Source organism: Lolium rigidum, chromosome 4 (assembly GCF_022539505.1).
Source record: "Lolium rigidum isolate FL_2022 chromosome 4, APGP_CSIRO_Lrig_0.1, whole genome shotgun sequence".
Taxonomy (NCBI): domain Eukaryota; kingdom Viridiplantae; phylum Streptophyta; class Magnoliopsida; order Poales; family Poaceae; genus Lolium; species Lolium rigidum.
Window position 1 is genome coordinate 105,972,438 of NC_061511.1, and position 72,089 is coordinate 106,044,526.

At 41.9% G+C, this 72,089-nt stretch overlaps 1 long non-coding RNA gene across 2 annotated transcripts; it reads right to left on the bottom strand.

The window, feature by feature from the left end:
• Window positions 1-30,766: 30,766 nt before the first annotated feature.
• Window positions 30,767-33,828, bottom strand: LOC124650073. 2 transcript variants are annotated; one of them, XR_006986874.1, is made up of 5 exons: window positions 33,565-33,828; window positions 33,380-33,423; window positions 33,165-33,257; window positions 32,864-32,914; window positions 30,767-30,881 (listed from the first exon to the last, which is right to left on the bottom strand). It is a non-coding gene; the product is annotated as an uncharacterized LOC124650073 (long non-coding RNA). The 2 variants fall into 2 exon arrangements; XR_006986873.1 differs by lacking the exon at window positions 30,767-30,881 and having other exon boundaries at window positions 32,639-32,914.
• Between the last annotated feature and the right edge of the window lie 38,261 nt (window positions 33,829-72,089).

Sequence of the window (72,089 nt, forward strand, 5' to 3'; positions counted from 1 at the left end):
CTATGAAATATGTCCTTATAGGAGATGACATGTTCTACAGGACGTTGGAAGGGTTACTACTTAAGTGCCTGGGACCAACTGAGTCTAATCGACTTTTACATGAGGTGCATGAAGGCGCCTGTGGGACTCACCAATCGGCCCATAAGATGAAGTGGTTAATTAGGCGATCAGGGTTCTATTGGCCTACCATGCTGGAAGACTGCTTCAACTACTACAAGGGATGCCAAGCGTGTCAAATGTTCGGGAAAATCCAGATGGTACCCGCGTCAGCAATGAACCCCATCATCAAACCTTGGCCATTTCGAGGTTGGGGCATGGATATGATCGGCAAGATACATCCTCCGTCAAGCAAAAACCACGAGTGGATTCTGGCCATTACAGATTATTTCACCAAATGGGTGGAGGCCGTGCCCATGAAGAAAGTAAAATCGGAAGATGTTATCCAATTTGTCAAAGAACACGTCATTCATAGGTTCGGGATTCCCCAAACCATCAAGACCGATGGAGGTTCGGTTTTTGTCTCTAAAGAATTCAGAAAGTTCTGCGATGACATGGGGATTAAGCTAATCCGATCGTCTCCATACTACGCCCAAGCCAACGGGCAAGCCGAAGCATCCAATCAAAGCCTGATCAAGCTGATTAAGAGGAAAATCGAGGAGAACCCCAGGGTGTGGCACGAGACGTTATCAGAGGCTTTGTGGGCTTATCGCATGTCATGCCATGGAGCTATAAAGACTTCGCCGTACCAGCTTGTCTATGGGCAGGAAGCCGTATTACCTTGGGAGATTACGGCTGGGTCAAGACGTGTCACGTTTCAGAATGACTCGACACCCGAGGAATATGCAACCACGACGAGTGACACTATTGAGGATGCAACGGAACTTAGACTTTGGTCGTTAGAGAAGATTAAAGAGAACAAAGCCGGGGTAGCTCGGGCATACAATAAAAGGTAAGACCAAAGGAGTTTCAAGTTGGTGATCTAGTATGGGAAGCCGTGTTGCCACTAGGAACCGAGAGATAAAGCATACGACAAATGGTCTCCTAATTGGCACGGTCCTTACAAAGTCATCCAGGTTACGAAGGGCAATGCCTACATGCTTGGACAGTTGGATGGTGTGAAGTTCCCGGTGGCCGTCAATGGCCAACATCTCAAGAAGTATTTCCCAAGCATGTGGGAGGATGGGCAGTGAGATATGGAGGCCGATTTTAAAATCGGCCAGTAAAAAAAAATCACAGCCGATGTACAGACATCGACTTCAGTATACAAGCATGAAGGGACAACAGTATGCGTACAGCCGATGCACCGGCATCGACTTCAGAATAATAAAAGCCGATGCATTGTCATCGACTCTAGAGGGGCAAGCTCAATCATAATATTTGGGATAAGTCATCCTAGTGGTTGTTGGGGAGTCCAATCTGCACGTTTGAGATGGTTTGGACGGGAACTAGACCTGTTGGACCGTGTGGATAGGCAACGGCTGGGCCTCGAATCGCGGTTATAGTGCAAGCTGATGCCCTGTCATCGGCTCTTTGTACAGCGACTTCGTTTTGACAATCGGCGAAGTCGACAAGAAAGTAAGACTAATTGGGGAATACTCTCTTCATTAATAGGGGGATTTCTTACAAAGAAAGAGCCGATTGCTCGGGGAAGAAAGAACAAAAGCCGACTGCTACTACTAGTCCCTAATCTAAGGGCCGTTGCTGCCCTCGTCTCCATCGTCACTGCCGCCGGCGCAGCTACTGATAAGCTCCTCATCGCTGCTTCCGTAGCCTTCTACGGGAGCCTCGTCTTCCTCATCGTCGTCATCACTGTCGTCGTCCCACCAGGCGCGGAGGCGCTTCGCCGGTGGGTAACCTTCGAGGGAGTCGTCGTTGTCATCCTCCACCTCTTCCTCGGAGGAGGTATAGCCGTCCCAGGAGAAACGGTCGTCCTCGCTCTCCGCCTCCTCCTCCCCGTCGACGAGGAATAGGAGGTCGTCCTCTCCGTCGGTCAAGGATTTGTCATCCTCGGACCAGATGGAGGAATCGTGCTCCTCCTTGTCCCACGTCGTTGGGGCGAGGATGTCGTGCGCCGCCAGCGAGCCCCACTCTGGCATCGGCTCACGGAAGGGAGATGATACATCGGAGAGGTTTGAGGAGGAGGAGGAGGAAGAAGACATGGCTACGGAGGAATGGGGGTTTCTTTGCCGATGGCTAGTACGGAGCAGGAGGGTTAAAGGGCGAACTGCTCGACGCGGTTGAATAAAGGATACAGTGGAGGTTCAATGCCACAGCAGTTTCCGAGGAAGTGGTGCCCAACAGAAGGAAAAAAAATAAGTTGTCAGGCCACGCGGAGAAGTGGAGGAGGCAAGGCATCATGATGAAGGATTCTGCGGCGGTTTCTGCTCTGCCACGACATGAACCGACGAAAGAAAAGCGTAATGATTTTGGAAATGTTATTTCCAAAACCAGGGGGGCATGTGTTATCACCAGAATTTGACCGGATCAGAGGTGGGCCGTGATTGGAGATAAGCTTGAAGAATATACATAGAAGGAATACATGAATCGGCCTTGTGTACCAAGTTTGGGCTAAATTGCCCGTGTATCTGTATTATAGTAGATCGGATCTTAATTTAGAAGTTAGAGTTTTACCCGTGCACGGTTAGGTGCACGCCTGAATTAGGTGCACGATTGGAGATAAGCACGTATGCGCACGTGTATCCGTGCGGGATCTCCTTGGGCGCCTCATGTAGGAATTGGTAGTCACTAGGGTCACCACTAATCTTGTAAACGACGTATGCCGATGAGTTCGGCACTTCTGGTGCTGCCAACGCGAACGGCAGCGGTGGACGGGACTGGAGTGGCATCTCTCCTTGGTAAGTCCCCAGAGCCGGTCCTGACGGAGAGTACTGATGGCTCATGATTTCCTGGATCACGCGAAGAGCGACACGCTCCAAAGTGTTCACCGGGCTCTCGGAATGGCGGTGCAGCGAATGAGCCACCATGAAGTTGATCTCCTGACGCAGCGACCTGGTGCGTTCTTCTGACGGGGTGGACAAGTCTACTCCATCGAGCGCGCCTTCAGGTGAGAACCCTTTCCACCTGATGCCATGTGAGCGGGTTCTGTGAAAAGAGCCGATGAGGTCGGCTTCGAGGACTGCCTTGATCTCGTCATGCTTCTTCTTGAGCTCGTCAGTCAGATCCTCGTATTTGACCGGAGTGCCTTCCGCCATCTCAGATGTAGATGGCGATGCGGTTGATGTCGAAGATGGTCCCACCGGGCGTGCCAGAATGTGTTCCGGTCAGAAACCCACCGGCGGGCAGCGACGGGCAACACCGTAGAGCCGGGAATCTCCCAGGACTGCGGCTGGCCCTGGTCCCTCCGAGCGACGGCCCGCAAAGCCTTCTGCGCACACGTCCGATGCGGATGCAAGGGCGTGCCACCTGACCTATACCTGGTCAGGAAGGTGTTGGATGATGCCTCGCTTAGTTTCCTGCATGGCATACACGTAAACATTAAATACGAGCCTCGATCGGCTCTCAGGTTACCCTAAATTCCATATTGAATGATATTATAACCCTAGCATTTCATGTGAAACCTACAACCCTAAATTAATTAGGAACCCTAGCTCCATTAACCAATATGAAACCTAATTTGTTTCTAACCTAAATCCTTAGGTTAGAACATGTGATCATGTTACTCCATTATAATAGGGCCAGAATTAGCAACTAAAGACATATCTATGTCCACATAAAATGTAGAATCCTATCACTAGCAAATTAGTATTCCATGTATGCATACCATCAAACCTAGATAATCAAGTAGGGTCAACCAAGTGTAAACCTTAGATCCTATTACCAAAGCCATCATCCTTGTTTATCCTTACTTAGCATCACACCATTGTGATGAATCCTGATAACAACCATGCCAATATTTTGCATCCTATTCCATACACACTAAACCCTATTAGTGTTAGATAAATGTTAATCATCCTATTTAGGAAACCACCATTCCTTACTTAGAAGATCCAATAGGAAACTCTAGACAACCTCAACCTTAATTGTAATACTTCTTATTACTTAAGAAGTATGTTCTTCAAAAGTTATTCTTTTGAAGAAAATAAGGAATCATCATCAATCCTGCCTAATAGGACCTATAGCCAATAACCAGCTATCACCAGCAAGGTATACCAACCTTGATAGCAACTATTTATAATAAATTGCTCAAGATGCCTAGGCTTAACTCAACCTTACAAGCCCTTAGTGTCGATGAATCCACCATTGTTGTGATCCATCTAATACTTACTCCAGGAACTAGTTGGAACCCATAATAAACCATAGAACTCCACAACCCTGATTATTATACTTGTTCTTTATTAAAGAACCTGTTCTTCAAAAGTTATTCTTTTGAAGTATATAATAATCAATGATTAACCATGACATATAGTACTAAAATCAACCACTATTCATTACCTGTTAGGATTACATCAAATCTTATTGTTGTGTGCTATTAATGCTATTGTTATGATATATTGCAGCACATGTTCATGATACCAAGTAATCACACCTGAATAAGAACCTTGTTTGTGGAATCACTCTAAAAGTGCAACACACCATAATGAAATCCTTACAACTCACTAATCCTAAATCATCGGGGTTAGGTCACGCTTAGAGCGATTGCATCTCATACTTATGCATTATCGCATCCTTGCCAATCTTTTAAACATCGTCCTTACCGGACGATGATGCTATTTCAGAATTTGGAGTTACTGCGTATCGAAGACCTTGTCTGCATAATCTTGCAGTCAAGAAAGGCAAGTTCATCGCTTGCTCATGTCATTTGAGTATTTTTACCAAATTATTTGCAAAGTACTATACTTATCACTCTTGCATAAAAATCAAAAATACTATTTTCATAACTATGAATATGACTATGTGGCGGGCAATGGAACCATGGTATGTGTTGATATGGTGGAGGTTCCATTGCAAGGGTTTATATCCATCTAGGATTAAACAACAAATGTCGTCCAGTGATTCTTGTGCCGTAATACCCGTGTTAACCATAAGATCCGGAGTGGGACGGAGTAGTCAAAAGTGTTTCCACCTCTCGTTCATCAACGGATGCGCATTACCGGATGCACTTGATCTCGAGAGACAAGATGCAGGGTGGGAAACCCGTAGAAGTTCCCACGGTAATGTGGTCTATGATGGGTTGCAACTGCCGGCGAAGGAATGTATGGTAGAGCCCTGCATTGATGTCGTGGTCGGGGCCCATCCTTAATTGGTGTAAGAGAACCGGCGAGGACCCAGGGTCGGAGATTGCAACAAAGGGTGGGTGTTCGAGGTAGCAGAGGAACATGATTGGCTAGGACCTTATACCGGGCCTCACACCAAAGGAAGTGTGGACGAGAACTATAGCTCGGTTGGCACCAAGGTTAAGATATCTTATGGGTAAAGCAACACACCTCTACAGAGTGTAACGAACTGTGACCAGTCACTCCCTGTTCCGGGATATGGAACTGCGAAGGCTGCCGGAAAGGAACTCCATGAAGTTCTAGTCAACCGGTGAAGGCTGACGGACATAGTTCTTCTGAATAAAAGCAACCTTTTGAAGAAATGATTATGAAAACCTGCATTGGTATTAGACTTTCTGGTCTAATACCGTAGCTAGTGCATTAAACACCTCTTTCCTATAATGAACTTGTTGAGTACGCTCGTACTCATCCCACTCTTAAATCCCCTGCTTAGATCTGGAGGCATCAAAGGAGGATCTACAGTGCCACTCGAAGGCCGAGAAGTCAACAACTACTTCAAGGGTCAGGACCCTGTCAGAAGAGTCAGATACCACATCCAACAAGGAGAAAAACCTAGATTAGCAATAGAAAGGAACTAGCTTCCTAAACCTAGCTCCTATTTAGCTAGAATCTATTCATAGCCTCTGTAGCTAGTTAAATACTCTACAAATAGAGTTCGTGTTAGGATTAGACTACGAGTCGTTCTTCTGGAGTTTATTTGCAGTTTTACCTCATTGTAAAGTAGGAGGCTGTGATGATCTTATGTAACGAGTCCGTGTGTAATTCTATAGACATGCCTTGGACCCGCATATGTTTCTGTTGTACCACTCTGAGCGATATAATACTAGTGGAACGGTGTTTCATTGGTGTTATATCAGACTTGCATACTACACCATGCAGTGGTATGCCGGGTCACCACAGGTGCCGGAGGCGATCTCCTGAATCCCCCGAGATGGGATTGGCGGCGGTGGCGTCTCTGGAACTATTTCCATACCGTGGCTCTCGGTAATATGGTTTTCGCGACAGAGAGATTTTATAGGCGAAGGGGCAGCGCAGGGGGGTGCCCGAGGGGCCCACACCATAGGGCGGCGCAGGCCCCTCCTTGGCCGCGCTGCCTTGTGGTGTCGCCACCTCGTGGCCCCACTTCGTATCTCCTTCGGTCTTCTGGAAGCTCCGTGGAAAATAAGACCCTGGGCGTTCGTTTCGTCCAATTCCGAGAATATTTCCTGTGTAGGATTTCTGAAACCAAAAACAGCACAAAACAGGGACTGGTGCTTCGGCATCTCGTTAATAGGTTAGTGCCGGAAAATGCATATAAATGATATAAAGTGTATATGGAACATGTGAGTATTGTCATAAAACTAGCATGGAACATAAGAAATTATAGATACGTTTGAGACGTATCAATGTGCCATTACATCATTACATCATATCACCCGATATTCGGGGTTGCATTATTATATCCTATCACCCGATATTTGGGGCTGCGCTATTATATCATATCACCCGATATTTGGGGCTGCGCCATTACATTGTTGCCGGAAAGGTCTTCGGCTACCGTGTCTACACTCATTGGGAGTGATGATCTTTAAAAAATATACGATAAGTCTGGAAGTAGAGTCACCTTCGTCTTCGTCGCAGATGCCAATAACTTCAAGAGCTCGACCACAGACTACTTTACTGGTCATATAATACTAACCCGGTGCACTTCCGGGTCAGTGGAACCATTTTCTATGGCTATTAGTAAAATCATCTTATATAGTTATACAATACTACCCGATGCAATTCCAGGTCAATAGATTCATTGATATGGTTATTATTGGTTTCATCTCATATAATATCAACCCGATGCACTTCCGGGTCACTAGCTTCATCATCTATGGTTATCAATGGATTTATCTTCTATGGCTATATAAATATTGACCCGATGCACTTCCGGGTCAGTGGATTCATCGACCGTGATCTTCAATGGATATCATCTTATATAATACTGACCGGATGCACTTTCGGGAGCGCTGACCGCACACAAGCAGAAGACCCGAGTCGAACACCTCCGACGACGAAGATAACCTTAAAGCTTTAAACATGAGTATTGCGTCTATTCCCATCAGGAGTGCTGGAATTCAAGAAAATATCGTGCACATGATAACCATGTAACGCCCCAACTTTTGCGACCTTGTTTGTTTGTCCATAGTGCAAAAATCAGGGGGAACAAAAACTTTTTATGTTCTGCGTGTATTGATTTGTTTTTGATTGGAAATGCTTGTCTGACTTTGTTTGACGAGTGATGGTTGCTAAATAGTGTTAAGTAAAGTATCTCAACCCACATCTTCAAGTCTCTCGAGAAAACACTCATGCTATGGCCACTCTTGTATCACCTTAATCTCCTCTCTTCAAAAATATTTGAACCGTATGTCAAATAACAAAACCTCTTTTGTTCTGATGACTCAAATTTCGAATTCAAAAGATCTTGCCAACAACCTTTTATTTTAAAGTGGCTATGGTCACCTCAGATCATAGTATCACAAAAAGAGTTTCTAAAGTTATTTTGTTCTGAGATAAAGTATTTGCCAAATGGCTTACCCTTACTTTGTGTACCTTCAAAATTTATAAAAGCTTTTATATGCAGTTTGGTTGCCTAAAATAAAATGGAATGATCCATATTTCCCTTTTATTAAAACCTTGGGTCATTCAACTCTTTCTAAAAATCTCTCCCATTTTCACTAATTTCAAATGAAATTTCTTATTTAGTTTAAATCAAGTAAAGGCCATAGACACCCAAAACTAAATTCTTAGACTATTTGATCTGTGATCAAATATCATGGAATCTCATTACCATTATACATCTGATCCATCTTTTAAATATCACTACTCCATCTAGTCATGATATTGGTAGATGATCATTTGGCCAACAAATGATCAACCTCCACTTGCATCTCTACCCCTCCAAGATCATCCAACTCTACTCAAGAATCATTCTTGGACTAACCATCTTATGTCCTAATCACCTTCTCTATGTCATCTTGTCTTGATCCCACTCTTAGAACCTTATCCTTAAAGGAAACCCAATGCCCTATGGCCACAAATCAAGCTTTTCAAAAAAAAATGGAGTTTCCCTCCCAGTTTCCCCCAACATCCTATAAACCCCCTTTCTTCTTCTTTTTCACTACAAAACCAATTCTAGTTTTCTACAATCTTTCCAAAATCTTTTCCCCATTAAAACTAGGAAATGGGACTGATATGTTATCACCTCATTTTATTTTCAAAATAATTTCTAGAAAATTATCACTTTATTTCTTTTTGTTTTAATAAAAATTGCATGGTTATGGTGCTTATGCCAATCATGTCTTTTCTTCCTTAATTTAAATTGAGAAAAATCTACTTTTCTTACAAAAGCAAGTAGGGAAATTTGAACTCTGATATACTACCGTGCTACCCTCAAAATTTTGAAAAAATAATTCAATTGAATTTCTTTCAAATTGTCTATTAGGCATATGAAGTGACCCAAGCTAATATCGTACGATCTCTTAATCAAATAACAAACCTTGGAAACCAATGCACCTCTCTGATATATTTAACAACACCACCTCATCTTCCTAGAAATGATCATCTTGATGGTCATTTAATCATCATTGGATTTAATGTCTATTTTTCCATCTCTATTTGTTAAATCTTTATCGTTTCACCTAAGCCCACTCATAGACTCCACCACCATCACCCTATCTTGCTGGACCTTCATGATCAGCTATCCATCTCCATTGGTCCAACCTTGCTTAGCAAGAGGAGGAGCCGTCCACCCCATGCATTGCAACGAGTGACATGTGAACTAATCTCTCTTCTCTCTCTTATCACTACAAGAAAAGTTCTAATACTCAACGTCAAATTTTCGTCAGGTATGGTCCCTTTTTCGTCGCCTATGGGCCTAAGACGACGATATGGGTTCTGTGGTCCAAAATGCGTCAGGCAAAGGCCTACCACAGATTTTTCGGTGCGTCGCTTTTGGGCGCCCTTCGGTCACGGAAAATCGAACCGTTGCAGAAGTGTTTTCGGGAGGCCGTTGGCTGCTGACGTCATGCAAGCTGCCACATGGCAGACGCCGTTAACTGTCAATTAACGCCATTAACCGGCTGAAACCCCGTGGTAGATGGTAGGCCCACACAAGGCCTGCCACGCCTTAAGCGGGCCGGCCCATTTAGTTTGCGGGCCGGGCCAGCTGACTTAGTTTGATCGGTCAACTATATAACTGGGCTAGTCTATTAGGTACGTGGGCCGGGCCTAACCTCTAAGGTTGACTGGTCAAAAATTAAATGGGCCAGACCACTAAGCACGTGGGTCGGGCCGAATGCATTTGTTGGACCGGTCAACATGATGCCTGGGCTAGCCCCCTAAACAAGTGGACCTGGTCGAATGTCTTCCTTTGACCGATCAACACAATAAATGGGCCGGCCCACTAGTCAAGTGGGTCGGGACGAATGTCTTCTTTTGACCGGTCAACACGATAAACGGGCTGGCCCAATAAGCATGTGGGCCGGGTCAAATGACTTTGTTTGACCGGTCAACAGACAAATGGGCCGGCCCAATAAGCAAGTGGGGCCCACTTTCCTGGGTCGGCCCAATTAGCAAGTGGGATCCACCTTAAAGAAAGTGGGCTGGCCTAATAAGGTAGTGGGCCGGCCCAAACATAAAAGTGGGGCCCGCCATCCTGTTATCGGACCGGCCCAGTTAGTAAGTGGGGCCCACCTTAAAGCAAGTGGGCTGGCCCAATAAGAATGTGGGGCCCACTTTCCTGTTGCCGGGCCGGCCCAGTTAGTAAGTGGGGTCCACCTTAAAGCTATTGGGTTGGCCCAATAAGTAAGTGGGCCGACCCGTTTAGTTGGTGGATCGGCCCATTAGCCCACTTCATAATATATGTGGACCTAGTAAGGCCCAGTAGCCTTGTTGGGCCTAGGTGCGTGAAGCCCGTTGTTACTTGTTGGGCCGACCCATCTGCGAATTGCTATGTTAACATGCCGGCCTGTTAGGCGCTTCGGGATTTTGCGGACCGGCCCATATGTGATTTCGCTTAATTGGGTCATTGCCGGAATGGGAATTTGTGATTTAGATTGCGCCAACAACGGCTGGTTACATACTGAGAATATTTAAGCAGCACATGATTTCAGTCAGATAGCCTCACTTACCACAAACACCGTAGAAAGAATGCGCGAAAGAACAATAGAAACTAACTAAATATTACATCAGCTGCAAGGCTTTGAAAAAATATTACATCAGCTGCAAGGCTTTGAAAAAATATTACAGAACCCAGAGAGATTGAATGGTAATTAAACCTAGCAATACAATGAAGGGATTCAGCAATCTTGTATGTTGTCCGTGCACCACCTATATCTGAAACAAAGACATTACAAGTTAGGACAGCAACAATGGAAAGACAAAGACACTACAATGTTGTTTGCCAAAGAATTTGGAACTCACCATTTCCTCGTTATAACAAGATCATTATAATGCGCACAGATAGTCTACCGGTATGGGGCTAATATAGACTACCAATAAGTAAATAAAGAGTGCATGCCGCATAGCAAGAGCTAGAACATTTTAACGTGGACAGATGGCAAATAATAAGCTGTGAGCTTCCTTTTGATGTGTATAATCTATACCAACATAAAAAATGTGATGTTGTAATCATTAAGCAGCTGAGATAGTGCAAGATAAACAAGCAATCGAATTATTTTGTGGCTTATATAACCGAGCACGTCAGAATAAAACAACATACTTACTACTGTCAAATACCATGCAGCTCACCATGTTGATACACTCGTTGAAGATGTACGATGTTTCCCTTATTTATAAATGGAGTTTTGTGTTACCCTTTATCAAGACACGATCAATCATGCACATACGAGTTCCACATGATAAATAATATGTATGTAATCCCTTCATCCCAGTGGTATGAATGCATTAAACACCAAAAATAGTGAGCGATAGACTACATAATTACACTATATATGTGGCTAGAATCTCTCAAGATTGTGTGTTCATGCATATATACACACACGCATGCCTATAGCAATACGAAAGGTACACATACTTGAACTAGAGCAGCAGTTACTGGCCTGGCTTATGGCAAACCAGATAGATACAATAGTTGTGCAGTGCAGCAAAAGCATACCAACATGTTAAGTTACTTCCAAATTGACATGAACTACTACATAATAGAAGGCAATTACTTTTGTAACAAAGAATGAACCAGATAGTAGTTATAATGTCAACAACTATAGAGCAGGTAATGCAAACCAACATGCTCAATTACTTAAATTGTCCATGAACTAAATAATAGTAGCATTTTACTGTCATGGCTAGTAATAAACCGTAAAGGAATTATAATCCGAACTTTGTTGTGCAGGGAATGCTAATCAACGCGTTCAGGGACTTAAAATACGTAACAGGCAGCACATAGAGGGTAGTGAATGAACTGATAGCAGTTAGTTAATTTAGTAGCTCACGATGAACCATGTACAAATAATAATGGTATTACTTGTACAGGGAATGCAGAGTAACATGTTCAGTGACTTCAATTTGGCACGAACTACGTAACAGGAGGCTGTTACTTTTGTAACAAACAATGAGCCAAATAGAAGTTAAGATGGCAAAAGCAATAGAGCAGGGAATGTGAACCAACATGTGCAATTACTTAATATTCGCCATGAACTAAATAATTGCAGGATGTTACTGTAATAGATAGGAATGTACCAGATAGGAATTATAACAACATCATTCATGAACGTGTAGTGAAGGAAATGAAAATCAATATGTTTCGGGACATAAATTTGTAATGAGCAACACGCAGAGGATAGTTAATGCTGGAGCTAAGGAAGGACCAGATACAAAATATAGTGGGATCACCTGTGAACTTGTAGAAGAGCTGAAGAGGGAATGCAAACCAATATGTTGAACATTCCATGTGTGAGTGCCATGCAAAGTTAGAGAAGCGAGTTAATGTTGCAGCTTTTGGAGAACCCGATGACACACAAAATTATTATCGAAGTAGCTAGTGTGACGAGTTTAAATAAATTTGTACTGCAGGATAGCAGAGCGATAGCATGCAAGAGCTAACAGTAGTCAATTACTTTGTTAGCTTACGACAAAGTAGATAGAAATAACAATGGCATCACCTGTAGTACAGGGAATGCAAACCAACATGTATAGGGAGAACAAGATTGACATGAACAAAATAGTAGCAGGCTATAATTTTTGTAACAACGACTGAACAAGATAGAAGTTATGATGGCTACATCTACAGAGCAGGGAATGCAAACCAAAATGTTCAATCGCTTAAAGTTAGCAATGGACTAGAAAATCGCAGGTGTTACTGTCATAGCTAGGAATGAACTTAAAGAGCTTCAAACAAACAAGTATCTGAACCCAGAACATGACGCTAAAACAAGGGAGTTACATTAGGAGAAGCACTTTGTGGGAGTCACTGCAGATCTTCCTGGAGTTGATAGATCCGGTGATGAAGTACACTACATGTGCTACTTGGGGTTGGAGATACGGCCATTACACTTCATGGTTACTCATCTCATCTGCAAAAACGTAACGACGCGTCATTAGCACAAATAGGTTCCCCAAGATTAAACAAGAACTTGCAGGCAGCAATAGAAAAGCGACAGTAGACGAGTTTAGATCATGCACGGTGATGGTGAAGCAGATCAGGTTCGTGCACAACGGTGTCGGTGAGCTAGATCCGATGCGGTGGACGACGGATCCTTCGAAGCGACTCCGGTGGGGTGGACGATACTGCAGCTGAAGCGACTGCGGTAGACTGCTGGATGAGTATATGGTTTCGAGGTTCGGCGGGGATGATCCGGTCCGGTTGATGACGGCATCGATGAAGCGGCTCCGGGGCAGACATACAGATGAGGAGGATAGCGCGGCCTTGGGTAGGCCAGAGAAGTTCGGCGGGGATGTTCCGGTGCGGTGGTCGTGGAGGTGGGAGAGAGAGGGACTTGGGAAGTTCCGGTGGGTGGTCTGAGGGAAATGAATTTTTTTGGGAGGGTTTCCGGGGCTAGGGAGGTGGTGATCAAAAAAATGACGGGCAGACCCCCCCACCAACCGACTTTGTTGTCATCTCCACAACGGTAAAATGGGAATTTGGAAGCGTATGAAATATTTGTATTTTGTGGGCGGGAAGATTTTCCGCTATAAGATTTTGAATTTGGCTACGGTCCAAGTATAATGATAAAAACTGTGACACCATACTAGTACCTCTGTTCAAGGCCGAGTACGAAATCAAATCATCATCATGTTGAATATCGGTTACTACCATGATCATCATCTATCTTCTTAATCCCTTTCAAAAATGCATTTGAAATATTTTAGGATTGGCGGTTAATTTTGCCGCCCGACTGAGGTTTCATTTCAAATATGGCTATGGTCCTACTAATATAATAATAATATAAAGACGGTAGACCCTGCTAAGTACAAGTTTCTCTGCTCCAGCAGTTAAGGCCGGCGGTCACATCAAGCCATCATCGTTACAAATAAAATCAGTTACTCCCATGTTCTCCAAACTACAATTCAAATAAGCTTCTGAAATATTTTTGATTTAATTGGTTGGACGGTTGCTACTCAATTGAGATTTGATTTTGAGTCTGGCTACATTGCCTCTGTTCAGGAATCCAGGGCCTAGAGTCACATCAAGTCATACTCACAACCAAATTCAGTTCGCATGCTCTCCAGTTCAAAAACGTGTACCTAAAATTTCGGGTATATACCTTTAGAGTTTCAGAGCAAATTTACTTGTATTATGCCTTTTATGATTGATACATTTGGATTTGAGCAGATGTGTCCATCCTAGTTATGCAGTGGCTAGGCCTAATGCTACTGTAAAACCTTTTTAGTACAAAAGCATCATTTATCAATAAAAACTCACATTTGTTAGGGTTTGGTAGGAGGTTTTGCCGCTCAGTTGAGATTTTGATCAAATATGGAAAACTTTCTTGTCCATTTTAGATTAAAACTAGCTCGACATCAATATGCTGAGTGTGAGCCAACATGAGGCTCAATCTTTCAGAGCTAGCCCGAATTCTAAGACGAGCTGAGCTGAGTCACTCGAACTCAACTCGTTTACATCCCTTCACATAGTGGGACAGAGTGAATATTATTTTTTATGCAAATTAGTAAGTTCATACCATATTCCCAACAAAAATTAAATAGCATGATCTTCAACTCAAATGAACATAGTGCTTCACCATTGGCTAATTAATAATTATGCTTTTCTGCAAGGACCAAACAATTAGCATCAGGAACCATACATAATTATAGCTGCATCTAGGTCATTCCTGCCTTGGCTACATAGAAAAACATTACCATCAAATCCATAGAATAAGCTTGGGTGACTTTGCCTACCTGTCTACCTTCCATTTGAGATCCAACACATCAGATATGCTCTTTGTTTGATATATAAGTTAAACTAGACTATTTTATATTCACAACCACTTTGTTTAAATGGAATTGAACCTTTTTTATTTTTTCCAAACACTGAGTCAACAAGGCTGCGTCAAAAATCCACATTCCAATAAGGAACTATATTAAACTTATGCAATAGCAAACGCAACCAAAAGTCAAAAGTGCAGGCCGGCTGAGTCCCAAATGCACAACACAATTAATAAGAAAGTTGCAAGCTTATATGAAAGGGGCTATGCAATCCACTTATACACACATTAACACCCATCCTCGTGTTTGACAGAAGAGAAATTCAACACCTGGAACTCGAAGGTAGGGACATGAAGCTTTACAAGGGCTAAGGGGGCACCAACAAATTTAGATTAAATTAAACCACACGTTCGACAATTCAAACTTGAGACCTTGGCTATGAAAAGGCTAGGCAATTAATTTATAAAACATCCACAGGAACAACTACCAAGTTGATCCTAACCGCATATAAATGCATCCACCAACAAAAATAAGAACGGTGCCTTAGTCTAAGGAAACATTTCATAAGACCAATGTACTCACTATGTTAGTGTTCATCTCCAATTATCTATGGCATTTTCTTAGTCTTTGGGAGATTATAACGAACTTTTTTTTGCGAAAGGGGAGATTATAACGAACTTGATTGGCCTCGTGCAGTAGGGCGTCACATGCTTCTGATCTCGATCTCAACATGTCAACTTTTGTTCTTAGCATAGCTGTTGCAACTCGTTTTTCTTGGAGTTGTTCCTCCAAAACTTGAGCAGAGAAAGACTTGGACTTGGGCTTCAAAACCCAACATTTCGCAGGAAAGTGTTTTTGGTGATATCTTTATTTTTAGTACCATGGTAAATGTCTCCACTCATTCTTCTAGAGTTTTTTCCATACCATCTTTCCCGGGTTTTCTCATCTCGAATTTCATATTAGCCTGACAAGTTTTGAGTTGTGTAAAAAGAGAAGTTATTACAGAGAAAACTGCAGATGGTAGATTTAATCCTACAAGTTGGCATGCCTGACTATAATAAGGACCATCTATCTTGTTGGCTATGCAACAGATTCTCACGCCTATATAGTCTTCAAAGTTCTCTAGAAGAGCGAAGTGCTTCTTGTGAGAAAGGAGATGCAATTCCCCCGGATACCATAGGGAGGATGGGTGTTGGCTTATACAGACCCCAAGAGCTACCTCCTATGAGTGCCGGGGAAGGACCAAGTTCTACTTAAGTAGAGCCATCTACACCACAAGGCCAAGCTTCTTCCATTGAACAACCAAGTGCAAGCCAACCGCTACAACAACAATAACCGCAAGCTCATCAACAATAACAACAACCACCACCAAGTGATCAAAGCCAAGCTTCAAGTACTACACCGGACATCTCGGGGTCTAACATTTCGGATAATACATTCCCTAACTCCCCCGGGTCGTCCGGCTCTCATGATGATGATGATGCCCCCGACAACAACAATGATGGTCAAGGTGAGGATCCAAACCATGATGAAGATCAAGAGGCCTCACAAGAATCTATTCCCAAGGACAACACTCGTCGTGAAGATCCTAGAACAAGAAACTTACGCCTCAAGTCTCATTCCTTACGCAACATCCTTGGAGATCTAAAGAGTAAGGTGTCTACCGGAGGCAACTAGCAAACTTTTCCGAGCACCATGCCTTTGTCTCCATGGTGGAACCACTCAAGGTCTATGACGCGCTTGAAGATCCCGATTGGTTGCTAGCAATGCAAGAGGAGCTCAACAATTTCAAGAGGAATGATGTATGGACTCTCATGAAGCGTCCGGATCATTGTCGCAATGTTATCGGCACCAAATGTGTCTTCAAAAACAAGCAAGATGAACATGGCATCGTCATCCGCAACAAAGCAAGATTGGTGGACCAAGGTTATTCACAAGTTGAAGGCGTGGACTATGGCGAGACGTTCGCACCCGTTGCTAGACTCAAGTCTATCTGTATCCTTTTAGCCTTTGCCACTCACCATGGTTTCAAGCTTCAATAAGTGGACGTAAAGAGTGCTTTTCTCAATGGTCCTTTGCATGAGGAGGTATATGTGAAGCAACCCCCATTGTTCGAGGACCCCCGCTTCCTGGAACACATCTTCAAGCTTAACAAGGCTCTATATGGTCTAAAACAAGCTCCTAGAGCTTGTATGAGCACCTAAGGGAATTACTTGAAGACCGTGGTTTTGAAGTGGGGGAAATCGAACCCACTCTTTTTACTAAGAAGGTCAATGGGTTCGCTATTTCTATGGCGCACAGGACCACGTGCACCACAGAAATAAGACTTTCTATGGCGCACATGGGCTGGTGCCCCACGGAAGATTTTTTTGCTCTCCACGCAACTCCACCCCCCTGTGGATCGCCCTTTTTTGCCTTATAAAATACAAAAGAAATAGATAGAAAATTCAAAAAATAAAATCCTTGGAGGTGCCCATGTATTATGTCATATAGTTTTATTGATAATTAACAAACATGAATTTTGACTTTTTTTTGGCAAAATTGCGTTGCAAAATCATCAAACTGGATTTGTGGTTGCATACGAACTCGGGAAAAAATGCACAATATATCAAAATGACCGGGAGAAAATTCTACATCTGAATTCACCCGGGTTTACCCGTTTATCCAATTTTTAGAATCGCCAAATTAGAAAAGAGTAAAAAAGATACGCCAAAGTCAAGATTTCTTCCTGCAAAAAAATTTGAAAAAAATTTATGTGGCGTGATACGTCCAAAACGTATCTACTTTCCCGAACACTTTTGCTATTGTTTTGCCTCTAATTTGTGTATTTTGGATGCAACTAACACGGACTAATGCTGTTTTCAGCAGAACTGCTCTGGTGTCTCGTTTTTGTGAGAAATCCAACTTTCAGGAAAATCCTCGGAATTTATGCGAAAGGTCCTATTTTCCCAGAATGCGACGGAGCCGGAAGGGCAAGCCAGGTGGGGGCCCGAGGGCCCCACACGCTAGGCCGGCGCGGCCCAGGAGGGGGGCGCGCGGCCCTAGTGTGTGGCGGCCTCGACTGGCCCCCGACGCCCTCCTTCGGACTACTTATTGCCTTCGACCTAAAAACGCACCGGAGGAAGTCGAAGTCGCCAGAAACCATCCAGTACGCCGCCACATCGCGAAACTCCATCTCGGGGACCAGAAGTCTCCGTTCTGGCACCTCACCGGGACGGGGAATTGGAGGAGATCATCGCCATCATCATCACCGACGCCTCTCCATCGACCAGCCATGTTTTCCCCATCCATGTGTGAGTAATTCCCCCGCTGTAGGCTGAAGGGGATGGTAGGGATTGAATGAGATTGGTCATGTAATAGTCATAAGATTGTTAGGGCATAGTGCCTAGTATCCGTAGATGTTACTTTTATGATATTGTTGCAACTTGTTATGCTTAATGCTTGTCACTAGGGCCCGAGTGCCATGATCTCAGATCCGAACATGTTATTGATTCATGAAGATATTCGTTGTTTATGATCTTACCCGCAAGTTGTATACACATGTCGTTGTCCGGAACCAATGGCCCCGAAGTGACGAAATCGGGACAACCGGAGGGAATGGTAGTGATGTGAGGATCACATGTGTTCACGGAGTGTTAATGCTTTGCTCCGGTATTCTATTAAAAGGAGTACCTTAATATCCAGTAGTTTCCCCAGAGGCCCGGCTGCCACCGGCTGGTAGGACAAAAGATGTTGTGCAAGTTTCTCATTGCGAGCACGTACGACTATATATGAAACACATGCCTATTGATTGATTAGTACTTGGATACCGTTTTATTATTATCTGCAAATGCCCTCGCTTTGATTGTTACATGAGTTTCTCTCATCCATGCAACGCCCGTTCATCCGTCCCTGTGCCTACGATATTTTAATCCTGTTGTTTACTATAATCACTACTGCTGTCTCTGTTACTCTGCTGCTTGTTATTTCGATCTTGCTAGTGCTATAAAACTGTTACTACTTGATAAACTCTTGCGAGCAAGTCTGTTTCCAGTGCAGCTGAATTGACAACTCCGTCGTTAAGGCTTTCAAGTATTCTTTGTCTCCCCTTGTGTCGAATCAATAAATTGGGTTTTACTTCCCTCGAAGACTCATTGCGATCCCCTATACTTGTGGGTCATCAAGACTATTTTCTAGCGCCGTTGCCGGGGAGCATAGCTTTATTTGGAAGTTCACTTGGATTGATATTGTTCGCTGCAAATTCTCCATCATGGGTAAACCTCGCGATACTAAGGTCGCCATATTACCATCCACTACAAGAAAAGGTACAACTCTGAGTACCTCTGCTGCTCTTGATTCACCATCTGTGATAAGTAAACTTGTTTCACCACCACAAGCTTCAAATGCTGGTACTTCTGCTGAATCTGAAAACTCCTCTTATAATTTTGATGATGCTTCTGCTGTGCTTGATAATGATGGTTCGTTAGGATCTTTTCTAGATGCTACAATTGCTAGGTCTAGACAAATTGAAAATACTGAAACTCCTAATGAAAATGCTGCTACACCTGTTAATTCGCCTGAGTCACGTTGAATACTCTAGTGATGATCTTGATGAAGATTATGTGGAACTTGATGATGATTTTATTGAAAAATGCAATGCTACTACTGATGCAAGAAAAATTAAAAAGTTGCTTGCGAGAACATGTTCGTTAGATATAAAGCTGTCTCCCGATCCTAAATTTGCCACATCTCCTATAAACATTAAGGATAAAGATTATGATTTTTCTCTTGATCTATCTCATATAGCTATTGTTGAGAAAACACCCTTTTGTGGTACTGAAAAAGAAAGTGCTTGTTGAACACATGATTGAGCTATCTACTACGAGTAGCTTGTTTTCTGATGATGTTAAGAAGCGTACTTACTTTGTTGCTAAAATCTTTCCATTTTCATTAAAGGATGACGCTAAAACTTGGTATAATAGTTTGCCACCTGATTCTATTAAAAATCCAAAAGAATTGCTTGATGTTTTCTTCCGGAAATACTTTCCTGCTAGTGCTCAACATATTGCTTTGCAGAGAATTTATAATTTTGACCAGGAAGATGGAGAGAAATTGCTCGAGGCTTGGGCGAGATTTTGCTCTCTTATTAGAGCTCGGCCTGAACATGATTTGGAAAGCATGATTTACTTGATATATTTTATAGTGGACTAACCATTGAGTCTAGGGCATACCTGGATAGTTGTGCTGGTTGTGTTTTCAGGAAAAGAACTCCAGACGACGCTCGAAGAATTATTGGCTAAAATAGGCCGGAATCATGATGATTGGTCTACACCTGAACCAACCCCGACACCGATATTGAAGAAGAGGGGTATGATTAAATTAAATGATGAAGATATGAGGGAAGCCAAGAAGTCTCTTAAGGAGAAGGGTATTAAACCTGAAGATGTGAAGAATTTACCTCCTATAGAAGATTTATGTAAGATAACTCCCCCTTCATCCATGATTGAGGTACACTCTCTTCAACGCTTTACTAGGGAAGATATTCCGTATTCGAAACCTCCTGCACAATGCTTAGTTGAGTTTGATAATTATATTGTTAAGCAAAATAATTTTAATACGAGAATAGAGAATCATTTAATGGAAAATTCTCGAGCTATTAGTGAATTACATGATATTGTGGAGAGAACCTCCAATGATGTTAAGATGCTTGTTAAACATTTTCATATGGTTCAAACTCAAATTGATCAACTCACTAAAGTGCAAAATGACTTGTTGGAAAATAATTCTAAAGAAAAACATGCTTATGTAGTAACAACTAGAGGTGGTGTTTCTACCCAGGATCCTCTATATCTTGAGGGGCATCCCAAAAGAGTTGAACAAGATTCTCAACAAACTAAAACTAGTGCTCCATCTAAGAAAAAGAAAAAGAAACATAAGAATGTTGTAGAATCCTCTGAACCTGTTAATGATCCTAATAGTATTTCTATTTCGATGCTTGAAACCGAAAGTGGTAATGAACATGATAAAGATAATGATAAGAATGATACTCTCGATAAAGAAGAGGTTGAAGAAGAACCCGAAAAGCATGCTAAAAATAAAAAGTACACTAAAGAAGATTTTATTGCTGAGAAACATGGTAATGAAAGAGAACCTTGGGTTCAAAAGCAAATGCCTTTTCCTGCTAAGAAACTAAAATCAAAGGAAGAAGAACACTATAATAAATTTTGTGATTGGATGAAACCTTTATTCTTGCAAACCCCTTTGACTGATGCTATTAAATTGCCTCCTTATTAAAAGTATATGAAAGATATTGTGTCTAACAAAAGGAAGATTCCTAATGAGGAGATTTCCACTATGCTTGCTAATTACTCTTTTAACGGTAAGGTTCCAAAGAAGCTTGGCGACCCAGGTATACCAACTATTCCTTGTTCCATTAAGAATAATTATGTTAGAACTGCTCTATGTGATTTGGGAGCGGGAGTTAGTGTGATGCCTTTTTCTCTTTATAAGAGACTTTATTTAGATAAGTTGATACCGACTGATATATCTTTGCAAATGGCTGATAAATCTACTGCTATTCATGTTGGCGTATGTGAGGATGTTCCTGTTCAAGTTACTCAAAATTGCTTGATATTAACTGATTTTGTTGTGTTGGAAATGCCTGAAGATGATAATATGTCCATTATTCTTGGGAGACCCTTTCTTAATACTGCAGGGGCTGTTATTGATTGCAATAAAGGAAAAGTCACTTTTAATGTTGATGACAAGGAACATACTGTCTATTTCCCCAAGAAGACTGATAAAATATGTGGAGTTAATACAATTTCGAATTCAAGAACCGTCCAAGTGGGAGTTATTGATTGTCCTATATATGATCCTAAAGAAGGATATCAAACTATTATGATTGGATCCGCATCAATACAATATAAGGTAATATGATTGATTTGAGGTTTGTTTCTTCTTATGACATGTAAAATTATTTGGTGGCAAGACTTGATCAACCTTGTTAACAAGTATATTTTATATGCATAGGAGAGCTAAACAACATTTCTTTCTTCCTCCACTTGATCTACTTGCTGTAGCACTTTTGTTTTGCAAAGTTCTTTAGTTAATTAGAGATTTCAAAATCTTTTTACGCCGATAATAATAAATTTAACACCCGAAATATGCATTTTCCAAAGTTTTCAAAAATTCACAAAAATTATACTTGTTGGTCCTATTTTTCGACGAGGCACACGGGAGCACCTGGGGATGACCAGTGGGGCACCCCAGGGTGGCACCCCACAGGCCGGCGCGGCCAGCAAGGGGGGCGCGCCACCCTGGTGTGTGGGCCCCCCTTTGCCCCACTTCATCATCCCTTCCTCCCATTCTCTTCTCTCTCCCGAAAAAACTCGCACCAGGTTCTTCTCACTCGTGTTTTTGCTCAAGAGCTCCAGATTTCTCGATCTCTTTGCTCAGCCCAGATTTCTGTCTGAAATTTGGCACATTTGCTCTCCGGTATGTGACTCCTTCAATTATCCAAGTAGAATTTTATTTGGTGGAGTATATCTTGAATATTTTGCTGCTGTAGGTAACATGTTTAGTGAGCTTGCATGCTTGTTCTAAGTGATAGAAACTAGTTTTGATGCATGATTAGTACTCTAGCAAGTTCCTATGGTAGTTTCCCTCAATTATATGTCACCAAATCAAATTTTATAATGTTTGTTGAAAAATTTCAGAAAATGGAAAGGAGTAGGCACCAACTCAACCAACAAGAATTGGAGGTGCAACAGGTTATGAGAGTTCACCGCGAAGAAGGAGTATACCCCGCTTACTACCCGTGCGTGGATTTTATGGGGAGTGCAGGAATCTTGCAAGATGTTCAAAGTCTAATCTCTCGTGCAGGGTTGGATGATTTTGTTGTTGGTGAACCATGCCAATATGCGAAATTGACTATGTCTGTAGTGCAGGATTTTGAATTCAATTGGTCTCAATCTAACCCCATGGTTCGGTACAAAATTTATAATAAAACTATCAACTTGCCTTTCAATGATTTACGTGCAGCCATTAGAGTGCCGCAATGGGGATCGTGCGAGAAGATGAGGGGATCGCCGCAAGAACTCTTGAATCTCTACAAAATGATTTGTCATGGAAGAAGCTTCTTAGAGGACGGTGGTAAAATTAGTAGTATTCAATTCCCAGCTATTCGTTACTTTGCTTATTTCATCACCAAGTGCGTTCTAGCTAGAAAGAATGGAAGTAAATTATCTATCCGGGATTTAGCTTTTCTAGCTGCTGCATTGCAAGGTAATAAGACCTATAATTTGGGTGCTTTGATAGCTTCTAGACTTGCCACTAACCGTGAGAAGGGCGGAATTTGTGGAGGTCTCATCGCCTCTCGTTTATTAGCTATGCATGGTGTAGAACCTCATCATCTTGATATTCAGCTTTCCGTAGAAAAGCTTGATATAGTCTCCATGATTAAACATGAATTTGTTTCTGATTCGTCTAATTTGAGTAATCTGTATTACAAGATAACATTTTATAAAAAAACTTGGAGAACAACTAAGAAAACTGAAAAGTTAGTACGATTGCACTGCACTGTTCGTTTAACTTTGATTCCAGGAAGAATTGGTCAGTCACAGAAGGTGAACTGAATGCATACTTGGAAGGAGATGGCCACCAGGCAAGAGGCGGCACGGAGGAGGCCGAGGAACACCTCGACTCGTCATCCGATGCAGCGAGCTCCTCGCATCAACATTACGGTTATACGGAGCCTCCGCGTTATTCTTCTGCACAAGAACTTTATTATGATCACGCCATGTACGATTCGCCGGCGTGGAACCCTAACCCTCGATGGGGTTGATCTCCACTTAGGCAAAAGCCTAAGCTTGGGGGGAGGTATACCGGCATCACTCATTCTTTGCATATTATGGTTTCTGTATACTTGTATATACTTGTTTAGTTTCTTTGAGTGGTTTTCTAATGAGAGGGAGATGATATTTGGGGAAGTGCTGCCTGAAAACAGATTCTGGGCTGTTACTAAAAAAATTCGTGCGCACAGCCAGAACGTTATTTTGAGTTGCAAATTTTTGTGCATGTTCCCCAGGCTGTTATCTAACTTTCATTAGTTGAACACTTTTCGAACTGAGCAACGGAAGATTTTTGTTAAATTCGATTTCTGTACTGCTGTCAGGTTTTGGCAGATTTCTGCCATCCTGCTTTTCTGTGTTTCTTCTAGTTTTCATTCTCTTGTTTTGTTTTGTTTCTTTTCGAAAACACGAAAAGACCAAAAATATTTCTGTTGTTTCTCTTTACCATTTGTTATTTTGGTTTCTTGCTTTCATTTTGCTTTATTTGCTATCGTTGTTTTGCTATAAGAAAATCCAAAAAGATTTTGCTTTGTTCGCTTGTTTCCTTTTTGTTCTTGTTTCTAACCCGAAAACACCAAAAATATTTGTTGTTTTTCTTTGGTTTTGTAAAGTTCATTATGGAGTTCAGTGGTCTTTGGTGGTTGGAGCTTGGTTTTCATTCCATATTATTCAAGCTACACAAGTGAAAAGGCAATAATGACGATCTACGACAATCCGACTGTGGTGAGAGGCTGGTATGAACTCTATTTGTTTTCATTTTTGTACATATACTCATCCATGTGAGCATGCTTAGTTGGTTCATGTGAGGTATATGTCAATTAAGAAAGTTTAGTAGTTCATGATCTCTCATGATTAGCTCCAATCTATTAATATGAGTAGCATGTCATAAATATTTGCTTGTATTGCTTTATTCATAGATAGATATGACATTGTGGTATCCTCCTCTGAATAATTCACTTGAATCGACTTGGCACATGCTCACGCATGCATATGACTGAACAAAAGTCAATTAAGCCTCGATGATTTACTTCACCTCAGAGTTCTTGTATCACTTTTATGCCTCTGTTAATTTATTTTGCCGCAAGCATGATTATGACGATTCATTGCTCTCTTGATTGTCGCTTCCCGAGTCTATTGCTAGCCTTCACTTGTACTGAGCGGGAACGCTGCTCGTGCTTCCAAACTCCTGAAAACCAAGTTATTCCGAGTGTCCACTATAAATACCTATGCATGGCATTTCAAACCATTCCAAGTAAATTCTCATGTGCTACCTTTAAAACCTTCAAAAAGCTTCTCAATTTGTGTTAATGTTTTATAGCTCATGAGGAAGTATGTGGTGTTTATCTTTCAATCTTGTCATTTACTCCGGACAGACTTTCACAAATGGACTAGTGGCACATCCGCTTATCCAATAATTTTGCAAAAAGAGCTGGCAACGGGGTTCCCAGCCCCAATTAATTAACTCTCATAAATTTACAAATAGACACTCCTCCATGGTATGTGATTGTTGGTCGGCACCCGAGGATTCGGTTAGCCATGGCTTGAGAAAGCAAAGGTGGGGAGGAGTGTCATCTAAATAAAACTAAAATAAAAAGGTACTCCTTCATGGTATGAGATTGTTGGCAGGCACCCGAGGATTCGGTTAGCCATGGTTTGTGAAAGCAAGGTTGGAAGGAGTGCCACCCAAAAATAAAATTTCATGGGAGCCGCTCTTGAAAGTCCGGTTGATGAGGTAGTTGGAGTACCCATTACCATTCGTTGACAACAACAAACACCTCTCAAAACCATTTTACTTCTGTCTTTATAAAAATGAAAAGCTCTAGCACATGTTAATCCCTGCTTCCCTCTGCGAAGGGCCAATCTTTTACTTTTATGCCGAGTCGCCATCCCTTCTTTGAGCACTTTCTTGAGAGCACAACTGTCATTCTTAGTATAATATGCTTGTCTCAAAATGTGATTAATTGTGGTATAACTTTGATGCTTTTATCTTTGATAATCCCCACTTCTAGTCTTTCCATGAACTTCGAAGGTGCCCGGGCATTTATGTTTTGCTGTACAAATACGGGCAAGCGAGATACCACTTTATCATATCCTTTTATGAACATTGCAATCCTGCTAATAGACATGATTCATGATGCTTTTTATTAATTTGTTGGTACCTTTTCCATGATTGGCATAGCTATTAGATGATTTTATTTGCATGTATCTTATTATGAATTGCTTAAGTACTAGCCATATCATGAGAATATTTACATCATATGAGCAAATGTGTTCGTGAAAGTTCTTTTATCGCACTCAGTTGTTAACTGAATTGCTTGAGGACAAGCAATAAGCTAAGCTTGGGGGAGTTGATACGTCCAAAACGTATCTACTTTCCCGAACACTTTTGCTATTGTTTTGCCTCTAATTTGTGTATTTTGGATGCAACTAACACGGACTAACGCTGTTTTCAGCGGAACTGCTCCGGTGTCTCGTTTTTGTGCAGAAATCCAACTTTCGGGAAAATCCTCGGAATTTATGCGAAAGGTCCTATTTTCCCGAATGCGACGGAGCCGAAGGGCAAGCCGGGTGGGGGCCCGAGGGCCCCACACGCTAGGCCGGCGCGGCCCGGGAGGGGCGCGCGGCCATAGTGTGTGGCGGCCTCGGCTGGCCCCCGACGCCCTCCTTCGGACTACTTATTGCCTTCGACCTAAAAACGCACGGGAGGAAGTCGAAGTCACCAGAAACCATCCGATGACGCCGCCACATCGCGAAACTCCGTCTCGGGGACCAGAAGTCTCCGTTCTGGCACCTCGCCGGGACGGGGAATTGGAGGAGATCATCGCCATCATCATCACCGACGCCTCTCCATCGACCAGCCATGTTTCCCCCATCCATGTGTGAGTAATTCCCCCGCTGTAGGCTGAAGGGGATGGTAGAGATTGGATGAGATTGGTCATGTAATAGTCATAAGATTGTTAGGGCATAGTGCCTAGTATCCGTAGATGTTACTTTTATGATATTGTTGCAACTTGTTATGCTTAATGCTTGTCACTAGGGCCCGAGTGCCATGATCTCAGATCCGAACATGTTATTGATTCATGAAGATATTCGTTGTTTATGATCTTACCTGCAAGTTGTATACACATGTCGCTGTCCGGAACCAATGGCCCCGAAGTGACAGAAATCGGGACAACCGGAGGGAATGGTAGTGATGTGAGGATCACATGTGTTCACGGAGTGTTAATGCTTTGCTCCGGTATTCGATTAAAAGGAGTACCTTAATATCTAGTAGTTTCCCTAGAGGCCCGGCTGCCACCGGCTGGTAGGACAAAAGATGTTGTGCAAGTTTCTCATTGCGAGCACGTACGACTAATATGGAACACATGCCTATTGATTGATTAGTACTTGGATACCGTTTTATTATTATCTGCAAATGCCACTGCTTTGATTGTTACATGAGTTTCTCTCATCCATGCAACGCCCGTTCATCCGTCGCTGTGCTTACAGTATTTTAATCCTGCTGTTTACTATAATCACTACTGCTGTCTCTGTTACTCTGCTGCTGTTATTTCACTACTGCTACTTGCTATAAAGCTGTTACTCTCGATAAACTCTTGCGAGCAAGTCTGTTTCCAGTGCAGCTGAATTGACAACTCCGCTGTTAAGGCTTTCAAGTATTCTTTGTCTCCCCTTGTGTCGAATCAATAAATTGGGTTTTACTTCCCTCGAAGACTGTTGCGATCCCCTATACTTGTGGGTCATCATGGCGCACCAAGTGCACATGCGCCACAAAATTCTAGTGATGAAATTTGAATTTCGGTGGCGCCTACTCCTCCTCTCCTCCACTTCTCATCCTCTCCTCCACTTCTCCTCCTCTCCTCCACTTCTCCTCCTCCCTCCTCTCCTCCACAGAGCGACCTCCTCTCCTCCTCTAACGAACTCCTTCTCCGGCGTCCTCCTCCGACGACGACCTCCTTCTCCTCCTCCTCCACCCACCCACCACTTCCTTCGACCTCCTTCTTTTTCTCCTCCTCCACCCACCCACCACCTCCGATCGGCCTCCTCCTCCTCCACCCACCTCCGGCCGGCCTCCTCCTCCACCTCCACCCACTCACCACCTCCGACCTCCTCCTCCTCCACCCACCCACCTCCGGCCAGCCTCCTCCTCCTCCACCCACCTCAACCCACCCCACCCCACCCCACCCACCCACCTCCGACGACCTACAACAAATTTAAAAAAAATCCGACGAAATTCTGGCGGCCCCAGATATAGATCTAGATCTGGCCGCCATGTTTTATTCAAAAATAATAATTTTGTGGTGCACCACCGCTGGGTGCGCCACAGAAAGTTTTCTGTGGCGCATGCCTTCCGGGTGCACCACATAAATAAGACTTTATGTGGCGCATGGGTCCGTGCGCCACAAAATTCTTATTTTTTTGACATAGATTCTGTGGCGCACCGCCCATGCGCCACAGAATAGTATTTTTGGTGCGCCACTAATGAGCCTTTCCCTACTAGTGTCATATGCCAACTTTATATGGATGACATCATTTTTGGCTCTACTAACACCATGTTTAATGATGAGTTTGCTAAGTTGATGACCGATAGGTTTGAGATTTCAATGATGAGGGAACTCAAGTACTTCCTTGGGTTTGAGATCAAGCAAATGCATCAAGGAACCTTAATCAATCAAGCGAAGTACCTCCAAGATATGCTCAAGCGCTTTGATATGAAGGGAGCCCAACGGTATTGGGACTCCTATGCACTTGAAGTGTCAAGTCACCCTCGGCGAAACCGGCAAGGCGGTGGACCACAAGCTCTACCGTTCCATGATAGGTTCGCTTCTTTACCTATGTGCTTCCCGCTGGACATCATGTTGAGTGTTGGTATCTGCGCACGGTTTCAAGCAAATCCGAAAGAAAGCCACCTTATGGCGGTGAAGAGGATCTTCCGGTATTTGGTTAATACCCTGAACTTTGGACTATGGTACCCGAAGGACATGGAATTCTCATTGTGTGGATTCACCGACTCGGATTGGGCGGGAGGGAAGGTTGATAGGAAGTCTACATCCGGAGCTTGTCACTTCCTTGGGAGATCTTTGGTGTGTTGGTATTCGAAGAAGCAACATTGTGTCTCCGTCTCCACCGCGGAGGCCGAGTATGTTGTCACTGCGAGTAGTTGTGCTCAGATTTTATGGATGAGGCAAACCTTGCGGGATTATGGACTTGAGTATAGCAAGGTACCTCTTTTATGCGACAACGAGAGCGCCATCAAGATCTCCTACAATCTGGTACTCCATGGCAAGACGAAGCACATTGAGATATGGAACCACTTCATTCGGGATCACATTGCAAGGGGCGATATTGTTCTATATTCCATTGGCACTAGAGAGCAATTGGCGGACATCTTCATGAAGCCTTTGGATGAGAAGAGATTCCTCGAGTTGAGGCATGAGCTTAATATCATAGATCCGTCGAACTTTGCTTGACCGCCGTCCGCACATACCACTCTTTAGCTAATGTCTTGATGGAAAGCATGCATGAACATAGGGGGAGTGCCTTTTAAACTTATTGAGTCATCCCTCCCCCCATAATGCATAAAGCAATCAAAAACATACTCTTTTTGTCAATCAAGTGACTAATGAGCTTCATGTTGAGTCTTAGTTGTGAGTCCTAGATAGATCTACGCGACTTCACGCTATTATACTCTTACACGGTGGCCTAGGCCACCAACCTCCTCCTTGAGGAGTTTGTCTTCTCTTTGGTTTCTCTTGATTTTCTTTTGCTTTCTTCTGCGTTTGATTTTTCCCCTCTTTTTCTTGTGTTTCTTTGTGGGAGATTCACCCAAGTTTTGCTTTTCATGTTGACTTCTTGCGAACTTGGTTGAATAGTACCTTTACCAGTTCCAGCTTCTAATCCCAAGTCATTCCCAACCTCATTGAGCCATTCCGTCTAGAAGCACAACTCCACACCTAAAATCTTGAGTTTTTGAAATTTGGCGACCGGTACTACCGGTGGTCAGGCCAGTACTACTGCCCCAGTGCAGTGTTCTGACGTCTGTCAGAATTTTGCCTTGGAGCGGTACTACCACCTGAGATACCGGAAGCGGTTCTACCGCTTTTGTGACCAGTACTGCCGCTTAAGGTATCAGGTCGGGCTGGATTTCCCAATCCACCACTTTTCCCCAACCCACCTCAAGTCAACTTCCACCGCCCAAGCTCAAGAACTCCAAGGAGACCGGCCCTGATCTCCTCCTCCGTCCATCCTCGGCCCAGTCTCCTCCGTGGAGAAGCTTCCCCACCCTCCTAGAGGTGGGTATAAAAACCGAAACCGAACACCAAAACCGAATTAACAGGAACCGAAACCGAATTAACCGAAACCAAATTAACCAAGGCCAATTTCGGCTATTAAATATGATAAACCGAATTTTAAATAAGTAAATTCGGTTTTAGCTCTCAGTTAACCGAAAAACCAAAAAAACTGAGATACAGACGAGAGAGAGCATGACCTTCAATCCATACGTGTAATATCGTGCGTCCGTAGTAACTTATGTGGCAGATAACATGAAAAAATATACCAGGACTCACGTAATTAAAGCAATGTATCCTAACTTCTGGCATCCTCATTCATGTACATATGACATAATCCATCCCAAGTGACCTAGTCGCACATAGTCCCAACGTCATGCTATCATAGTACCTACTAGATCTAGAAAACGCGCTTTGCCGCGCCCATCCATTTTGATAGTGGAATGGAAGTAACTACACGAGCAAAAGCTAAAACGTGACTGAAATAGTTACTAAGAAACAAAAGAAAAAACACTAAATTAAGGCATTAGGTTCCTATTTTAGTTTTGTGGATATAAATGTATACTGTTTCATTTATAATCTCCAGTGGACTACAAACATACTACCAAACAGATATGGAATTTTATAGCATTGAATTTACATGATCAGCCAAAGCAGCTGGATGGAAAGCTATGAAATAGTACACTACTTCATGAAAGATCACATAATAGCCAAATCTAACATCCATTTGATATTGCACTATAAGAATACGAAATTCAACAAAATGAAACGACACTTGATTATTGTTGTACTTCTTATCAAGCGCAAGGCCAAACAAAGGTTATGCCCTTGTCGTAAACCTACCAACTTAAATTCATATTAGTTTTTTGTTTTGTAAGAGACCTTCAATTGTAATTAGGAGCGTGCAAAAAAAAAATACATTTCAAATATACACCCCGAAGGCTCTAGGCAAACAGCATGCCATCTATAGAAAAGTATTTTCCAATATCGTTTCTTAGCCTCCTATTTGACTTCTTCATTCTTTTAGGTCTCTTCTGCTATGTCTTGCAATAGATCCTCTAAATAAGTACACAACATGTCAATTAAAACTGAACCACAATCATGAAGTGTAGACTTATGTCGTAAATAGTTTCTTATGGCTAGAAAATAAAAAATTATCAAGGAGATAACAATGGTTCTTCATCGAATCAAACCAAAAGAGAAACAACTTATCAAAGGGAGCATAAGTGGAACTTGTAATTAAATTACAAAAAGCTAATGATATTCAATATGTGCAGAATCCAAATTTTTGAGATAAATCCTAACTTAAGATGGTAATCAAGAACCATTGCATGACTTCTCGACATATCAAATCCTTCATTACATGCCTTTAAAGAGTTACGGTGTACACTACATTTGCAGATGATCTAAAAGCATAAAAAAATAAAGAAAGGGCTGGAAACATGCATACAAACGTGACCATATACTGATACTGATATAAATGTAGTCCAGTTGGTCCCGCTTTTGAAGAGTCCAAGATTTTCCAAATTTCTAATTAGAAGCAAACAAGAAATTTTCTTAAATTTCTGTTGCTATCTTTTCTGGTATATCCAAGTGCAAAACACTCATCAAACAAGAAATCACTCATTTATATATTGGATGAGATTGAATACTACAAACTCTTTTATGATGTTTAATATTCTAAAACCAACTAACTATCAAACCAAGACATCAATCTCTTAGAAAAAAATCCTCTTCCTTCAGCTAAATATAGTACATTATCAAACAAAAATATTTGCGTTGTTGGCTGGTATATTCCTTTTCCTTCACATCAAATCTCTTTTATCGAGAAAATGTCTGAACAAAGTGATTTATGATTCAACTAAAAACAACACAGTGTTATCAACTATACTAAAGACTATAAGCTTGACTGCTTATTTTACATGAACATAGTTTACCTGCCAGAGCAGCGGTTAACAAAGCAAGGAGGCATAATGTTCTTGATAATTAGTAGGCCTCAAATAGTTTACAGAATTGGCACATTCTGTGGCTAACCTATTTAGAGACTTGCAATACTAAATGAATAATCTGATCGCATCCGAACGGCAATATGACACTTCACATTAAGTAGTTCACAATAAAGGGTGAACACGATCTCATATCCTAGTTGAAATCATTTTCATTATCAAACGGGTAGGTTACCTCACGGACAGGAACTCGCTCATGGAGCTAAATAGGGGGCTTGTCCAGATTGCTTTAGACAGAATACCCCAAAGCACAGTTTGTCCCAAGTAGGTTGACAACCAAGAGTGAACATGATCTTTATATCCTAGATAAAAGAATTTTCATTATCTATTTTCCACCAACAGGTAGGTTACCACACTGACAGGAAGACACTCATCGAGCTAAATAGGAGCTTGTCCAGATTGTTTTAGACAGAAGACCCCAAATCACAGTTGCCCCAAGCATGGCATATTCGAGCATTGATTTCATATATTTGGCTGAATCAATTACATGTTCCTAAGTGCATACATAATGAACTTCAAAGCTCAAAATCAGTTCACACTAAACTTCTATGTAAGGGACATTCTACTGGAGCAACTTCCCCATTTTTGAACTTACTCGTATTGCACATACATCAACTTTCTTTACTGTATCTTTTCTTCTTTTTCTTTTTTGCTTTGAGAGTAAAACCATGTGCTTAAGAGTTAAGAATTGAGATAATATGTAAGAGTTGAAGAATAAATTAAATATCAAGTTTACATTATCCGGAATAGTAGGCGGTTATTCTATAAGTTATATAGAAAAAATGTTGTGCCGAAAAGAAAGAATGGGGTAATAGATAAACATACTCCACACTACACATGAATACATGATTAAGTCATATAAACAATACCAATATAATTAACTTTAATCTAACATATCATTTACATGTCCAAAGAAACTTTATAGTCATATGCCGACATATCAAAGGGAGAAGAATTTGAAAAACATAAAAACTTGCAATTAATTCCTATGATCTCAGAAGTTCTGAACTATAATAATTTTGGAGGCATGGTACCTGAAGTAACTTGCTAGTAGTGGAATCTGTATCCTAGCGGTGAACGGAATTCTGCAATGGTCAACTTAGCTCATTAGTTCCTGGCCTGATTGGTGCTTAAACTACTAATGTTATAATATCTAGATTATATCAACACAAGAAATTGGTAAACTACAAGATTTATCACCAAATTTGGACAGAGATGGCAACATTTTTTCATCGGCATCAGTCATCCAGCAAAAACTATATACGATGGCAAAACAACTGTTCAATGGGCATTGCCGCATTCGTGCCTATGTTGAAAATTTTGTGTAGAGCTTACCATATATGTTAGGTTCCCTTTTGCAAGATCAACTGCTGACGTTAAATTCAAGATAAGTGCCTTAACTTCAAGAAAATATCGTACTGCTAGTTCCTGCAACTTTTCAAATAGTTAATTGCATTGTACACTTTGTGCAGAATACAACATCTGCATAAGTTCTCAAAGAAAAAATAAATATGTGCATGTGCTTTAAGCCGTAAAGGCATATTGCATACCATTCTTCATTTTGCAGCACCATATCTTGCTGGCGCGTAGGCCCCTATGAAAAGGGAATGAAGATGGATATTAAAAATCCTAGGAAAGAAGAGCAAGGACCCAAACTGAATCGGCACAAATTAAGACAACAAAATCGAACATTAGGAAGGGACATGTGATGTGGTGGATGAGAGAAACGGACTACCTTTGATCTACGCACAAGGGGCGTGCCAATCCAGCACCTGCTATTGTCGGCGAAGGGAGGAGCGGCCATCACCATCGCAAGGTAGGTAAATAGCAAGGTTGGCAAAAAAAAGTAAATCAGGGACACCATCCGCCGTCGTCGGAAAGAGAGGGGAGGCGCAGAAGGGACACCAGACGCAGCGGCGGCGGAACCCAGGTCGTGGAGAGAATCAGGGGGCTTCTCTAATCGCCCAGGCTCTGGCGGATGGAAGGGGAAACGCAGAAAGAAAACGACGCGAACTATTGAGAAAGAAAAGAAACGGAATAGTGGGCTGCTAACACACTTATCAGGCTGATCGAAGGATCCACACGCTCTTGACCCGATTAACGAGAGCACGCCCTGGTCGTCTTTGAGAGTAGCAGCCCGTATACATTGGGCCGGCCTTTTCACGCGATTTTATCGAGCGAAAGAGTTACAACAACGTTTCGGGAAGATGGGATGATCTGGAGCGTCTGTACACGAGATCTGACGGCCTAAAATATCAAAGCGCTGTGAGAGGTTCTAGGTGGTTCCATTATACTGTCAACTAATACCTCCTAGAGCATGGACGTATATAGCTGATTTCAGGAACATGAACGTGTGTGCTTGGTCACAATTTCTTGTCGACGTGGTGGTCTAGCTCCTGCACGCCACCATAGATAATATATGGATGCACTTTCCGTGTTATTTTTTGTTACCAGTCTATCACGTACTCACGTTCAGTCAATCGGTTAAAAACGAAAAACGAACCGAATTATCGGTTAACCGAATTAAGAATTAATAGGAGAACCGATATTATTTCGGTTCCTATTTTTAATTACCCGAATTATCAAAAAACCAAAAACACCAAACCGAATTTTCGGTTAAAACCGAATGCCCAGGCCTACACCCTCCTCTCCTCCATGGACTCCGGTATGAACTTGAACCTCCCTCTCTAGGGTTTGTCGGATTCCCTAAATGAATATGCCCGGGTTTGTTGGAGTTTTTGGTGGAGATTCATCCTAGGAAGCTATTCCATGTGTATAGATACTAGCTTGCAACATCTTGTGAAGTTTTGTGCCTAAATGCCATGGACCAAAACCAGATCTGGGCGTGCTGTGCTCGAGCGGTACTACCTGTCATTTTTTACCGGTACTACCGGACCTGGTAGCGATACTATCGCCTTTTGAAAATTTGACACATGTTGCTTGTTAGTGTCTTATGCTTTGCATCTCCAGGGCTTGTGCACTTGTCTCCTATTCCCTCTACAACCTCTGCTGTTCACAGGTTCTAAGCCATGTGCCCCAAAGAAGAGGAACGTCCCCGTCTCTCGCTGTCAAAGCGAGATTGACGAAGATGATATCCTCACTCCTCGCACCACCAAGCGTCAACGAGCAGCAGCCGCAGCCAAGAAGAAAACCACCACGGGACCCGTCAAGCCCATGAATCAATTGTCCAAGAACCAATTATTGGCAGTCCGAGGCGTTAACCCTTATGTGGTGGAGAAGAATGTCCGCTTGTTCCCTAATACAAACTTCTACCACCAAAACCAAGAGAATATCTACAATGAAATCTATGGTGCCAAGGAGTTCGCTTGTTGTCCTTAGTGGTCGATAAGCATGGACAAGCTTGATTCCGACCCCAAGTATTTTGGAGAAGCTAAGGCCATATGCAAAGAATTGGGGCTAGTTCCTTTGATGATCTTCAACCATCCATGCTCCAAGGAGATCATATGTCAATTATATGCTACGGTACAATTTGATGTGGATGAGAATGGAGACTGTTCTCTCACTTGGACGACCAAGGAGCACCTCATGAAGGCCACTTGGGCAGAGTTTGCACACGGTCTTGGATACCAACTTGCTCACAACAACCTCAACTCCTTCTGGGTTCATCTTCATCACAAGACTATGATCAAGGACAACATGATCAAACTCTACATCGCCGAGCGAGCGGTTTGCGGGAGTGCCTATGACCTTCTCCACACCTATGATATCATGAACCAGATCTTCCGCAACACCGTCAACCCCAAGAAGAGCAATCAAGATGAAGTCCATGGTTTTCTTGTCAACCTCCTAGTGCTCACTCAAAAAAACCAAGGCAGCGACAAGAAATTGGATTGCATGGACTACATATGGCATGACATGCGTGATCGTGCATTCCTCTGCAAGCTTCTCGCATTTGCTCCATACATCATGCGATTGATTTGCATCAAGTGGGACCAAGCCAAACGTGGTGACCTCCTCACTCAATGTCGGCATCTTGCTACTAACCTTGTGTGTAGCCCCATCGTCAAGACCCATGCTAATCCAAGGTTTGGCCCCGGTTCCCCCAAGGATAGGGGAGATGCATGAGGAGGCCGATAGTGATGATTCTGACTATGTGCCCCAATCCGTCAAGACCAATACTTGGTTTGCAAAGCTCACCGCACGCCTCAAGAAGTCCTTTTGCTTCAAGGAATACCTCCATGACCGGATTTACTATGAGCATGAGCAAAACAAGAAGATCCGCCAACGCCCAAAGGCGATGATGGTATACTAGATTCACCGTAGTTGCTAAAGTTGCCACCTTTACTTCCGCAGCGCGCCTAAAACTGAAAAAGACATAAAAATTGAGTAGCGACCATTCACCCCCCCTCTAGTTGCGCCACCGATCCATTCAATACTCACCATGTATATTATGATTCTTTCCTTAACGTTAATGGTGATGTGCAAAATAAATGGAACATCACGATGGATGATGTGTTCATATACCATGCATGTAGCACCCTACCTTTTGATAAAGGCAAGGTACCTGTGTATAGTGCTATTCCCGGGATCACTGATAGCACACACATTACAAAATATAGTAATCATTGCAATAGTATCAAATTACTACATCGTTGATCCACAGGGTAATGTAAAACCTTACAAATTGCATAGTCACATGGACTAGCTCAACAATATTCAGAACATACACAGCGGAAAGTAGATTATCAATGAGCCTTCATCATCTTCATGTGCCACAGGCAGTCATGTTGGAATGTAGACTCGAGATCCTACCACGTACTTCTCCTCAGAAAATCTTGCACGTTTGAATATGCAGCCCCACGAATTGAGGTCAGTACAATGATGTACTGGCAAATGACACTTATTTGGTGGAAGTTTTTAGGCATGACTATCTACATGATATTTGGCTAGTGGAGTTTAGGCAAATTTTGCATAAAGCTAATTTTATCCTATATTTTTCAAAACAAAACATTTTGTAACTCTTGAACTTTTTTTTACAAAAAAGGGCACTAAGTCGAGATGACTGTAGTTTGACTTTGACCAGACCGAGTTGACTATGCTGATATCATAAAGGTTGACATAAAAATTTATTCAGATGAAAAAAACTTTCTACATCAAAGTTGTATAGAATTAATAGATCTATCTAACGCACAAATTACTTTTCACAACGAAATAATGAGTTTGACAAGATCTGGGTTATACCTTATAAGATTTGAATCTTGTAATACGTTTTTCTCCTTGCTCGATGAACGAAACAAGGTGAGACTTACGGCAATTGAAAGATCTTGATGAGAGGAACAACTTCCGTGTTGAAGTCATGACGATTCGAGATCGTTTTGAAACTCGATTTGGCTCCGGTTGACTCGAAATAGATCTGTAGATGAGCGACAAATTGGTACTTCAAATCGAAAAACTTCCAACATAAACGTTGTAGAGGATGATCAGATCTACATACTCACCAAAGGAATTTGGATTTCGTGGAACGAGCACGAACTAATTGAGAATTCCCTTTATGAGATCTGACGCCTTGCGATGCGAAATTATCCGTGTATGGTGAACGAAAAGAGATGAGATTGGTCGGGATTGAAAGATCTCGACGAGATCTACAACTTTCGTGTAGAGCCCGAAGCGATTTGAGGTGGTTCTAGGAGTCAAAATAACGAGTTGAGATTTCGTTGATCTAGGGTTTCGATAGGAGCAAAGGGAAAACGAAACTGCGACGTGATGGTGGAGCATAGGTCGGTGAAAAAGGTGGGCTTAAAGTTAGGAACGCGTGGAAACAAACGAATCTAAAATCGAAGTTGTGTAGCTCAAAAAAATTGATTTACTTGAAGATAAGTTTTGCCAAAACGAATTTGGTTCGTGCCCTGGAGAGACACGACCGACTCGGTTGTTCGGTCCGGCTGGGCTGGTCGGCTGAGTGGGCCTGGCTGGCCGGCCCAGTTCGGCTGTCTTTTTTTTTTCTTTTTTCCTTTTCTTTTTACTTGTTTCTTTTATAAAAGTAGTTTCATAATTTTGATTTGAGTGAAACGAATTTTTACGAGTTTGTAAAATTATATTGCTCAGTATAGGATAACATAAAGACTTAAATTTAATAAATTATTATTTTATATCATTTTATTACTACTATGCCATTATGGCTATATGAGAATAGTTTCAACATACGCATACCAAACAAATTGATAAAAAATTGTAAAATCAAAAATAGTGTTTTAGGACAACAAGGAACCTGTTTAAAATCCATTTGTGAAAAATAAAATAATAATTATATGCACTTGGCCTAATTGCTAATTTGGCAATATTTTACAAATATAGTTTTCTATAGTTTTATTTTCTTAAATAGAAATCCATTAAGGATTTGAAAACTTTGAAAGCAAGGATATGTTTGACTTTGAAAATACTTTAAATCAAAAGTCTTTGAAAACACTAGTTTGAAATTAATTTGTAAATAACTTTAAAAAAAATTAATTCTTTGTGAAATTTCAATCAAGTTCAAACAATCAAGCATCAAATTTATTTTTATTTTTCATTCCAAAATTTAGAAAATTTCGGGATGTGACAGACTACCACCCTTAAAAGAAATCTCGTCCTCGAGATTTAAGAAAGACTAGAAATAAAAGGTTTTGGGTACAGGTCTTCTAATAGGTTCATACTCACTATTGTTTCTTTTCGAACATCTCCGAGGAGATTTGGAAGTTAACCTTGGGCTTTGGAAACGTTACACTAAACCATATACAGTCATACCATCAACTGTATCCATACTTACGAGGGTACTCATCCTATGGGTATTCTATTTTACTTGAGTACACTCAGGGAAAACTCTTTGTGATACCTTCTCCAAATATTATCGCATGCGGCATCTGGTGTAAATCTATAATACAAGGGTATGGCTTCTACCACCCTTAAAAGAAACTTTTGTTAGGTAGTCTTGGGTCTCGGGTTTAGGCTAAGCTGAACTTGGATATGACTTGGCACATCCGAGGATATGACTTTATAACAAGTCATATTTGGAAAACATCTATGGCTTGTGGCTTCTGAGTTGGTATCCAATAGGTGAATGTTTATTCGCATATAATGAACAACATATCTTTCCTAGGTGATACGAATAGGTTTCCTTCATAGTAAGGCTTCTAATCCAAATGATTGGTTGTTGAACTACTTTTAACATCGATGGGTCACTCTTTGGGTCAATAAGGAACCAAGATGATCCACTTCTTAACATCCTTCATCCTTTGTATGTTGGTGTCTCCGACAACTTTCAACCACTCTTCATCTAGTGGCTAGATCTTCAAACTAAACGTAGTCCTACGCTTGGCAGCACTTGCCTACTATAAGGGTATAATATCTATTCACCCTATGGTTCAGGCTTAACAGCGACGTCTCTCTTGTAGGTACGTCCCTCTAGATTTACCATTCCTCATAACAAGAGCGAACAATATGAGTAGTCGTCATGGGGGCCAATCCATGTCGCACCCAATCATTTTCTTGTTTTCAGTTTGGTATATCTCGCATTCTAACTCTTGGTCAACCTCACAAGTTTGATAAAAACCTCCATGGAGAATTGAATCAATGTTTCAATCCCCATTATTGAATTGTTTTGAAAATACCTCTATCGATCCTTAACTAGAGTTTTGCGTATCTCACGCTCTATGCTTCTTCACCTTGATGGGAAACATCAAGGTTGGTTTCACTACTGTTGTATTCAGGGCAAGTTGCCGAGAAAACATTCTCTGGGTTGGGTATAGATGAGAATAGATAGAATGATTCTAAAGAAGATTGCCTACCCAACACATTAGATAAAAGCTTGCAAACAACATCTAACAAGCATCAAGCAACATGGTTAAACACAAACAAACTAGCATGGTCATACCTCAATTTGGTATGATCAATACTTTGTTACTCTATCGTTGGTTCGCTAAAAGATAACTAATGGTGGTCTAGTCTATTTCTATATTGGATGCATCAAGTTTCTATTCTACTCCTTCGGTGTATCCTCGTGCGTTGTGCAGTCTGCATCGAAGTCTTTCTTCAAGTTCTTCATTGGTCTTCCATAAATCCTTCTTGCGGAGTCGAAGAATACCACATGAAGCATTAGTCCCTCACTTCAGGTACAAGGTCATCATTAGTCCTTTTTGACAGTTTTGATAAGGTGGTGATCAAGAGTGAGAGGAAACAATTTTGAAGATGGAATAGATGAGAATACCAGAAGTTCAAAATCCAAACTTTTTTTTTGAAATAGGATTAGACAAATTTTTCATCCTAGGGGCTTCCTATTTCTAATCCAAACCTAGGGTCTCGATCCTACAGGCAACACTATGCTCTGATACCATTCTGTAGCACCCTACCTTTTGATAAAGGCAAGATACCTGTGTGTATAGTGCTATTCCCGGGATCACTGATAGCACAAATATTACAAAATATAGTAATCATTGCAATAGTATCAAATTACTACATCGTTGATCCACAGGGTAATGTAAAACCTTACAAATTGCATAGTCACATGGACTAGCTCAACAATATTCAGAACATACACAGCGGAAAGTAGATTATCAATGAGCCTTCATCATCTTCATGTGCCACGAGCAGTCATGTTGGAATGTAGACTCGAGATCCTACCACGTACTTCTCCTCAGAAAACCCTGCACGTTTGAATATGCAGCCCCACGAATGGAGGTCAGTACAATGATGTACTGGCAAATGACACTTATTTGGTGGCAGTTTTTAGGCATGACTATCTACATGATATTTGGCTAGTGGAGTTTAGGCAAATTTTGCATAAACTAATTTTATCCTATATTTTTCAAAACAAAACATTTTGTAACTCTTGAATTTTTCTTTACAAAAAGGGGCACTAAGTCGAGATGACTGTAGTTTGACTTTGACCAGACCGAGTTGACTATGCTGATGTCATAAAGGTTGACAGAAAAATTTATTCAGATGGAAAAAACTTTCTACATCAAAGTTGTATAGAATTAATAGATCTATCTAAAATTACTTTTCACAACAGAATAATGAGTTTGACAAGATCTGGGTTATACCTTATAAGATCTGAATCTTGTAATACGTTTTTCTCCTTGCTCGATGAACGAAACAAGGTGAGACTTGCGGCAATTGAAAGATCTTGATGAGAGGAACAACTTCCGTGTTGAAGTCATGACGATTCGAGATCGTTTTGAAACTCGATTTGGCTCCGGTTGACTCGAAATAGATCTGTAGATGAGCGACAAATTGGTACGTCAAATCGAAAAACTTCCAACATAAAAGTTGTAGAGGATGACCAGATCTACATACTCACCAAAGGAATTTGGATTTCGTGGAACGAGCACGAACTAATTGAGGATTCCCTTTATGAGATCTGACGCCTTGCGATGCGAAATTCTCCGTATATGGTGGACGAAAAGAGATGAGATTGATCGGGACTGAAAGATCTCGACGAGATCTACAAATTTCGTGTAGTGCCCGAAGCGATTTGAGGTGGTTCTAGTGGTCAAAACAACGAGTTGAGATTTCGTTGATCTAGAGTTTCGATAGGAGCAAAAGGAAAACGAAACTGCGACCTGGTGGTGGAGCATAGGTCGGTGAAAAAGGTGGGTGAAAAAGGTGGACCTTAAAATTAGGAACACGTGGAAACAAACGGATCTAAAATCGAAGTTGTGTAGCTAAAAAAAAATTGATTTACGTGAAGATAAGTTTTACTAAAACGAATTTGGTTCGTGCCCTGGAGAGACACGACCGACTCAGTTGTTCGGTCCGGCTGGGCTGGTCGGCTGAGTGGGCCTGGCTGGCCGGCCCAGTTCGGCTGTCTTTTTCTTTTCTTTTTATTCTTTTTCCTTTTCTTTTTACTTGTTTCTTTTATAAAAGTAGTTTCATAATTTCGATTTGAGTGAAACGAATTTTTACGAGTTAAAATTATATTGCTCAGTATAGGATAACATAAAGACTTAAATTTAATAAATTGTTATTTTATATCATTTTATTACTACTATACCATTATGGCTATATGAGAATAGTTTCAACATACACATACCAAACAAATTTATAAAAATTTGTAAAATAAAAAATAGTATTTTAGGACAACAAGGAACCTGTTTAAAATCCATTCGTGAAAAATAAAATAATAATTATATGCACTTGGCCTAATTGCTACTTTGGCAATATTTTACAAATATAGTTTTCTATAGTTTTGTTTTCTTAAATAGAAATCCATTAAGGATTTGAAAACTTTGAAAGCAAGGATATGTTTGACTTTGAAAATACTTTAAAATCAAAAGTCTTTGAAAACACTAGTTTGAAATTAATTTGTAAATAAATTTTTTAAAAAATTAATTCTTTGTGGAATTTCAATCAAGTTCAAACAATCAAGCATCAAATTTATTTTTATTTTTCATTCCAAAATTTAGAAAATTTCGGGATGTGACAATGCACATACGGTCTTCGCTTTGCCTACTGTGTGTGTAGCTACGTGAAAGACAAGGTCATCTTCGATTGAGCAGGAGTTGACAAAATGAGCTCTTGAGAGAATAATACAAGTGAGTTCAAGGTCGAACTCGGCTCTAATACCTTTCACATGCTTTGCATTGAACATGTCAAACAATTTCTGTTTCTTATGGTTCATTTGCAAGCATGATGATGAGATTTTACCGTTGGTGTTGCCTCCAACAAGTTTAACAATTTCTCTTTCATTTGGTTTGTCGGCAAGCACGGTTGTGTAAATATTACTTTGGTGAAAACTTTTATGGATGTGTTTTGTGTTGCAACAATTATGAGGACCAATTTATCTTTCGATGGTTTGTTTGCACACATGTTTATGATTTTTTTGACACTCTCCCTTATGTGTTTCTACCAAATTCTCCACTTACTGCTTCAAGGATGTTGACCAATTTCTCTTTCTGATGCTTTGATTTCAATAATGAATTCTAAATGAGATGACATCATGGTATTCTCACAATTTGAAGTTTTTGTGTTTCCACATTTGGAAGATGTTCAAATGGAGTTCTTGCACATTGAATTTGCATATGCATTTCTTGATATATTTTTGTTGTGCTAATGGTGTTGTGAAAAAGAATGGACATGTCGTTGATGATGCGCTCTTCTATCACGCACAAAAATATTTTGCTTGGCCTTTATTGTGTGAAGGGAAATATGACATATGGATGAGGGTCAATGAGTGGTTAAACCCCCACACATCTATGGAACAAGATCTCTCCGTGAGAGCATGCAAACATTATGATAAGTTGACCTCCTTCTACTTAAGGTATGTTGCTAAACTCTTCGAGCATTGGCTACTCTTTGCGTGTTCTTTTGCTTCTCTTGCTCTATTGATAGGGTTCATGACAAGTGAAGGTTCAAGAGTTGTTTCCATATCCCACATCTACATGTTGATGAAGAGTTATCGTCGAGGACGACTCTTTTTCAAGTGGGGGGAGATGATGTGTAGCCTGACCTTCGGTCTTCAACACATAACGTGCGTCAATGTCTTCACATAAATTAAAGGTAAGTTAAATCCTATTTGTGACTCCATTGCTTACCCTGAAGGATGGCATACTACTTCATAATATGCCTCATGTCAATGATAGGGATATATCGTCATATATGGAGAGATGAGAGGGAAGCATGTATGATAGGGCAAAGGTGTCCGATCTTTCGATGAGATGGGGATAAATCGATTTGTTGGTGGAGTTCGTGCTTGACGATCCGACTACACGTGCAAAGCTCGTGCGCCAATGCAATCGCTAGGACAATCTCCGGGGAGTTACCGATCTTGCGGGAGCACGATCGACCGACCAGACAAGGGTCTTAATTCCTACCTGAAATCGAGAACAAGTAAGAACTAAAGATGCAATCAGAATATTGCGAATATAGATGAAAGCTTGCTTGATTGATAATGGTGGGATTCCGAATAGTCGGTCTTGTTCTGGGCGTTGGCCTCAAAAGAAGTACACGTAGTTGCAGCAATTGGCTAACTTTTAATCTAATCAAAATCCAAGTTCTAATGACGGCTATAGAGGGATATATATGGGGGAAGTCAAGGGATTTTCGTCCAACCAGCTAGGGTTGGCCAAAAACACCCCTAAATGGGCCTTCCTCCACTTATATGGCCTCTTAAAATCCCCTAAAATACCTAATCCGAAAATACATGGGCCTGGCCCATTAAATAAGGTGACGCAGACACCACAAATAACTCTTTGGACGAATTTTATGATGGAGTAACTTGTATAATTCATCCAAGCATCGTTGCTTCACTATGGTGGCTTCAATGTTCCGAAATCCTCGCTTGCAACGCCATCCCGAATCCTTGCGGTGTCCGCTGCCATCTCCATGCACGTTCCTAATCCAATGCTTGACGTCCATGCTAGATCCGTTCCTAAATAATATAAATACATTTGATTTAGGCAACATCATATACTCATATATATCGGGAAGGATTCCTAGTAACGAATGTACCCGAGATGTGGTTGTAGGAGTATTGGTTGTATCTATCATAGAGATGTCCTCATCATCCTCCCCTACTTGAATTGAAGTCGTCCTCGACGTAGTCTCATCTTTTTCACCAAGATATGCCTTCAAATCGCAGGTAATCATGTCCTCATCAATGTAAGATCGAGGAGGGAAGGACGAGGTCACTGAGGCATGGAAGCGAAGGAGGAAGAGGAGGTGGACGCTCCAGGTTCGGAAGTGCCACTGCACCTTGGCTGGCACTGCCACCCTTGCCTAGGCCGGTAGTACCGCTACACTATGGGCGACACTACCGCCCTATTCCGTGCCGGTACTGCCTCCCCATGCTGGCCGACACTACCGCCACCCCATACGATCGACGACTGACGATGCCCACAACTATATTCGATGGCTATGATGTATTTGGCTTATTACCTAAAGTACCCTTGGGTTGCTAGGACTATAAATAGGCTCCCACCTCCCCCTTCACGAGGATAGGTTAGATATGAGCCAAATTAGGCTTGTGCATCCATCCCTAGTTGATTAGGGATACCCCCTCTTCTCTTAGACACAAATCTATGAGTTGTATCAAGGCCATCTTTATGTGATTGATCTCTCATTGTGTGATTCTACTTCAGTCTCTCATACAAGTGATTCCATGGATTGCTTATCTATCTCTTCCTCAAGGATTCTACCTCATGTCTCTCTCGAGAGGGATTCTATCGGAATGGTGGTTCGGGCCATTGAGAGCAAACCGGATTGTATCGGGTTATTTGTGCATGCGTTCATCGTGTTCTTGTTCGTTCTTTGTGTTCGTCCCTCTCCCCCTCCTTACCTTGGTAAATTCGTGAGATCGGGCTACAAATCAAGGCTTGCCTTCATCAAGCTGCCTTTACCATGCTACCGAGGAGGGATTTGAAAAGTTAGGGCCTTTTGTTATGAAAACAGCCTACTGGCTGATGGGTTCGTTGCATGGAAAACAAAAAATTTCCTACCGCAAAGACGAATAAATCCAAGATCTAATCTATGGAAAAGCCAAGATCTAATCTATGAGATCGGAGCAACGAGATGGAGATGAGACTAACCCTCGAAGATTCCAAAGCCTACGAGATTAATCTCGTTGTTGGTGTAGACGATCGTCCCGGTGCTGCAGTCCGGCAGCACTTCCGTACTTGGTCGCGCGTACGGTGTCGATGAAGCCCTTCCTCTCCCTGTTCCAGCGGGCAGCGGAGGTGTGGTAGATCTCCTCCAAAACTCAGCAGCACGACGGCGTGGTGTTGGTGGTGGAGGAAGAAAAGATGCAGGGCTTCGCCAAGCCGGAACAGCGTATGGTGGAGGAAGAGAGGGGGCGGCCAGGGTTGTGGTGAAGGGACAAGTGGCTGGCAACCCCCTCCCCTCTTTATATAGGGGGACAGGTCGGTTGGGGTGGGCCCTGTCGTGGTATCGTCACGGCATATGCCATAGGGTGGCTAATCGAAGTGGTTCCTAGTGGTCTCACGGCGGTATTCAGATGCGGGTATGAGCACGAGCGACACGGCGACGTACCCAGGTTCGAGGCCCTCCGATGGAGGTAACACCTCTACTCCTGCTATGAGTGTATATGATGATATCACAGTACAATGGTGCTCCTAGAGCTGTATCCGGCTGCTCCTGGGAGGCTAAGGTAGACGAAGGTCTCTCTCACAGGGCAGCGCTAAGACTAGAATGAGTAAGAAGTGATCGATCGTCCCCCGTACGAGGGGGGTAGCCCAGCTTATATAGGCGCTGGCACTTTACATAGAAGTCCCTAGAGTCTAGTGGCCGGCTTGGCCGACTCCGGCTTCTGCTCCTTCCCGAGGCGTTGGCGTCATGGAGCCGTTGAGGCCTCATGGCCTGTCCCATCCGCCTGCCGGAGTCAGCGGTATGGCGAGGAGGTGTCTCTGTCGCCATCATGCCCTGTAGCCGGTACGGACCGACGTACGCCATGATGGCCTGTCCGCCGCGTGGCACTATTGCTCCACAGTGCCCCACGTTTTACGGGAGATGAGGTCAGCGTGGACCTTTGAACCCGGACCACCTACCCAGTTCCTTCTCGTGGAAGACTCGCCAGCCTCGAGTCGGTCTAGAGTATAAACCCCAGTCGGATATGGCTTGTAGAAGCCGGCCCAGCTACAGCGTTGAAGGCCGTAGCCAGGTCGACTAGGACTTAGAGCCAGCCGGCTTCCGGGTTAGCCGGCCACGGCTCCAGCCGGCTGCTCCTCAGCCGGCCTTTGCCGCCAGCCGGCCAATCTCGAGCCGGCTGCCCCGCGTCCATTGCCCTACCCGGGGTCTTCCCCCCGACAGGCCCCCTTTCCCATCTAGGGTTAGGGGCCGGCGGCTAAGTTGGGGGAAGAGGGAATTCTTCCCCCCCAAGTTGATCTCCCCTAGGGTTTTGGGGAAACCCTAGGGGTTTGGCCGGCTGGGCCTTGGGGGGCATGTGCCTCTGGCCCATTAGGCTAGGGACAATCCCCTTGGCCCATGCTAGGCCTCCTAGGGTCGTGGGCCCACTGGTGGGACCCCCGGAACCTTCTAGAACCTTCCCGGTTTTCCACCAGAAAATCCCAAACTTTTCCGAAACCTAGAAATCAACTTCCCTTATATGAATCTTATTCTCCGGACCTCCTCGTGATGTCCTGGATCCCATCCGAGACTCCGAACAAACTTCGTCTCCATACCATATTCCAAATCTACCTATGCAACATCGAACCTTAAGCGCGTCACCCTACGGTTCGCGAACTATGCAGACATGGTCGAGACTCCTCTCCGAGCAATAACCAATAGCGGGATCTGGAGATCCATAATGGCTCCCACATATTCAACGATAACTTAGTGATCGATTGAACCATTTACATACGATGCCGATTCCCTTTGTCACGCGATACTTTACTTGTCCGAGGTTCGATCATCAGTATCTCCCTACCTTGTTCAACCTCGTTACCGACAAGTACTCTTTACTCGTACCGTGGTATGTCATCTCTTGTGATCCAATCACATGCTTGCAAGCTAATCAGACGACATTCCACCGAGAGGGCCCAGAGTATATCTATCCGTCATCAGGATGGACAAATCCCACTATTGATCCATATGCCTCAACTTACACTTTCCGAATACTTAATCCCATCTTTATAACCACCCATTTACGCAATGGCGTTTGATGTAATCAAAGTACCCTCCCGGTGTAACTGATTTACATGATCTCATGGTCGAAGGACTTAGGCAACTATGTATCGAAAGCTTATAGCAAATTGAACTTAATGACTTGATCTTATGCTACGCTTATTTGGGTGTATGTCCATTATATCATTCAACTAATGACATAACCTTGTTATTAATAACATCCAACGTTCATGATCACGAAACCATGATCATCCATTAATCAACAAGCTAGTTATACAACAGGCTTACTAGGGACTCCTTGTTGTTTACATAACACACATGTATCAATATTTCGGTTAATACAATTGTAGCATGGTATGCAAACATTTATCATAAACACAAACATATTATAATAACCACTTTATTATTGCCTCTTGGGCATATCTCCAACAGTCTCCCACTTGCACTAGAGTCAATAATCTAGATTACATTGTAAGGTACCTAACACCCATGGCATTCTGGTGTTGGTCATGCTTTGCCCTAGGGAGAGCTTTAGTCAACGGATCTGCCACATTCAGATCGGTGTGTACTTTTCAAATATCTACTTCACCATCTTCGATGTACTCGCGAATCGAATGAAAACGCCGCTTGATATGCTATAGCTTCGTGTGTGACCTTGGTTCCTTTGCATTGGCGATGGCACCCGTGTTGTCACAATAGATGACTAATGGGTCCAATGCACTAGGAACCACACCAAGCTCAACAATGAACCACTTCATCCATACCGCTTCCGATGAAGCCTCCGAAGCCGCTATGTATTCAGATTCAGTTGAAGATTTCGCCACCGTGCACTGCTTGGAACTGCTCCAGCTTACTGCAGCACCATTCAATATAAACACATACCCAGACTGAGACTTAGAGTCATCAGGATCGGTGTTCCAACTTGTATCGGTGTAACTGGTTACGGCGAGCTCTTGGTCACCTCCATAACAAAGAAACATATCCTTAGTCCTTTTCAAGTACTTCAGGATATTCTTGACCGTTGTCCAGTGTTCCATTCCTGGATCACTCTGATATCTGCTGGTCAAACTAACAACATGTGCGTGTTGGAGATATGCCCAAGAGGCAATAATAAAAGTGGTTATTATATATCTTTATGTTTATGATAAATGTTTATATACCATGCTATAATTGTATTAACCGAAACATTGATACATGTGTGTTATGTAAACAACAATGAGTCCCTAGTAAAGCCTCTTAACTAGCTTGTTGATTAATAGATGATTAGTTTCATAATCATGAACATTGGATGTTATTAATAACAAGGTTATATCATTATATGAATGATGTAATGGACACACCCAATTAAGCGTAGCATAAGATCACGTCATTAAGTTATTTGCTATAAGCTTTCGATACATAGTTACCTAGTCCTTTCGACCATGAGATCATGTAAATCACTTATACCGGAAAGGTACTTTGATTACATCAAACGCCACTGCGTAAATGGGTGGTTATAAAGGTGGGATTAAGTATCCGGAAAGTATGAGTTGAGGCATATGGATCAACAGTGGGATTTGTCCCTCCCTATGACGGATAGATATACTCTGGGCCCTCTCGGTGGAATGTCGTCTAATTAGCTTGCAAGCATATGAATAAGTTCATAAGAGACTACATACCACGGTACGAGTAAAGAGTACTTGTCAGGAGACGAGGTTGAACAAGGTATAGAGAGATACCGATGATCAAACCTCGGACAAGTAAAATATCGCGTGACAAAGGGAATTGGTATCGTATGTAAATGGTTCATTCGATCACTAAGTCATCGTTGAATATGTGGGAGCCATTATGGATCTCAAGATCCCGCTATTGGTTATTGGTCGGAGAGAGTTCTCAACCATGTCTACATAGTTCGCGAACCGTAGGGTGACACACTTAAGGTTTGATGTCGTATTAGTAGAACTTGAATATGGAATGGAGTTCGAAGTATTGTTCGAAGTCTCGGATGGGATCCCGGACATCACGAGGAGTTCCGAAATGTTCCGGAGAATAATATTCATATATAGGAAGTCATTTTATGAGTTTGAAAATGACCCGGTGCATTTATGGAAGGTTCTAGAAGGTTCTAGAAAAGTCCGTAAGAAATCACTTTGGAAGGCGGAGTCCCGAAGGGACTCCACCACCCATGGCCGGCCAACCCTAGAGGGTGGAGTCCCAAGTGGACTCCACCAAAGGTGGCCGGCCACCCCCTCCCAAGGAAAGGTGGGAATCCCACCTCAAGTGGGAATCCCACCTTGGGTAGGTTTCATGTCATATGGAAGGTTTTGGTTTGGGGTCTTTGATACGTCCCAAACGTATCTATAATTTCTTATGTTCCATGCTACTTTTATGATGATACTCACATGTTTTATACACATTATATGTCGTTATTATGCATTTTCCGGCACTAACCTATTGACGAGATGCCGAAGAGCCGATTGCTTGTTTTCTGCTGTTTTTGGTTTCAGAAATCCTAGTAAGGAAATATTCTCGGAATAGGACGAAATCAACGCCCAGGGTCCTATTTTTCCACGAAGCTTCCAGAAGTCCGAAGAGGAAACGAAGTGGGGCCACGAGGCGACGACACGCTAGGGCGGCGCGGCCCAGGTGCTGGCCGCGCGGCCCTATTGTGTGGCCACCTCGTGACGCCCCCTGACCTACCCTTCCGCCTACTTAAAGCCTTCGTCACGAAACCCCCAGTATCGAGAGCCACGATACGGAAAACCTTCCAGAGACGCAGCCGCCGCCAATCCCATCTCGGGGGATTCAGGAGATCGCCTCCGGCACCCTGCCGGAGAGGGGAATCATCTCCCGGAGGTCTCTTCATCGCCATGATCGCCTCCGGATTGATGTGTGAGTACTTCACCCCTGGACCATGGGTCCATAGCAGTAACTAGATGGTCGTCTTCTCCTAATTGTGCTATCATGCTCGATCTTGTGAGCTGCCTATCATGATCAAGATCGTTTCTTTGTAATACTACATGTTGTGTTTGTTGGGATCCGATGAATATTGAATACTATGTCAAGTTGATTATCAATCTATCATATATGTTGGTTATGTTCTTGCATGCTCTCCGTTGCTAGTAGAGGCTCTGGCCAAGTTGATACTTGTGACTCCAAGAGGGAGTATTTATGCTCGATAGTGGGTTCATGCCTCCATTAAATCTGGGACAAGTGACGGAAAGTTCTAAGGTTGTGGATGTGCTTGTTGCCACTAGGGATAAAACATCGATGCTTTGTCTAAGTATATTTGTGTTGATTACATTACGCACCATACTTAATGCAATTGTCTCGTTGCTTGCAACTTAATACCGGAAGGGGTTCGGATGATAACCTCGAAAGTGGACTTTTTAGGCATAGATGCATGCTTGGATGGCGGTCTATGTACTTTGTCGTAATGCCCCGATTAAATCTCATAGTACTCATCATGATATTTGTATGTGCATTGTTATGCCTTCTTTATTTGTCAATTGCCCAACCGTAATTTGTTCACCCAACATGCTATTTATCTTATGGGAGAGACACCTCTAGTGAACTCGTGGACCCCGGTCTATTCTTTACATCTGAAATACAATCTACTGCAATACTTGTTCTTTACTGTTCTTCGCAAACAATCATCTTCCACACAATACGGTTAATCCTTTGTTCACAGCAAGCTGGTGAGATTGACAACCTCACTGTTACGTTGGGGCAAAGTACTTTGGTTATGTTGTGCAGGTTCCACGTTGGCGCCGGAATCCCTGGTGTTGCGCCGCACTATACTTCGCCGCCATCAACCTTCAATGTGCTTCTTGACTCCTACTGGTCCGATTAAACCTTGGTTTCTTACTGAGGGAAACTTGCTACTGTGCGCATCACACCTTCCTCTTGGGGTTCCCAACGGACGTGTCAACTACACGCATCAAGCAAATTTCGGCGCCGTTGTCGGGGAGATCAAGACACGCTCGCAAGGGGAGTCTCCACTTCCAATCTCTTTACTTTGTTTTTGTCTTGCTTTATTTTATTTACTACTTTGTTTGCTGCACTTAAACAAAACACAAAAAAATTAGTTGCTAGCTTTACTTTATTTACTGTCTTGTTCTCCATATCAAAAACACAAAAAATTAGTTACTTGCATTTACTTTATCTAGTTTGCTTTATTTACTGTTGCTAAAATGAATACTCCTGAAAATACTAAGTTGTGTGACTTCACAAACACTAATAATAATGATTTCCTATGCACACCTATTGCTCCACCTGTTACTACAGCAGAATTCTTTGAAATTAAACCTGCTTTACTGAATCTTGTCATGAGAGAGCAATTTTCTGGGTGTTAGTTCCGATGATGCTCGCTGCCCATCTTAATAATTTTGTTGAACTATGTGAAATGCAAAAGTATAAGGATGTAGATGGTGATATTATAAAATTGAAATTGTTTCCTTTCTCATTAAGAGGAAGAGCTAAAGATTGGTTGCTATCTTTGCCTAAGAATAGTATTGATTCATGGACTAAATGTAAGGATGCTTTTATTGGTAGATATTATCCTCCCGCTAAAATTATATCTTTGAGAAGTAGCATAATGAATTTTAAGCAATTAGATAATGAACATGTTGCTCAAGCATGGGAGAGAATGAAATCTTTGGTAAAGAATTTCCCAACCCATGGACTGACTACTTGGATGATCATCCAAACCTTCTATGCAGGACTAAATTTTTCTTCGCGGAACCTATTGGATTCAGCTGCTGGAGGTACCTTTATGTCCATCACCTTGGGGGAGGCTACAAAGTATCTTGATGATATGATGATAAATTACTCTGAATGGCACACGGAAAGAGCTCCACAAGGTATGAAGGTAAATTCGGTTGAAGAAACCTCCTCCTTGAGTGATAAGATTGATGTGATTATGTCTATGCATGCTTGTGAATGGTAGATCTAATGTTGATCCAAATAATGTTCCTTTAGCTTCATTGGTTGCTCAAGAAGAGAATGTCGATGTGAATTTTATTAAAAGTAATAATTTTAACAACAATGCTTATAGGAATAATTCTGGTAACAACTATAGGCCGTATCCTGCTAGTGGTAATGATTATGGTAATTCTTTTGGTAGATATGAGGAAAAGATGCTAGAAATTGAAAGATCCACTAAGAGCTTTATGCAATCACAATATGAGCAAAATCAATTGTTTAATAAAACTATGAATGAACAATCTACCTTGTTGAAAAATATAGGAAATCAACTTGAAAACTTGAATACGGAGATTTCGGGTTTGCAAACTAAAATTTCAAATGCTGAAAACCGAATCTCATACATGTCTGCGTCACAATCCTCTTTAATTAATAAAATGGCTGCTAAACCTGAGGACATTGATAATAAGATTACTACTACAGCAAATGCCATCCAAGTTAGAATTAATGAGAATATAAGATTAATGGCTGAACTGCGTGCTAGGTGGGATAGAGAAGAAAATGAAAAACTAGCTAAAGAGAATAATGTAGCTAAAGTTTGGACTATTACCACCACTAGTAATGATAATGATTCACATGTTGCTACACCTCCTACTATCAATGGTAAAATAATTGGTGTTGGCAATGTTTCTACTCCTAGTGCAAAGCGTGCAAAATTACCTGAAATTGCTAAAACTGCTGAAACTGCTTGTGATAAAACTGCTAAATTTTTTTCCAACATTGGGGACAATGATCCCATTGCTGTAGCTCATAATGATTTAGATTTTGATGATTGTCACATCTCTGAAGTTATAAAGTTCTTACAAAAACTTGCTAGAAGTCCTAATGCTAGTGCTATAAATTTGGCCTTTAGAAAACATATTACAAATGCTCTCATAAAAGCTAGAGAAGAGAAACTAAAACTTGAAACTTCTATTCCTAGGAAGTTAGAAGATGGTTGGGAGCCCATCATTAAGATGAGGGTCAATGATTTTGATTGTAATGCTCTATGTGATCTTGGTGCAAGTATTTCTGTTATGCCTAAGAAAATCTATGATATGCTTGACTTGCCACCATTGAAAAATTGTTATTTGGATGTTAATCTTGCTGATAATGCTAAAAAGAAACCTTTGAGGAGGATTGATAATGTTCGTATTATGGTTAACAATAACCTTGTCCCCGTTGATTTTGTTGTCTTGGATATTGAATGCAATGCATCTTGTCCCATTATATTGGGAAGACCTTTTCTTCGAACCGTTGGTGCTACTATTGATATGAAGGAAGGTAATATTAAATATCAAATTCCTCTCAAGAAAGGTATGGAACACTTCCCTAGAAAAGAATGAAGTTACCTTATGATTCTATTATTAGAACAAATTATGATGTCGATGCTTCATCTCTTGATAATACTTGATTCACACTTTCTGCGCCTAGCTGAAAAGCGTTAAAGAAAAGCGCTTATGGGAGACAACCCATGTTTTTACTACAGTACCTTTGTTTTATATTTGAGTCTTGGAAGTTGTTACTACTGTAGCAACCTCTCCTTATCTTTATTTTATTGCATTGTTGTGCCAAGTAAAGTCTTTGATAGTAAAGTCAATACTAGATTTGGATTACTGCGCAGAAACAGATTTCTTGCTGTCACGAATCTGGGCAGAATTCTCTGTAGGCAACTCAGAAAAATCTGCCAATTTACGTGCGTGATCCTCAGATATTTTCGCAACTTTCATTCAATTTGAGCATTTTCATCTGAGCAAGTTAAGTGCCCCTGTAAAATTCGTCTTTATGGACTATTCTGTTTTGACAGATTCTGCCTTTTATTTCGCATTGCCTGTTTTGCTATGTTCGATGGATTTCTTTGTTCCATTAACTTTCAGTAGCTTTGTGAAATGTCCAGAAGTGTTAAGAATGATTATGTCACCTCTGAATATATGAGTTTTCAATTATGCACTAACCCTCTAATGAGTTTGTTTCGAGTTTGGTGTGGACGAAGTTTTCAAGGGTCAAGAGAGGAGGATGATATACTATGATCAAGAGGAGTGAAAAGTCTAAGCTTGGGGATGCCCCCGTGGGTCATCCCTGCATATTTCAAGAAGACTCAAGCATCTAAGCTTGGGGATGCCCAAGGCATCCCCTTCTTCATCGACAACATTATCAGGTTCCTCTAATGAAATTATATTTTTATTCAGTCACATCTTATGTGCTTTGCTTGGAGCGTCTGTTTGCTTTAGTTTTTGTTTTGTTTGAATAAAGTAGGATCCTAGCATTCTTTATATTGGAGATATTACGCTCCGCTGTTTCGTATGAACACATGTGTTCTTAGCTTTATCTTTAATGTTCATTGCGAAAGTTGAACTACCTCATTCATTGATATATGGTTGGAAACGGAAAATGCCGCATGTGGTAATTGGTATAATGTCTTGAATAATGTGATACTTGGCAATTGTTGTGCTCATATAGATCTTGTTCAATCTCTTGCATCATGTACCTTGCACCCATTAATGAATAACTACATAGAGCTTGTTAAAATTTGGTTTGCATGATTGTTCTCTCTAAGTCTAGATATTTTCTGGTTGAGGTGTTTGAACAACAAGGAGACGATGTAAAGTCTTATAATGCTTACAATATGTTTATATGTGAGTCTTGCTGCACCGTTTTATACTTGAGTTTTCTTCAAACAACCTTGCTAGCCTAGCCTTGTATTGAGAGGGATTCTTCTCGTGCATCCAAATCCTTGAGCCAAAATCCATGCCATTTGTGTCCACCATACCTACCTACCACATGGTATTTCTCCGCCATTCCAAAGTACATTACTTGAGTGCTACCTTTAAAATTTCCATTCTTTAACTTTGCAATATATAGCTCATGGGACAAAATAGCCTTAAAAACTATTGTGGTGAAGAATATGTACTTATGTGTCTTATCTCTTAATAAGTTGCTTGTTGAGCGGTAACCATGTTTTCTGGGGACGCCATCAACTTTTTACCTTTGTTGAATATCATGTGAGTTGCTATGCATGTTCGTCTTGTCTGAAGTAAGGGCGGTTTTCACAATCAAATGGTTTGAGTATGCATATTGTTAGAGAAGAACATTGGGCCGCTAACTAAAGCCATGAATCATGGTGGAAGTTTCAATTTGGACATAAAACCTCAATCTCTTATGAGAATATTAACTGTTGTTGAATGCTTGAGCATTAAAAGAGGAGTCCATTATCTGTTGTCTATGTTGTCCCGGTATGGGTGTCTAAGTTGAAGAATGATCAAAAGCGAGAAATCCAATGCGAACTTTCTCCTTAGACCCTTGTACATGCGGCATAGAGATACCCCTTTGTGACACTTGGTTGAAACATATGTTATGCAATGATAATCAGTGTTAACCCAAGCTAATTAGGACAAGGTGCAAGCACTATTAGTATACTATGCATGAGGCTTGCAACTTATAAGATGTCTTATACATAACTCATATGCTTTATTACGACCGTTGACAAAATTGTTTCTTGTTTTCAAAATGAAAAGCTCTAGCACAAAAATAGTAATCCATGCTTCCCTCTGCGAAGGGCCTTTCTTTTACTTTATTGTTGAGTCAGTTTACCCATTCTTTCTATCTTAGAAGCAAACACTTGTGTAAACTGTGTGCATTGATTCTTACATGTTTACCTATTGCACTTGTTATATTACTTTGTGTTGACAATTATCCATGAGATATACATGTTGAAGTTGAAAGCAACCGCTAAAACTTATATCTTCCTTTGTGTTGTTTCAAAGCTCTTTACTAAGAACTTATTGCTTATGAGTTAACTGTTATGCAAGACTTATTGATGCTTGTCTTGAAAGTATTATTCATGAAAAGTCTTTGTTATATGATTCATTTGTTTACTCATTATCTTCATCATTGCTTCGAATCGCTGCATTCATCTCATGTGCTTTTACAATAGTATGATCAAGATTATGATAGCATGTCACTTCAGAAATTATCTTTGTTATCGTTTACCTACTCGAGGGCGAGTAGGAACTAAGCTTGGGGATGCTTGATACGTCCCAAACGTATCTATAATTTCTTATGTTCCATGCTACTTTTATGATGATACTCACATGTTTTATACACATTATATGTCGTTATTATGCATTTTCCAAGCACTAACCTATTGACGAGATGCCGAAGAGCCGCTTGTCGTTTTCGCTGTTTTTGGTTTCAGTAAATCCTAGTAAGGAAATATTCTCGGAATTGGACGAAATCAACGCCTGTGGTCCTATTTTTCCACGAAGCTTCCGGAAGTCCGAAGAGGAAACGAAGTGGGGCCACGAGGCGACGACACGCTAGGGCGGCGCGGCCCAGGTGCTGGCCGCGCGGCCCTATTGTGTGGCCACCTCGTGACGCCCCCTGACCTACCCTTCCGCCTACTTAAAGCCTTCAACGCGAAACCCCCAGTACCGAGAGCCACGATACGGAAAACCTTCCAGAGACGCAGCCGCCGCCAATCCCATCTCGGGGGATTCAGGAGATCGCCTCCGGCACCCTGCCGGAGAGGGGAATCATCTCCCGGAGGTCTCTTCATCGCCATGATCGCCTCCGGATTGATGTGTGAGTAGTTCACCCCTGGACCATGGGTCCATAACAGTAGCTAGATGGTCGTCTTCTCCTAATTGTGCTATCATGCTCGATCTTGTGAGCTGCTATCATGATCAAGATCGTTTCTTTGTAATACTACATGTTGTGTTTGTTGGGATCCGATGAATATTGAATACTATGTCAAGTTGATTATCAATCTATCATATATGTTGTTTATGTTCTTGCATGCTCTCCGTTGCTAGTAGAGGCTCTGGCCAAGTTGATACTTGTGACTCCAAGAGGGAGTATTTATGCTCGATAGTGGGTTCATGCCTCCATTAAATCCGGGACAGTGACGGAAAGTTCTAAGGTTGTGGATGTGCTGTTGCCACTAGGGATAAAACATCGATGCTTTGTCTAAGGATATTTGTGTTGATTACATTACGCACCATACTTAATGCAATTGTCTGTTGCTTGCAACTTAATACCGGAAGGGGTTCGGATGATAACCTGAAAGTGGACTTTTTAGGCATAGATGCATGCTGGATGGCGGTCTATGTAGTTTGTCGTAATGCCCTGATTAAATCTCATAGTACTCATCATGATATTTGTATGTGCATTGTTATGCCTTCTTTATTTGTCAATTGTCCAACTGTAATTTGTTCACCCAACATGCTATTTATCTTATGGGAGAGACACCTCTAGTGAACTGTGGACCCCGGTCAATTCTTTACATCTGAAATACAATCTACTGCAACACTTGTTCTTTACTGTTCTTCGCAAACAATCATCTTCCACACAATACGGTTAATCCTTTGTTCACAGCAAGCCGGTGAGATTGACAACCTCACTGTTACGTTGGGGCAAAGTACTTTGGTTGTGTTGTGCAGGTTCCACGTTGGCGCCGGAATCCCCGGTGTTGCGCCGCACTATACTTCGCCGCCATCAACCTTCAACGTGCTTCTTGACTCCTACTGGTCCGATTAAACCTTGGTTTCTTACTGAGGGAAACTTGCTACTGTGCGCATCACACCTTCCTCTTGGGGTTCCCAACGGACGTGTCAACTACACGCATCAGTCTTATTCGAAGACTTGTAGACCAACTCTTGGGTGTTCCACCTATATAATGAGGGACAAGGGGAGGGGGCCGGCCACCACAAAGCCATAGTTTGGCCGCACCCCATAGTGGCCGGCCACCCCCTCTCCCAAACCCTAGCCGCCCCACCTCCTCCACCTCTCCCGCAACGCTTAGCGAAGTTCCGCCGTAGACCTCCATCGCCACCGCCACCACGTCGTCGTGCTGCCGGATTCAAGGAGGAGCTACTACTTCCGCTGCCCGCTGGAACGGGGAGAAGGACGTCGTCTTCATCAACACCGAACGTGTGACCGAGTACGGAGGTGCTGCCCGATTGTGGCACCGTCAAGATCTTCTACGCGCTTTTGAAAGCGGCAAGTGATCGTCTACCGCAGCAACAAGAGCCTCATCTTGCAGGCTTTGGAAATCTTCAAGGGTGAGTCTCGTTCATCCCCTCGTTGCTCCCGTCTTCTAGATTGCATCTTGGCTTGGATTGCGTTCTCGCGGTAGGAAATTTTTTGTTTTCTATGCAACGAATCCCTACAAGTGGTATCGCAGCCGTGTCTATGCATAGATGGTTGCACGAGTAGAACACAATGGTTTTGTGGGCGTTGATGCTTATGTTGTCTTTACTTTGAGTACTTTGCATCTTTGTGGCATAGTGGGATGAAGCGGCTCGGGCTAACTTTACATGACCGCGTTCATGAGATTTGCTCCATGATGCGTGCAATTAACACACGTCCGTTGGGAACCCCAAGAGGAAGGTGTGATGCGTATAGAAGCAAGTTTTCCCTCAGTATGAAACCAAGGTTTATCGAACCAGTAGGAGCCAAGAAGCACGTTGAAGGTTGATGGCGGCGAAGTGTAGTGCGGCGCAACACCAGGGATTCCGGCGCCAACGTGGAACCTGCACAACACAATCAAAGTACTTTGCCCCAACGTAACAGTGATGTTGTCAATCTCACCGGCTTGCTGTAAACAAAGGATTAACCATATAGTGTGGAAGATGATGTTTGTTTGCGAAGAACAGTAAAGAACAATTGCAATAGATTGTATTTCAGATGTAAAGAATGGACCGGGGTCCACAGTTCACTAGTGGTGTCTCTCCCATAAGATAAATAGCATGTTGGGTGAACAAATTACAGTTGGGCAATTGACAAATAAAGAAGGCATAACAATGCACATACATATATCATGATGAGTACTATGAGATTTAATCAGGGCATTAAGACAAAGTACATAGACCGCTATCCAGCATGCATCAATGCCTAAAAAGTCCACTTTCAGGTTATCATCCGAACCCCTTCCGGTATTAAGTTGCAAGCAACAGACAATTGCATTAAGTATGGTGTGTAATGTAATCAACACAAATATCCTTAGACAAAGCATCGATGTTTTATCCCTAGTGGCAACAAGCACATCCACAACCTTAGAACTTTCTCGTCACTCGTCCCGCATTTAATGGAGGCATGAACCCACTATCGAGCATAAATACTCCCTCTTGGAGTTACAAGTATCAACTTGGCCAGAGCCTCTACTAGCAACGGAGAGCATGCAAGAACATAAACAACACATATGATAGATTGATAATCAACTTGACATAGTATTCAATATCCATCGGATCCCAACAAACACAACATGTAGGATTACAAATAGACGATCTTGATCATGATAGGCAGCTCACAAGATCTAACATGATAGCACAATTAGGAGAAGACGACCATCTAGCTACTCGCTATGGACCCATAGTCCAGGGGTGAACTACTCACACATCGATCCGGAGGCGATCATGGCGATGAAGAGTCCTCCGGGAGATGATTCCCCTCTCCGGCAGGGTGCCGGAGGCGATCTCCTGAATCCCCCGAGATGGGATTGGCGGCGGCGGCATCACAGTAAGGTTTTCCGTATCGTGGCTCTCGGTACAGAGGGTTTCGCGACGAAGGCTTTAAGTAGGCGGAAGGGTGGAGTCGGAGGAGTCACGGGGGCCCCACACGCTAGGGCCGCGCGGGCCCCCCTTAGGCCGCGCCGCCCTAGTGTGGCGGCGCCTCGTGGCCCCACTTCGTTTCCCCTTCGGTCTTCTGGAAGCTTCGTGGAAAAATAAGCCCCTGGGCGTTGATTTCGTCCAATTCCGAGAATATTTCCTTTGTAGGATTTCTGAAACCAAAAACAGCAGAAAACAAGAATCGGCTCTTCGGCATCTCGTTAATAGGTTAGTGCCGGAAAATGCATAATAATGACATATAATGTGTATAAAACATGTGAGTATCATCATAAAAGTAGCATGGAACATAAGAAATTATAGATACGTTTGAGAGGTATCACTCCACGCTCGACATGCAACTTGTATTGCATAAGTGGCTTTGCGGGTGTCTGTCTCTCCTACTATAGTGAAGATTCAATTTACTCTTCTATTGACAACACTAGTATCACCGTTGTGGTTCATGTTCGTAGGTAGATTAGATCTCACTCGAAAACCCTAAACCACGTAAAATATGCAAACCAAATTAGAGAACATCTAACTTGTTTTTGCAGGGTTTGGTGATGTGATATGGCCATAATGTGATGATGAATATGTATGAGATGATCATTATTGTATTGTGGCAACCGACAGGAGCCTTATGGTTGTCTTTAAATTTCATGTTGAGTAGTATTTCAAAGAAGTTGTAATAGTTGCTACATGGGAGAACAATCATGAAGACGGCGCCATTGACCTTGACGCTACGCCGACGATGATGGAGATCATGCCCGTTGATGCGTGCTTTGGAGATGAAGATCAAAGGCGCAAAGACAAAGGGGCCATATCATATCACATATGAACTGCATGTGATGTTAATCCTTTTATGCATCTTATTTTGCTTAGATCGCGACGGTAGCATTATAAGATGATCCCTCTCACTAAAATATCAAGATAATAAAGTGTTCATCCTTAGTAGCACCGTTGCCAAGACTTGTCGTTTCGAAGCACCTCGTGATGATCGGGTGTGATAGAATCAACAAGTGCATACAATGGGTGCAAGCCAGTTTTGCACATGCGGATACTAAGGTGGCCTTGACGAGCCTAGCATGTACAGACATGGTCTCGGAACACATGATACCGAAAGGTAGAGCATGAATCATATGATTGATATGATGAACACTTTGAGTGTTCGCCATTGAAATTACATCTTGTCTCGTGATGATCGGACTTGGTGTGGTGGATTTGGTTCGTGTGATCACTAAGACAATTCGAGGGATATTGTTTTGAGTGGGAGTTCACCTAGTTTTTAATTTTGTTAAATTAAAATTTGAACTCAATTTGTCATAAACTTAGTCTAAACTATTGCAAATATATGTTGTAGATATGGCATCCCCAATCAATTTTAACCAGTTCCTAGAGAAAGAAAAGCTTAAGAGCAACGGTAGCAACTTCACCGACTGGTTCCGTCATGTGAGGATTTTCCTCGCTGGCGGAAATCTGCAATATGTGCTTGATGCACCGCTAGGTGACCCTCCCGCATAAACTGAAACCGATGAAGTAAAGAATGTTTACGCGACTCGGAAAACTCGGTACTCTCAAGTTCGGTGTGCCATCCTATGCGATCCGGAAGCCGATCTTCAAAAACGTTTTGAGCACCACGATCCTCATGAGTTGGTCAATGAGTTGAAAACTATCTTTGAAACTCATGCGGCCGTGGAATGCTATGAAGCATCGAAACACTTCTTCAGTTGCATGATGGAAGAAGGCAGCTCCGTTAGTGAGCACATGCTCGCCATGACCGGGCATGCGAAGAAACTCGGTGACTTGGGAATAGTGATTCCTAACAGATCGGGGATTAATCGTGTCCTTCAATCACCGCCACCTAGTTACAAGAACTTTGTGATGAACTACAATATGCGAACATGAACAAAGAGTTACTCGAACTCTTCGCCATGCTAAAATCTGCTGAGATTGAGATTAAGAAAGAACACCAAGTGTTGATGGTCAACAAGACCACCGAGTTCAAGAAACAGGGCAAGTCTAAAGGCAAAAACAAGAAGAGTGGCAAGAAAGCTGCCACGCCTCCCGTGAAACCTAAGACCGGCCCTAAGCCCGATGCTGAGTGCTATTACCGCAAGGAGAAGGGACACCGGAAGCGTAATTGCTCCAAGTATTTGGCGGATCCGAAGAGCGGCCTTGTCAAGAAGAAGAAAGAAGGTATATCTGATATACATGTTATAGATGTTTATCTTACTCGGTTCTCGTACTAGTACCGGGTATTTGATACTCGGTTCGGTTGCTCATATTTGTAACTCGAAACAGGAACTAAAGAATAAACGAAGACTACTAAAGGATGAAGTGACGATGCGCGTTGGAAATGGATCCAAAGTCGATGTGATCGCTGTCGGCACACTTCCTCTACATCTACCTTCGGGATTAGTTTTAAACCTCAATAATTGTTATTTTGTACCCGTGTTGAGCATGAACATTATATCTGGATCTTGTTTAATGCAAGACGGTTATTCATTCAAGTCTGAGAATAATAGTTGTTCTATTTTTATGAATAATATCTTTTATGGTCAAGCACCTGAAAAGAATGGTTTATTTCTGTTAGATCTCGATAGTAGTGATACACATATTCATAACATTGATGCTAAGCGAATTAAATTGAATGATAATTCTACTTATATGTGGCACAGTCGTCTTGGTCATATTGGAGTGAAACGCATGAAGAAACTCCATACCGATGGATTACTTGAATCACTTGACTTTGAGTCACTTGATAGATGCGAAGCATGTCTAATGGGAAAAATGACTAAGACTCCATTCTCTGGTATTATGGAGCGAGCTACATACTTATTGGAAATCATACATACCGATGTGTGCGGACCAATGAGTGTAGCCTCGCGCGGTGGTTATCGTTATGTTCTAACCTTCACAGATGATTTGAGTAGATATGGGTATATCTATTTCATGAAACATAAATCCGAAACTTTCGAGAAGTTTAAGGAATTCCAAAGTGAAGTATAAAATCAACGTAACAAGAAGATTAAATTTCTACGATCTGATCGCGGAGGTGAATATCTGAGTTATGAGTTTGGCATGCATTTAAAGAAATGCGGAATACTTTCACAATTGACACCACCGGGAACACCACAACGAAACGGTGTGTCCAAACGTCGTAATCGAACTCTCTTAGATATGGTTCGTTCTATGATGTCTCTTACTAATTTGCCGTTATCATTTTGGAGTTATGCATTAGAGACAGCCGCATGATGGCGTGTATTTCACACGTTCGTTGGGCAACCCCAAGAGGAAGGTATGATGCGCACAGCAGCAAGTTTTCCCTCAGAAAGAAACCAAGGTTTATCGAACCAGGAGGAGCCAAGAAGCACGTTGAAGGTTGATGGCGGCGGGATGTAGTGCGGCGCAACACCGGAGATTCCGGCGCCAACGTGGAACCCGCACAACACAACCAAAGTACTTTGCCCCAACGAAACGAGTGAGGTTGTCAATCTCACCGAGCTTGCTGTAACAAAGGATTAACCGTATTGTGTGGATGATGATTGTTTGCAGAGAAAACAGTAAAAACAAGTATTGCAGTAGATTGTATTTCAGTAAAGAGAATTGGACCGGGGTCCACAGTTCACTAGAGGTGTCTCTCCCATAAGACGAACAGCATGTTGGGTGAACAAATTACAGTTGGGCAATTGACAAACAAAGAGAGCATGACCATGCACATACATATCATGATGAGTATAGTGAGATTTAATTGGGCATTACGACAAAGTACATAGACCGCCATCCAACTGCATCTATGCCTAAAAAGTCCACCTTCAGGTTATCATCCGAACCCCCTCCAGTATTAAGTTGCTAAACAACAGACAATTGCATTAAGTATGGTGCGTAATGTAATCAACAACTACATCCTTAGACATAGCATCAATGTTTTATCCCTAGTGGCAACAGCACAACACAACCTTAGAACTTTCTCGTCATCGTCCCGGTGTCAATGCGAGCATGAACCCACTATCGAGCATAAGTACTCCCTCTTGGAGTTAAAAACATCTACTTGGCCGGAGCATCTACTAATAACGGAGAGCATGCAAGATCATAAACAACACATAAGCATAACTTTGATAATCAACATAACAAGTATTCTCTATTCATCGGATCCCAACAAACGCAACATATAGAATTACATATAGATGATCTTGATCATGATAGGCAGCTCACAAGATCCGACAATGATAGCACAATGGGGAGAAGACAACCATCTAGCTACTGCTATGGACCCATAGTCCAGGGGTAGACTACTCACTCATCACTCCGGAGGCGACCATGGCGGTGTAGAGTCCTCCGGGAGATGATTCCCCTCTCCCGGCAGGGTGCCGGAGGCGATCTCCGGGATCCCCCGAGATGGGATCGGCGGCGACGGCGTCTCAGTAATGTTTTCCGTATCGTGGCTCTCGGTACTGGAAGTTTCGTCACGGAGGCTTTAAGTAGGCGGAAGGGCAAGTCGAGAGGCGGCACGGGGGGCCCACACCATAGGCCGGCGCGGCCAGGGGTGGGGCCGCGCCGCCCTAGGGTTTGGCCACCCCGTGGCCCCTCTTCGTCTCGTCTTCGGTCTTCCGGAAGCTTCGTGAGAAAATAGGCCTCCGGGCTTTTATTTCGTCCAATTCCGAGAATATTTCTTTACTAGGATTTCTGAAACCAAAAACAGCAGAAAACGACAACTCGCACTTCGGCATCTTGTTAATAGGTTAGTTCCAGGAAATGCACGAATATGACATAAAGTGTGCATAAAACATGTAGATAACATCAATAATGTGGCATGGAACACAAGAAATTATCGATACGTTGGAGACGTATCAGCATCCCCAAGCTTAGTTCTGCTCGTCCCGAGCAGGTAAAACGATAACAAAGATAATTTCTGGAGTGACATGCCATCATAAACTTGATCATACTATTTGTAAAGCATATGTAGAGAGTGCAGCGATCAAAACAATGTGTATGACATGAGTAAACAACTGAATCATAAAGCAAAGACTTTTCATGAATAGCACTTCAAGACAAGCATCAATAAGTCTTGCATAAGAGTTAACTCATAAAGCAATAATTCAAAGTAAAGGTATTGAAGCAACACAAAAGAAGATTAAGTTTCAGCGGTTGCTTTCAACTTGTAACATGTATATCTCATGGATATTGTCAACATAGAGTAATATAATAAGTGCAATAAGCAAGTATGTAAGAATCAATGCACAGTTCACACAAGTGTTTGCTTCTTGAGGTGGAGAGAAATAGGTGAACTGACTCAACATTGAAAGTAAAAGAATGGTCCTCATAGAGGAAAAGCATCGATTGCTATATTTGTGCTAGAGCTTTGATTTTGAAAACATGAAACAATTTTGTCAACGGTAGTAATAAAGCATATGCATCATGTAAATTATATCTTATAAGTTGCAAGCCTCATGCATAGTGTACTAATAGTGCTCGCACCTTGTCCTAATTAGCTTGGACTACCTGGATTATCACCGCAATACATATGCTTTAACCAAGTTTCACAAAGGGGTACCTCTATGCCGCCTGTACAAAGGTCTAAGGAGAAAGCTCGCATTTGGATTTCTCGCTTTTGATTATTCTCAACTTAGACATCCATACCGGGACAACATAGACAACGAGATAATGGACTCCTCTTTTAATGCTTTAAGCATTTGACAACAATTAATTCTTTTCTCATTAGAGATTTGAGGATATTTGTCCAAAACTGAAACTTCCACCATGAATCATGGCTTTAGTTAGCGGCCCAATGTTCTTCTCTCACAATATGCATGCTCAAACCATTCAAGGTGGTAGATCGCCCTTACTTCGGACAAGACGAACATGCATAGCAACTCACATGAAATTCAACAATGAGTTGATGGCGTTCCCCGGTAAACATGGTTATCGCACAACAAGCAACTTAATAAGAGATAAAGTGCATAATTACATATTCAATACCACAATAGTTTTTAAGCTATTTGTCCCATGAGCTATATATTGCAAAGGTGAATGATGGAATTTTAAAGGTAGCACTCAAGCAATTTACTTTGGAATGGCGGGAAAATACCATGTAGTATAGGTAGGTATGGTGGACACAAATGGCATAGTGGTTGGCTCAAGTATTTTGGATGCATGAGAAGTATTCCCTCTCGATACAAGGTTTAGGCTAGCAAGGTTATTTGAAACAAACACAAGGATGAACGGTACAGCAAAACTCACATAAAAGACATATTGTAAACATTATAAGACTCTACACCGTCTTCCTTGTTGTTCAAACTCAACACTAGAAATTATCTAGACCTTAGAGAGACCAAATATGCAAACCAAATTTTAGCATGCTCTATGTATTTCTTCATTAATGGGTGCAAAGCATATGATGCAAGAGCTTAAACATGAGCACAACAATTGCCAAGTATCACATTACCCAAAACATTTATAGCAATTACTACATGTATCATTTTCCAATTCCAACCATATAACAATTTAACGAAGGAGAAACTTCGCCATGAATACTATGAGTAGAAACCAAGGACATATTTGTCCATATGCTACAGCGGAGCGTGTATCTCTCCCATAAAGTGAATGCTAGGATCCATTTTATTCAAACAAAACAAAAATAAAAACAAACCGACGCTCCAAGAAAAAGCACATAAGATGTGGCCGAATAAAAATGTAGTTTCAGGGGAGGAACCTGATAATTTGTTGATGAAGAAGGGGATGCCTTGGGCATCCCCAAGCTTAGACGCTTGAGTCTTCTTGATATATGCAGGGGTGAACCACCGGGTGCATCCCCAAGCTTAGAGCTTTCACTCTCCTTGATCATGTTGCATCATACTCCTCTCTTGATCCTTGAAAACTTCCTCCACACCAAACTCGAAACAACTCATTAGAGGGTTAGTGCACAATATAAATTGACATATTCAGAGGTGACACAATCATTCTTAACACTTCTGGACATTGCATAATGCTACTGGACATTAGTGGATCAAAGAAATTCATCCAACATAGCGAAAGAGGCAATGCGAAATAAAAGGCAGAATCTGTCAAAACAGAACAGTTCGTATTGACGAATTTTAAAATGGCACCAGACTTGCTCAAATGAAAATGCTCAAATTGAATGAAAGTTGCGTACATATCTGAGGATCATGCACGTAAATTGGCATAATTTTCTGAGCTTCCTGCAGGGCAGTGGGCTCAGATTCGTGACAGCAAAGAAATCTGGAACTGCGCAGTAATCCAAATCTAGTACTTACTTTTCTATCAACGGCTTAACTTGGCACAACAAAACTCAAAACTAAGATAAGGAGAGGTTGCTACAGTAGTAAACAACTTCCAAGACACAAAATAAAAACAAAGTACTGTAGGTAAAAAACATGGGTTGTCTCCCATAAGCGCTTTTCTTTAACGCCTTTCAGCTAGGCGCAGAAAGTGTGTATCAAGTATTATCGAGAGATGAAGCGTCAACATCATAATTTGTTCTAATGATAGAATCATAAGGTAACTTCATTCTCTTTCTAGGGAAGTGTTCCATACCTTTCTTGAGAGGAAATTGATATTTTATATTACCTTCCCTCATATCAATAATAGCACCAACAGTTCGAAGAAAAGGTCTTCCCAATATAATTGGACAAGATGCATTGCATTCAATATCCAAGACAACAAAATCAACGGGAACAAGATTATTGTTAACGGTAATGCGAACATTATCAACTTTACCCAAAGGTTTCTTTGTAGAATGATCAGCAAGATTAACATCCAAATAACAATTTTTCAGCGGTGGCAAGTCAAGCATATTATAAATTTTCTTCGGCATAACAGAAATACTTGCACCAAGATCACATAAAGCATTACAATCAAAATCTTTAACCTTCATCTTAATGATGGGCTCCCAACCATCTTCTAGCTTTTTAGGAATAGAGGCTTCGCGCTCTAGTTTCTCTTCTCTAGCTTTTATGAGAGCATTTGTAATATGATGCGTGAAAGCCAAATTTATAGCACTAGCATTAGGACTTTTAGCAAGTTTTTGCAAGAACTTTATAACTTCAGAGATGTGGCAATCATCAAAATTCAAACCATTATAATCTAAAGCAATGGGATCATCATCCCCAATGTTGGAAAAAATTTCAGCGAGCTTTATCACGAGCAGTTTCGAGCTTTAGCGGTTTCAGGCAGTTTTCGCGCTTTGCATTAGAAGTGGAAACATTGCTAACACCAATTCTTTTATTAGTATGAGTAGGAGGTGCAGCAACATGTGTAGCATTAGCATTACTAGTGGTGGTAATAGTCCAAACTTTAGCTATATTCTTCTCTTTAGCTAGTTTTTCATTTTCTTCTCTATCCCACCTAGCACGCAGTTCAGCCATTAATCTTATATTCTCATTAATTCTAACTTGAATGGCATTTGCTGTAGTAACAATTTTATTTTCAATATCCCTATTAGGCATAACTTTTGATTTCAAAAGATCAACATCAGAGGCAAGACTATCAACTCTAGAAACAAGAATATCAATTTTATTGAGCTTTTCCTCAACAGATTTGTTAAAGGCAGTTTGTGTACTAATAAATTCTTTAAGCATGGCTTCAAGTCCAGGGGTGTATTCCTATTATTGTTGTAAGAATTCCCATAAGAATTAGCATAACCGTTACCATTATTATAAGGATATGGCCTATAGTTATTACTAGAATTGTTCCGATAAGCATTGTTGTTGAAATTATTATTTTTAATGAAGTTTACATCAACATGTTCTTCTTGTGCAACTAATGACGCTAACGGAACATTATTAGAAGTAACATTAGCCCTACCGTTCACAAGCATAGACATAATAGCATCAATCTTATCATTCAAGGAAGAGGATTCCTCAACAGAATTTACCTTCTTACCTTGTGGAGCTCTTTCCGTGTGCCATTCAGAGTAGTTGATCATCATATTATCAAGAAGCTTTGTTGCTTCACCAAGAGTGATGGACATAAAGGTACCTCCAGCAGCTGAATCCAATAAATTCCGCGAAGAAAAATTTAGTCCTGCATAGAAGGTTTGGATGATCATCCAAGTAGTCGAGTCCATGGGTTGGGCAATTTTTAACCAGAGATTTCATTCTTTCCCAAGCTTGAGCAACATGTTCAGTATCTAATTGTTTAAAATTCATTATGCTACTCCTCAAAGATATAATTTTAGCAGGGGGATAATATCTACCAATAAAAGCATCCTTGCATTTAGTCCATGAATCAATACTATTCTTAGGCGAGAGATAGCAACCAATCTTTAGCTCTTCCTCTTAATGAGAAAGGGAACAATTTTAGTTTAATAATATCACCATCTACATTTTTATATTTTTGCATTTCACATAGTTCAACAAAATTATTAAGATGGGCAGCAGCATCATCGGAACTAATTCCGGAAAATTGATCTTTCATGACAAGATTCGATAAAGCGAGGTTTAATTTCAAAGAATTCTGCTGTAGTAGCAGGTGGAGCAATAGGTGTGCATAGGAAATCATTATTATTTGTGCTAGTGAAGTCACACAACTTAGTATTTTCAGGGTTGGCCATTTTAGCAATAGTAAATAAAGCAAACTAGATAAAGTAAATGCAAGTAAACTAATTTTTTTGTGTTTTTGATATAGAGTGCAAGACAGTAAATAAAGTAAAACTAGCAACTAATTTTTTTGTATTTTGATTTAAGTGCAGCAAACAAAGTAGTAAATAAAATAAAGCAAGACAAAAACAAAGTAAAGAGATTGAGAAGTGGAGACTCCCCTTGCAGCGTGTCTTGATCTCTGATGGCGTGTATTTCACACGTTCGTTGGGCAACCCCAAGAGGAAGGTATGATGCGCACAGCAGCAAGTTTTCCCTCAGAAAGAAACCAAGGTTTATCGAACCAGGAGGAGCCAAGAAGCACGTTGAAGGTTGATGGCGGCGGGATGTAGTGCGGCGCAACACCGGAGATTCCGGCGCCAACGTGGAACCCGCACAACACAACCAAAGTACTTTGCCCCAACGAAACAAGTGAGGTTGTCAATCTCACCGGCTTGCTGTAACAAAGGATTAACCGTATTGTGTGGATGATGATTGTTTGCAGAGAAAACGAGTAAAAACAAGTATTGCAGTAGATTGTATTTCGAGTAAAGAGAATTGGACCGGGGTCCACAGTTCACTAGAGGTGTCTCTCCCATAAGACGAACAAGCATGTTGGGTGAACAAATTACAGTTGGGCAATTGACAAATAAAGAGAGCATGACCATGCACATACATATCATGATGAGTATAGTGAGATTTAATTGGGCATTACGACAAAGTACATAGACCGCCATCCAACTGCATCTATGCCTAAAAAGTCCACCTTCGAAGTTATCATCCGAACCCCCTCCAGTATTAAGTTGCTAAACAACAGACAATTGCATTAAGTATGGTGCGTAATGTAATCAACAACTACATCCTTAGACATAGCATCAATGTTTTATCCCTAGTGGCAACAGCACAACACAACCTTAGAACTTTCTGTCACTGGTCCCGGTGTCAATGCAGGCATGAACCCACTATCGAGCATAAGTACTCCCTCTTGGAGTTAAAAACATCTACTTGGCCAGAGCATCTACTAATAACGGAGAGCATGCAAGATCATAAACAACACATAAGCATAACTTTGATAATCAACATAACAAGTATTCTCTATTCATCGGATCCCAACAAACGCAACATATAGAATTACATATAGATGATCTTGATCATGATAGGCAGCTCACAAGATCCGACAATGATAGCACAATGGGGAGAAGACAACCATCTAGCTACTGCTATGGACCCATAGTCCAGGGGTAGACTACTCACTCATCACTCCGGAGGCGACCATGGCGGTGTAGAGTCCTCCGGGAGATGATTCCCCTCTCCGGCAGGGTGCCGGAGGCGATCTCCGGGATCCCCGAGATGGGATCGGCGGCGACGGCGTCTCGCAATGTTTTCCGTATCGTGGCTCTCGGTATCGGAAGTTTCGTCACGGAGGCTTTAAGTAGGCGGAAGGGCAAGTCGAGAGGCGGCACGGGGGCCCACACCATAGGCCGGCGCGGCCGGGGGTGGGGCCGCGCCGCCCTAGGGTTTGGCCACCCCGTGGCCCCTCTTCGTCTCGTCTTCGGTCTTCTGGAAGCTTCGTGAGAAAATAGGCCTCTGGGCTTTTATTTCGTCCAATTCCGAGAATATTTCTTTACTAGGATTTCTGAAACCAAAAACAGCAGAAAACAGCAACTCGCACTTCGGCATCTTGTTAATAGGTTAGTTCCAGGAAATGCACGAATATGACATAAAGTGTGCATAAAACATGTAGATAACATCAATAATGTGGCATGGAACACAAGAAATTATCGATACGTTGGAGACGTATCACCGCATTCACTTTAAATAGAGCACCATCAAAGTCCGTTGAAACGACACCGTATGAATTATGGTTTAATAAGAAAGCTAAGCTGTCGTTCCTTAAAGTTTGGGGTTGCGAAGCCTATGTAAAAAAGTTACAGCCGGACAAGTTAGAACCCAAAGCGGAAAAATGCGTCTTCATAGGATACCCTAAGGAAACTATAGGGTACACTTTCTATCACAGATCCGAAGGCAAGATCTTTGTTGCTAAGAACGGAACCTTTCTTGAGAAAGAATTTCTCACTAAATAAGTGACTGGAAGAAAAGTAGAACTCGATGAGATTGATGAATCTTTACTCGTTGATCAGAGTAGCGCAGTACGGGAAGATGTTCCTTTGCCGCCTACACCGGCAACAGAGGAAGCTAATGATAATGATCATGAAACTTCAAACGAGATAGCTACTGAACCTCGCAGATCGACAAGGGAACGTGCATCTCCTGATTGGTATGATCCTTGTCTAACTGTCATGATTGTGGACAACAATGATGAAGACCCTGCGACGTATGAAGAAGCGATGATGAGCCCAGATTCCAACAAATGGCAAGAAGCCATGAAATCCAAAATGGGATCCATGTATGATAACAAAGTGTGGACTTTAGTAGACTTACCTGATAGCCGCAAGGCTGTCGAGAATAAATGGATCTTCAAGAGAAAAACAGATGCTGATGGTAATATTACTGTCTATAAAGCTTGACTTGTCGCAAAGGGTTTCCGACAA